The sequence below is a fragment of the Dreissena polymorpha genome, chromosome 1 (genome assembly GCF_020536995.1).
Source record: "Dreissena polymorpha isolate Duluth1 chromosome 1, UMN_Dpol_1.0, whole genome shotgun sequence".
In the NCBI taxonomy this organism is placed as follows: domain Eukaryota; kingdom Metazoa; phylum Mollusca; class Bivalvia; order Myida; family Dreissenidae; genus Dreissena; species Dreissena polymorpha.
Window position 1 is genome coordinate 5,259,341 of NC_068355.1, and position 72,089 is coordinate 5,331,429.

Genomic DNA, 72,089 nt, shown 5'->3' on the forward strand with positions numbered 1-72,089 from the left:
TACACAACCATTTTATATACTAAAATGTAAAATCATGCGACAAAAACAATTATAGAGGTGCTCATTTAAAAAGAGTTAGATAAAAGTTTCACAACCACGTGCAAAAATTTAATAATTCATAAATTATATTTATTTTAACAGTAATCAAAGCAATGCGACTTACACCTCGTCGTGTTCCAAAGCTAAAGAATGATTTTCAGCAAACATTCAGTATCTATAGTACCCGGAGCGTAGTGTAACTCATAGACGAAAGTAAAGGCAAGAAAAAGGTTATATCTGACTATTTAAATCCGCTTGCGTTGAACAAGGTAGTTTGTTCTCGAACGACTGAACATCATTAGGAGTAGTTTTAAATAAAATCAAATTAACCCTATTTAGATTAAGTTTTCCGTGAAAATGTTTTTTGTGTGAACAGTTGAACAATCAGTGTGTACCGGTTATTTTAGTCCAAACATTAAATCATTTCGCGCTGTACAATTCATGAATAAAACCGCAAGTTTTAATCGTTTTATTAAATAATATCATTTCCGATATTTTAATTTGATACATCTTCAGTGATATCGATGATTATGCGTCATTTCCATTCTTAGCATGTTCACTTAATGCAAAGACGAAATAAAGTAACGAAATGCGAAAATATTGTTACTATAATTGCAAATATTTTCAATCAGTTATTCACAATATAACCGTGCATTTTGTTAGTTGTAAATACCATAATGAAAGTTGAAATAATGGACACATATGCTGACATTGTAACCAAAATATCGAACTCTTATCAGAACATGGCGACAATTATTTTTTTTCTTGCGCGTTACCAAACACATTTTAACATACCGTTTATAGCCTTTGCTACTGACTTTATGCGCACACACAATGCAAAAAGTAACTGTTTAGAAGAAGATCCATCTACTGGGATTTTGATTATTTAAAATTAAGAATTCAAACGTAAGTAAAGAACAAGGCAAAAATATTATCAATATTGTTCAACCAAACCTGAATATGTTGATTCGCTTACGATATATAAGTTTTCATTCATTGTTAAATAGATTCTATTCATGACCCATGGAATCCTTACAGTAATAAATCGACCGAAGCCTCGGTCTCGGATGCCAACATTAAATTTTGAATACAAATCGATGTCGATAAATTTTCTTTCATAGACATGATATGTAATGACCATATTTGCTGTTCAAATATTATAGATGATGCAACAATAATACAATTCAACAGTAAAGGCGAACAAAACTATCATGCTTAAATCGAAATTGTTATTTATAGTAATACATTTCAATTCCAATATTAAAGAAATAATTCCCCGTCGAACTACGTCGCAGAAATAATCAATTAAAATATTGTATCATATAAATGAAACGAGCACACAGAAAATAGAATGTACATTAAACATTGCAATTGCATGGATCTTCTTGAGTAAAAGTATAAACATATACCGCAAATTATATTGAATACATATATAGTATTGCCTTAACAGGAAGACTTATGTATATATAACGGAATATTGGTATTAAATAAGTATACGTTGAAATAACACAGCAATACAATCAGAGTATAAGATAATACATTTGCTTTCTAGCTCAAATACAAAGTCACGTTCATATGCAGGCCATGTATAGATAACTGATACAAAGCATAATTGAAATATAGTTTCTGGTCTTTAAACACATGGTGTATGATAAGTACAATCAAATTCTAAGCAGTGGTATCGATATTTGTTTCTCATCGCCCGTTTCAGATCATCGAAGGATAAATACAATGTCGCCAGACACATGTCATTTGGTCTTGTCTGAGAACGTTTCACAACATATCTTAGCTCTGTTTCAGCCTATTTGTAGAAAAAGGATGAAGCACGCCAACAATGTTACAAATTTTGATATAGTATATTGTACAAGGAATTTTTTGTATTGCATAATAGCGCTTAGTGCTTTTCATTATTCATTCAAAATCACATATGTCTTCTTTCAATACATGTTGGAATATCAAACATGTAAAAGTTCGCTGATACATTTTGCTGTAAAAAATGGTCATTACCTGCCTATGAGCTTGGTGTTTTTTATTAATCTATAAATCATAATAATATGGTTAACATTGATGTTGCGTGAAGTCATAGTTTTAGGTTAACACCGACTTTAATATAAGCGCAGTAAGAATGTACAATAAGACGGTGATGCCGCTGAAATTTAATATCAATAATGTACAATAAGTTGCAATGCAAGTGAATATATATTGCCTTTCAATAATTCTTCTTCGGACATTGATTCGGCAACAATTGACCCAGCAAACCATTCACAATTCAGTAAGCTTTTATCATTAACTCCTATTTGAGTTCTTAAAATAAAATAACATAACAACTTCACAATAACTTTTCTAATGAAACGTTTCTGTAAATTTGTATTAAATACATTTTAATATAACGTGAAACAAAATCCACTAAATCCAAGTGGGCGTAAGCCTGTATTTAAACAGACACTTTTCAGAATTCCAAAACACTTTTTATGATGCAAAAGCTAAAAATGAAGCGAAAATTAATTCATATTGAACATGCTCTGTCAATATTAGCATTGTGTATGCACTTTATTAATTTTGTGTCGGGAATATTTTCCCGTTTTTTTGTCTAAGTACAAAAAATAGTGAGTTTTTATTTTAGTATATATTGAAATAACACAATAATACGCTCGGTCCGCTATGGTATTATTTGAAAATTTTCGAATCAATGCCATCGGAAAGTTTGTCGGTCAGTAATTTAACTTGTGTTTATCATTTGAATATTCTTTCAAAACAGAAAACACTCTTTTTCTACCACTACTTTTGAAGTGATGATCCAGTATGAATAGCGATGCATATCTCACGTAATGCAAACAAGGGGGTGCTCTTGGAAATAACAATCGAATGTTAAGAACATACGTAGCACATGCCAAGGCAGTTGTCATTGTTTGATACTAACGTATACCTTACATACGTGATGTTTACTTAATATTTTATGTAATTCAAGCATGGTATAATTAAAAGTTGTTTTCGACAATCATATGTGAACTCAACACATAAAGAATGTACAGATACAAGTTGAAGACAGTTAGTTATAAATATATTTTATTTGTATAAATGTCATTTGTTTATATGTATAAAGGTTGGGTTTTACATTCATCAATTAAGTTAAAAGATGACAGTTTTTTCAACAATATGATTTAATTATACATACTATAAGCGGAATTTAATTTGTCACTAACACATAATCATACAAGTTCTGTACACGTTGCTAGGTAAAGAACACAACCACTTAAGCATGTTTTCAACGAGTGACATCGAATGCAATAAATCAGGCACGTACACAATTTTCTGACAACGGCCCCCTCAAGTTATTGCCCGTTATGTAGTAAAATTGGTAGTGCTTGTGTTGTAATTATGACTGTTTGAAATGATAAAAGGCAGAGAGATGTCTTAGGTATAGAAAAAAAAGAAATACGTAACATTAATCGAGCGAAATGATAAGTTATAAAAACTAAGCATGTTTACGCTAACAGCTAAAATTAGTTAAAACTGTAGTTTAATTTGCCGTTGCAATAAAGGCTAATTGAATAACATTTGTTATATATTGTTATACTCAGAGTTCTGCTATTTAATGTTGTGATACATTTCGTTATCGTTTTTCACAGACAATTGTGTATAAATGATAACGGACGCAAGGCTAGTATGTGAATTGTGTAGATGTGTTTACATTGGGACACTCCTCATTTTAAGGTTTTTGAGCATTTGAAACAATCACATACCGAAACCATTATTAAAACTCTTTAAAATCATCTTCGGCGAGAAATACTGCCATTGTTTTACTAGTTACAAAGATGTGTCCTGGTAGAGACAATACAACAACAACAACTCAATGTTAAAATAATTCTGCTTTTATATTTGGTTGTGTGAACATTACTTTTTGACATCATTGTTCATTGAAACACGAATTATTATTTAACAAAACTAATTTATTACCGCGATTTTTACGCGTATATGTTTGTCAGGCTATTTGCTTTCCACACTGTTTACATAACTTTATATCGCCCAATGCATGCAATTTATTGTCCTCACATATTTCAAACACTTGTTATGCACGTTCACTGATGTCGAATTTTAAAAGAAATTGTCTGGTTTTATAAACTTTTAATAATTTGAATTATAGTGAAAATATATCTTCAGTCAGGTTATATATAGATAAATTCCTTCCTTTGTGTTAAAGGGAAGTTATTTGCCGCCAATACAGCACGTCGTAATACATATTACACACCGCTGAAAATACAACTGATTTAAAATTTGGTTTCCTCTTTGGAAAGGTCATTGCAAAAATTTGAGGCTTTAAAATACGCATAAGTGCATCTGACATTGGATTAACATGCCAATTCAATATACATACGAATAATAAAATTCATAGAAATCTTAATTCGTGTTTTTCAAGTGAGTCTGCAGAATATAAATTCGTTTAATGTATCTAATATTTTGAGAGAGTATAAAAACATTCTACGTGTTCGTTTTGTATTAATACATGTATATGATTTAGTATATTTTAACAAACAGCCTGTCAGTTAATAACGTTTAATTTACAAAAATAGTCTACGTTATCCTCTTAATTGTTGGAGCAGCACCAAGTTAATTATACTCCAGCTCTCTGTACTTAAAATTATAGCTTTATCGTACGGTTTCCGTATAAAAAGGTTACCGAAATTTAACCATCAAAAACTATTATTTTCATTGTATTAATAACCTATTCCTATGACAAACGCATATTCGACTGACATTTTGCGAAACAATAACGTCGAGTTATTTCCTAAGTAGCGCGCCTGAATGTGTGGTGGTATCCTTTTGAAAATCGATTTTACAATATAAAACATTTGGTCTGTGTCAAATGTCAAGGGTTTAGATACAGATGAATATGTAGTTGAATCTCTTTTATACCGGTGCGTAAAAACCTGTCCATACACACCAAATCTAAATATTTCTATCAAATTAATATTATGTAGTGATACCGTGCAAGCCCTTTAAAATAATGTCAGTATCCTCTGGTTCAGATCGGCAAAACAAAAGCGTTGAACTAGCATACAACATGGGCAAACTAACGAGTAACATACCACTCACACACACACGATAGACACAGCAAACACTAGGCTTATCAAAAATCATAATGTACAGAACAATTTTACAAGGAAAACACTAACTCACTAAGCACAGCATTAACTGATTAAGCCCAACATAAACTTATTAGAAACATCCAATCATACATAAGACAGCAGGAACATACACACAGAGACATAGGATATTAGTAGTAGACAAAGCACAAACAAACCAGACACAAAATCAACACCCTACGACTTAACGTGTTGCCTACTGAAATTCATGTGCATTCTGAAGACCTTCACGGGCACTCTAAAGAACGTCACGTGAACTATTAAGGCATTAACTTGCGTCATAAAGACCTTCACGTGCATTTTAAAGATATTCACGTGCACTCTAAAAAACGTCACGTGCACTCTGAATACATTCACTTAGATCATAAAGACCTTTACGTGCATTCTAAAGATATTCACGTGCACTCTAAAGAACGTCACGCGCACTCTGAATACATTCACTTAGATCATAAAGACCTTTACGTGCACCAAAAGAAGTTCACGTTTATCCAACCTTGCGTACCTTGACATTTCCACATGCGCTCTATAGTCCTTGAATTAACTCTAAAAACTTTCACGAGCACCATAAAGACTTTCACGTACACAATTAAGATCTTCGCCTTTCACTTAAGATTTATATCTGAAGCTTAAGATCATCATGTGCACTCTTAAAACTTTCACGTGCACCTTTTCGATCTTTACATGCCCCATGCAATATAACGTTTTTGATCTTCTTGAAACATGAACTTTATTTGTTCAATTATTTCATATGCACGGACGTTGCAATTGCATTACAAAACTACGAACTTATCCCTCATTACTAACTAATAAAATATGTTCTGTTTGGTTGAGATCAACTGTGCTGTTTTGTACTGTTTGGGCAATCGGTCACTTGCCTTAAATAAAGGACCAACTAATTGTTTTTAATGAGAATTCAATAATGCTCCAGCAGCTGGAGTTTCACTTCTTAATATTGTATACAAAATTTTGGCTTCTCTACACTGTGAATGTTTTTGTTTAAGTCCAAATATGTCATTTTATTTCTGCTGTATGCAACTGTCAACAATATCTTCGAATAACGCATTATCAGGATTTGTTCACAGTTAGTATAAACTTGGGTGGTATAGGGCAATGGTAGTATAATACTTATAGTCGTGCTTATATGTCACGAATCGTGAGAAATAATGAATTGTCGTTTTCGGAAAAGGTACTTCATTACTTAGTGCTTGTCTTACTCACCGTATTTGAATTCGGGGCGAAATGTGCAATTTGTCGATTCCAAATCCTATCCCAAGATTTTGCAAGGTGTCTAACGTGTCCTGTTGTATTAATTTACAAAGGTATTCAAACATTCATATACTTTATTTTAAAAACTGATCCAGTTTGCTGCATGTTAAAGCTGATATGAGTTTAATATCAGTTGATTTCTTATATTGTCGCACATATTGTATGTGTATAGCATATGTAGCAAATAAAATTGCAAGGAAAAGGCTAAATAAATTAGACGACATATGGCATTTTATAGTAACATTCCTTAGCAAACATAACCCTACCATAAACTCAATGAGCTAAGTGTCAAATATACACAAGCGATCAATACGATTTTGTTACTGAATGGTTTAAGTTGAACGACTTTAACATATGAAATATGTAGATATACAAAGGCACTTATACTTTGATTGTACGACCGCATATGTTACCTTATATGGAGCCCGTAAAACAAAAAGAATTAAACACCTTCTGTTAACAAAAGCAATTTGTATAGCATATGTAGAAATAACATTGCAAGGAAAATACTTAATGCATATTAGAAGACATATGGTATTTTATAGTAGTATTCCTTGGAGAACATAACCCTACAATACAGTTAATGAGTCAATAGAGTCAAAAACCTTCTGTAGACAAAAACAAATAAATTGATGGCTAATGCATTACATATTTGATGTCAATAGCAATCCTTAGCAATTATTTATTTTCTCCGTATTTTCATTTCTGAACTTGCTAACGACTCCGAATTGCCATGCCAATGATACCAAATAAGTCCTCTTATATATCTGTCTCCACCATAAGGCCCATTTAAATCTGCATGGCGGCATGCGTTGTACCACCAGGCGCTTTGCAAATATAAAGCACAGCTCCCAACATCCAAATCATTATCACGATCTTTAGCGCTAAACGCCATATTGTTCGAATACGACAGACTATCGCCCGCAGTTCCAATATAATTTGAGACCGACAATCTGTACACATCTTTCTCCCCTGCGACTGCAAACTGTTGATATGACGCGTATGCGGTTGCACCTCCGATTGCTGTCAAATCAACTCGTAGTTTGTAGCCCCCTGAGCCTGTCAGTGCAAAGACTTTCTCATTGCCGAGCCAGAAGTTATGTTCATCACCAAACCCGGCCGTGTATTCGGCCCAAGATTTGTAGAAGTCGCTGGCGGAGGCCCGTCTTTGTATTACCGTCCATCCTCCTCCATCCGTCGTCATGTCACAACGGACCTGTACAAGACATACATAAATACGTTAATTTGATTCAACACTCTGCATTTATCAAAGTTTATTTAATCTGCTAAACTAACAATTGAGATCGAGACATGTTTGCTCCACGTCTGATCCGTTGATGTAAAGATAACAGGAATTATCTCTGTTCGTGTGTAAGAACATTTCTTTGCTTTGAGCATAGTTAACCTGTTTGCAGATTCTGGAGTCTAGTCTAGCTTTATACGACATTTCGTGTTTGTATTGCCTCCTAAGTAAGCAAAACTTAGATTTTACCATGCGCGAAACCTAAATGTACTCGTTACTTGAAAAGTTCCTACCTGAAAAGTAATTCCCGGGGTCGGATAGATGGTGTAATCACCGCTATCATGAAATCCCGAAGCATACCAGTCCTGGCAGTCACGGGGTGTAGCAGAAAGGTTCTGGTGATTTGCGCATGCCCAACAGCGGCGTTGATACTCCGAGTTTAAGGATGACGTCACTTCCTTCATTGCTGCCGCCACATCTTCAGACCGAACAAGAAATTTGTACCCAGAGTCGCAGTAGTTTTTTTCTGTACAACCTTTTGTTACTGTGAAGGGTTGTTCGCAGAACGCGCACTCAACCGTATGGTAAACGAAACAACTTAACATCGAAAGAAATCTGATAAAATGCATGTCTACACCATTTGCCGTCTGGAATGAAAATGTCGGCCAGCTTGCAAAGTTTGTACATGAGAATCGAATCTCGACGTAGCAAATTTATGACTTTTATACAGATGTATCGTATATATTTGTCTTCAATCGACTGACAGAATTGTAAATATTCAGGAGTGGTTGTTTGAAACTATTGCATTTGCAATACCTGATTCGTTTGTTTATAGATAGGGCCCGTCAATAAATTCTGTTGAGTGGACAGTAAAGTGTTATATAATTTCCGGTTACAAATTCAGCGTGTTCTATCATGTTGAACAGAGTATTTACCGTCAACAACTCGTCGTTTAAACGGAATATCATAAATTGTATTTTACCAGTGTGTTAGAAATGCTATATATTTCTTAACGTTATATATAACACTTCACTTACAAATTATATCAAATTATCTCTGGTGTACGCATACCTGGTACCTATGAGTATAAATAATGAGCTATCATTACAAGTATAAAATTGAAAATAGAAATAACTGATTGCATACTTCTGTTGATTTGAGATTGGTTTGATCACACGGCTATTTAAATATTTATTTATATAGGAACGATTTATTAACCACTGGTAACGACGTAAATTTTAATATACGGGTGTCACATATCTGCCCAATAAAATATACATTGATCATAAAAATTGAGTTTGTGGAAAAAAGGTTTTTGCATTGTCAGTTACTTTTTAACTAAAAACGGTTGCATCGTTGTTTGGTGGTAATTAATGAGAACAACGTGATATTTGTATCATAATAACGCGTGTCTGGGAACTTTTATAACGCTAAATATCAGGTTGGTTTTGTCTCCGTATCGTCCGCAGAGTGTGGGTTGTCCTCGGAGACTGCACTGGCGCCTCAGACTTAAAGTACATCATTAGGATTCAATATTTGTGGGACTCAAACGTGCCTAATACCTCACATTAATGACTCAACCGAGTTTTGTATTTAATTATATAGGTTCTTTTCATTTTGGTCTTTACGATTTGATTATAATATATCATTATAACTTGAATTATACATGTGTTTGAAGATAAATATGCTTGGTTGTAATATAGTATGTCTATGTTAAAAAGAGAAATAAAACACGTCGATATCCTTTCAACAATGTTCGTGTTTGTTAATTTGTTACATTTTGAACGCATAACTCAATTTTGACAATATGATTTATGAAATAAATAATGTCCCAACGGAGATTAATTTGCATTATACATTTGTCGTGGTTTAACATTCTCTCAGAGTTAAAACCCATTTTACGAGCGTTTTGTTCTGTATAAGCCGCTTTAATTTTTGTGATTGCTTTCTGTGGTCCTTATTATTTAGCCCAAACTCGTACTTCATTTCGCAGTAGTTATTACTATGAGACTCAAATTTTGTTCAGTAGAAATATTCATATAGTCCTTTACTCGTATAGTCATATTTCTCTGATCTCCTTAAACGTAATAGTAGCTAAAGAAACACATACGAAAGACGTCGGACCTCGGAATTTTCGATAAAATTTGCTGAGGTCCGATATAATTTCCAAAACTGGCGGTACCTTTGTCCTGCAATAAAAGATAATGATAATTTTGAATTGGTTGGAAATGAAAACGAAACTTCGAAACTGTTAAAAATAATGACTGGTGTAGGTTTATTGTACTTCAATATATGGTTTTACGATAATAAAAAAACGATTCATTTCCAACCAGTCGAGTCGAATTGCTATCTGTGCTGGTAATATAACAAACCTTAGGTGATATTCTCAGAACCAGTCTAATGCTACGCTGAATTTCGTGACGTAAGCGAAACACACCAGTTGTTAATTGATTGCAATGAAGTTTACTGATTTCAATCCTTATTTGATTGTTTAGCGAAAGTTGGGAACGATACGTACATCTCATTTGCCTTCACATTGTCAACATATGATGCGAAAAACCGGCTGCAAAGTGTCACCGATTACTGAACGGTTTTAATTGTCTGTTCAGAAATACCTGTGATTTATAAAGGAAAAGAAAAAGCTGTATTCAGTTTTAATTGGGAGATTTACCATATCTGATTACAAAACACGTCTAAATATTGATAGCATTTTTCTGTATTTATGTTGTTGAAACATTGTAAACATAAATAAAACATAAATAAAATAAATTGAAAAAAAAGTATTTTCTTTGGTTTGTTAAAAAAATAACGAGGTCCGATAAAATCTGGCAAAGTTCTGTTAATTTCAAAAGTTACTTGACCTCATGTCTGTTGATTATTTGTCTTTCGCATGGTTTGCTAGTATAACATTGATTGTCATATCGATAGACTATATTGAGATCTGTTTTTCACAACTTTGAAGGTCAAACGTTTTGGTGAAATCGACACTGTTGGGGCATTTGGTACTTGCAATGACAGCACTTGTTTTTTGTTTACAAGCTGCGGAATTACACGATTATGTTGAATTATATATACCAATATTGTGCATGTCAACAATAGTAATATCTTGAAGAAGAAAATCGTTTGCTTAATCATAGCAGATAAAGACACGTGAAGCAGTGGCGCGAAGATTAACAACACATACTAGTATTGCATCGGCAAATATTGCCGTATTAGATTCATTTTATATACGGGTCAACAAAATGCAGTGTAGTTTGTATTATTTTCATTTCATATCATTATGTCTACGGTAATATTTATATTTAGAAAACTGGACCTAAACTCAGACTATGATTATATAAGATTCTCGTTATCATGATAATTGTAGAAGCGTCGCTTTGATGATGTATCTATAGAGGTTCATGAAAAATGGACAGAAAAGCGATGATGTACGGGATTTTCTTTTAACAATTCATTTGACTCTTTCTGTCTAAGAAAAGTAGATTTATGAGCCACTTCTGGTTCCTATAAAGCTTTTGACACTCGTGGGCTTCACTTCATACACTTTCACGTTCGTAGTCTTTTGCCTAATTTGGACGAAATACGTTTATTAGCCAGTAACACCCGGGCTTCAGTCATTTGTATTACTGAATCCTGGCTTGATGAATCTATTCCTGACTCGGAAATTTCAATTGATAACTATACTGTTTAGCGTAATGATATAAATCGATAGGGAGGAGGCGTTTGCATTAATGTATGATGCGACATCTCGTTTAATCCACGTGATAATCTGATCCATGAAGAACTGGAAGCTACCTGGCTGGAAATACTTCTGCCGAAATCCAAACCAATTTTATATGTGAGTTATACCGACCGCCGAAGCAATTAAACTCTTATACAATATTAGAAACTGTTTGTTTATCAAGTGTACATTTTTTAGAATATGAAACTATTTTACTCGGTGATTAAAACACAGACGTTTCTTCATTAAGTAATGTTATTGATATGTTTCATTTTAAACAACTAGTTACTAAATTTATTAGGATTTGTAGATCAACCAGTACAATTATTTATCTCATTTAAGTAACGGACTGTGATAAAATTTCTCAGTGCGGTGTGCTTGACATTACCATAAGTGATCATTTGCCAGTTTATTGTACTAGGAAAATTTCAAGAACTTTTGTTGATAAACATAGCACTGTGAAAACAAGAACTTTGAAATATTACAATAAAGACAATTTTCAGCAAAGTTTATTATCTACAGACTGGAGTAGTGTTATGAACTGTGATATTGCCTCTGTAACGTAGGATAATTTTAAATGTTTATTTGTGTCAGTATAAGACAATTTTGCACCTGTAAAGGAGATTAGAATTAAACAGCGGACAGGGCCGTGCATTGCATCTGACATTCTTAACTCTATCAACGAAAGAGATAAAGCTTTTCGTTTATTTAAACATTCCAATTCTGATGTGAATTATGATAATTTCAAAAACATGAAATATAGTACCGCAAATATGATTCATGCTGCTAATAAAATTATTTTACTGATGAACTTGAAGAAAAACAAATGTGATTCTGAATCTTTATGGCAATCACTTAAAAATTTAGGAATGCCTTCTAAAAAAGCTAGCAGTTCTTTTAGTCAAGACAAGACAATTTATTTCGTAATTAAAGGCCACCGGCCCAAAATACAATATACAGACATGTCACATTTTTCATACATGAGTTGGGAATAGTTTTATGTTTGTGCTTTGCGCATTAATAAATATATATAAATTGCTGTTTTCTTCAATTTTAGATCATTTTTCGTTTTCATCAGATTAATAAAATCGATTTCTTCTCTGTTTCCACTATACCAAGAAAAAAAGGTACATGTTACGTTCTTCGTGAAATTTAAAACAATGAAGAAATACATGAAATTCGTTTTCAATAACAAAAGTGTTTTCTACATTTAGACAATGTGTACAATATCTAAGATCATGTGCTATACCAACATGTCGTCCAGCTTCAATAAGAAACTTAGGGTTGGAAAATCTAAACTTTGCAAGTGCTTTTCTAAAGTAGAATGGTATTTTAAGCGAAATATATTTTTCTGGTTTAAGTAATGATTTATACATTCTATATGTTTCGCGTCTTGACGAGTCGAATAAACTTCCTGACCATTTTTGTCTGTTACAACAAATAAGGCGATCTTTAAAAAGTTGTAAAAATACATCAACATTACCAACATCCTGATAAACGCAGATATAACCAAAACCATAGTTAAGGGGTGTTGCTGCAGTTTTGCTGATTTTTTTCCACCAAATAGATTTTGTTCAAAATTTATATTCAAGTACTTTATACAAATACTATATGCAAAATGAAATAAAAAAAATAGGGTCACCGGCCTTGTTTTGATTTTATTTACCATTTATAACATGTACTTTTTCATTTAAACTGGAACATCTCTAATTGCCTGAAACGAAATTAATAACGTATGAAATAGACAACATATAGATATTATATAAGCTGAGATACATAAAACACCATTTAATTAAACAACACAACGCCAAAAAAATGGAGAACACAAGTTAAATTAAAATATATTTTTTTAAATGTTTATGCCACTACAAAAAACATCAATTTTTTACTATTTTTGACACCAAAATGTAATTAAAAAAATTATGTCTAATATAATTCTGAAAAACAGCTCAAATATGTTCATTTACGTGTTGTCATCATAAAACACAAATAAAAAAAGGGGGTCACCGCACTTTTAACCGAGATTTTTTGATTTAACTATCCCTACCGTCTACGTCAAATTTTATAAAAATACATCAATTAGGCAAAACCCAAGTACCGGTACATAGATTGTAAGAAATATGCATAAACATTAGACATTGTTTACAATCTTAACTGGGATCACAACAGCTTACCAAAAGACATAAATAAAAAACAATATTTAATCACAAACATAATACCATACAGTATCAAACTCGACCTTAATCATTAATAACTTACATGTACTTGTTCACATATTTCGGCTTGTTTTGGAGTTTGTGATTAAATGCTTTAAATTGATAAATTTAAACGACATGACTAAAAAGCTCCAGTATAAAACGAGAATGAAATTAAAGAAAAAAAAAGAAATTAAAAAAAAAGTTTTAAAAAAATAACCCCACCTGGGATCGAACCACTGACAATTGAACCATGAACCAACTCGGTCATTTCTGATGATATTGATCACAAAATTATTGAGTTGTGATAATAGCATCATCGGTGTTGCTATAAATATATTCTCGATTAAATAAACTGCCGCAACACCCCTTCAAAAACAGAGTTTTAACAGAAGTAGCCCAATTGGTCCTTCTGATTTAATCCTGGCGTTTCAACATATTATTACAGTTTTTGGGGTATCTTTGTAATGGCATGTGAATTAGTTTGCACCAGTATTTAATACACTTAAAATGATAGTCTAAACATAATTCTAATCTACCAACCTCCCCTAGAGCCATACTATTGTCAGTTGACCTATTTAGGTTACAGTATACTAAATAATCGTTTCATGTAGGGCTGTACTCTCTAAAAAGTATCATAGTTGACAGGAAGCAATGTTTTACACTTTTTTACTATTATTCGGGTGTTACCTTTCGGAGATTATGGTAGGGCATGAATAGGTGTTCACTACTGAATCCCTTAAATATGATAAACTTGAAGACTATAGAAACCATTGCACTGAAAAAGGTTATATTCCACTAAGAAACGGCCGAAAAAAAGTTGCAAAAAAAAACGATGTTGATTTGTGTCAAGTTCTTTCTTGCATTGTACATGACATATCTTTTTTATTGCATATATCGATTCCGCTTAGAATGGCCTTTAAGAAAAGGTATGGTTATGGGGCTATCTATGTGTAAAATGTTGCATTTATTTTGTCTTAAAGTTGTCGCTTTTACATTGAATTATATAGGGAAACTATTTAGTATATTCTGACCTAAACGCAAACCAGGCCCAGTCACAAAGGAGCTGTATTTGCAGAAAATCACCATTTTTAGGGCGTTGTTCTACGCGTTTGGGCAAGTTTCACGGCATAACTGCGTTTCTTTCATGAATTTAAGGAGAATTGCGAGTTTTTAAGAAACAAATGCGTTTTCAGAGTAAAATAAGAAAAAAATCGTACAAAAACTCGTCTTGAGCATTTCAAATCGCACCAATTTGTGCTGCAATAACTCATAAACACATTTTGATAGTTGTCCACTTCTTTTTCTACATAGCTTGTTACAATATTCCAGTATTTTGACCGATTTTTATTGTAAGGGGTTATCTGTTTTACTCCTGAATGCCCTTAATTAATCAAGGCTCCGACCGCGAAAGCCAGATGGCTTACCAGGCGTTATAATAAAATGCATGTTCAAGCATATCTACGTGAAAGATCGATCTGAAATTTGGCATGGACATAGGAAATAGGTTCATAAGTATCAAGAAATACTTATTTTTCGCGATGTTAACAGTAAACGTTGTCTTATACGCAAAACAGGCCCAGTCACAAAGGAGCTGTATTTACAGAAAATCACCATTTTTAGGGCGGGGTTTTACGCGTTTGGGCAAGTTTCACGGAATAACTGCGTTTGTTTCATGAATTTAAGGAGAATTGCGAGTTCTTAAGAAAAAAAATGCGTTTTCAGAGGAAAATAAGAAACAAATCTTACAAAAACTCGTGTTGAGCATCTCAAATCGCATCATTTTGTGTTAAAATAACTCATAAACACGTTTTGATAGTTGTCCACTTCTTTTTCTACATAGCTTGTAACACTATTCCAGTATGTTGACCGATTTTTATTGTTAAGGGTTATCTGTTTTACTCCTGAATGCCCTTAATTAATCAAGGCTCCGACCGCGAAAGCCAGATGGCTTACCAGGCGTTATAATAAAATGCATTTTCAAGCATTTCTACGTGAAAGATCGATCTGAAATTTGGCATGCACATAGGAAATAGGTTCATTAGTATCTAGAAATACTTATTTTTCGCGATGTTAACAATAAACGTTGTCTTATAGGTTACAGTATACTAAATAACCGTTTCATGTAGGGCTGTACTCTCTAAAACAGTATCATAGTTGACAGAAAGGCATGTTTTACACTTTTAACTATTATTCGGGTGTCATCTTTCGGAGATAATTGTAGGGCATGAATAGGTGTTCACTACTGAATCCCTGAAATATGATAAACTTGAAGACTGTAGTAAACCATTTTACTGAAAAAGGTTACATCTATTAAGAAACGGCCGAAAAAAAAGTTGCAAAAACAGTCGATTTTGATTTGTGTCAAGTTCTTTCTTGCATTGTACATGACATATTTTTTATTGCATAAATAGATTCCGCTTAGAATGGTCTTTAAGAAAAGGTATGGTTATGGGGCTATCTATGTGCAAAATGTTGCATTTATTTTGTCTTAAAGTTGTCGCTTTTACATTGAATTATATAGGGAAACTATTAAGTATATTCTGACCATTTAGACCAAGAAAATCTTTTCAAAACTGAGTCTGGATTTGTTCTATGTTTTCAGAAAAGGTATGGCGCCAAATTTCCGCCCCGTATGGTAGAATTGGTTTTACCATTGAGTCAAAAAATTTGAAATATTCTTGAAGGTAAAGTTTCCAAAATATCCTTGGTAGCTTTTTTTCGCATTCATGGATTTTTTTGCTTGCATTGCCAACTTAGCTTTAGCCTTGGACCAACTTAATTAAGGAGTAAACAATAATCCCATGTATTTGTACACTGATGTAACATTTACACGATTTCCATTATAGAACCAATTTTCATATGACCGAAATGGGCCACCATTTCTAAATACAATTATTTCGGTTTTCTTTTCATTTACAGTCATGCCACTTATTTGGCAAAAATCAAAAATACTATTCAATTGACGCTGTAGTTCTATTGCGGTTTCAGAGCAACTCGCTACATCATCCGCAAATAATATACAATGTATTTTTGGAATATCTTCAGTAATGAAAATTCATTAATGGCCTCGGTCTCGTAGGTAAAGCGATAACTCGTTTATGAATAAATTAAAAATTATCGTGCTAGTTACGTCCCCTTGCCTTGTACCAATGTTACGCTTAAAATCAGTAGTGACATTGTTATTTATGGCACGCACGCGATTTTGAGTACATAAGGACAATGACCTTATATAGTTTTCCTTTTAAACCTATTTTCTGCATTATATCAAATAGTTTATAGTGCAATATCCCATCGTAGGCTTTTTGAAAATCAACGTATAAGACATAATATCTTCCTCCTGGCTTAGTTATATATTTTTGAACCATGCTTTGTAAGACGAATATGTTATCCATTGTAGAATAACCTTTACGAAAACCTGATTGCGACTCGTCTACTTTACCAAATTCTTCAGACCATGTACACAGTCGTGCATTAACAATATTTCCAAATATTTTATACATTACATTTATCAATGAAAAACCTCTATAATTTGTCGGTTTCATTTTAGAACCGTTTTTGTGTAATGGAACAATAGTGGTTTTGCCCCACGTGTCAGAAAATACTCCTATATTTAGGATGTGATTAAAAAGCGAGCAAAATACTGGACATATAACAGCGGTGTTTTTTAAAATTCAGCACCTATACCATCAAACCCCTGCGCTCTTCCCAGTTTTATTTTCTTAATACTTATCATTATTTTTTCGTGTGTTATAGGGCTATTTAGAACTAAATCATATTCAGGTAAAGCAGCTTCTTCAGACGTTCTAATTAAAAGCATGTTTTCTCGATATAACAATTGATTAAAATAATTTAGCCAATCAATTTGTTTGATTTGTTGCTGATAACTAGAATGTGAAGATATTGCACTTTTAATTGTTTGCCAAAAAAAAAATTGGATTACTACTTGCCTGGCATAGCCTATTTCTTATATACAGTCGAAAATTTTCCTTCTAGGGTTTTCACGTTACTTTTAATTATCTTTTTTCGTTTACATAGATATGTAAATCTTCCCTTGAGTTCGTGAAAAGAAATTTTCTCAAAGCGTTATACTCGCGATATTTCAAAATATTACATTCATTATCCCACCATGGTTTATCTTGCCGTTCATAAACGTTACGTCGCTTGGTTCTATTGTGGACTTTCATGTTTCCTGCAGCAGTTTTATAAAGTAATACTATTGTTTGAAGAGCCTGGTTTATATCTACACTTATTTGATGTAAAATGTCATCCTTATACATGTGATACATATAAACAAAAGTCTCAACAAATGTATCCCTAAGCGCATCATTCCATTTTAATTTATCAAGTGTAATATTACATTCAGTGATGTTGTTATCGATGCAATGAGAAGTAAATGGATAGACACTCGGGTAACTATTTTTTCTATGAAAAATCATAGTAGCGCAAATAGGGAAATGGTCAGATTCGTTGATGGATAGAATATTAAACTTCGTTACACATTGGAATAAATCAGTTGAAATGATGTGAAATCAATTAAACTATCTCCATTTTGTGTAATGCATGTAAACTCACCATCTGGGTCACCCGTTACACGCCCATTAAGTATATGAATTCCATATGCAGCGCTTAGTTCTAGTAAAGTATTCCCGAACGAATTATAAATTGTATCCTTATTATTTCTAGGCAGCTCAAAACAATCCATATCGTCATGAACCTCTGAATTAAAAATAAAGTCAACGTTATCTGCAGAAATGTAATCAAGCATAGTTTTAGTTCTAGCATTTAAATCACCTGCCAGATATAAGAGACAATCGGGATACATATTTTTTAACAATAAGAGCTTTCGTCTATATAGGTTATTCCGTTTATATCATCTCTGTGTTCATATATCGGTGACCCTTCTGGTGATACATACGTAATATACAAAATAATGTCAGATGAACAATTGAAACAGCTAACTTTTTCATGAAGTACAACACAATCAACAAAATCTGAACAAATTCGTGTAACCAAGCCATCTATTGTGTAGTGACTTTTTACAAAAACTGAAATGCCTCCACTGTTTCGTAAAGCTCTACTTTGCCTAACTCATTATCAAAGCAACAATATTTCTCTAATAAATCATTATACTTCCCGTTGCTATCTCCCCACGTCTCTAGTAAACCTATAATTTCGAAATTGGATAAGACATTTAAAACGGAACAATTAATTACAAACTTCTTCAACCCGCACACATTCCACGTGCAAATATTTATGTTTGGGCCTTGACCCACTTCCTAGTCAATACCATTGTCCGCCTCGCCCTGCGAATGAAAGTCCGTCTCCGATTGGCTATCCTCCTCTGCTCCATGGTCACGTGATATATTGTTTGCGACACGCCGCATTCCATACTGACCACTGTGCTGACGATCAGCGTTGCGTGAAGTCTCCGAATGCCCATCTTGTCTCGCTCCATGATATCGGCGATAACTCCCTGTGCGCAGGCCTTGTTGTTGACTATCCGCGCTATGTGTCCGTGACTTGCCTTTGCGCTCGACCGATTGTGTAACTTCGTTAAACCTGTACACATCACTGTCAATCACAAGCTTATCGAAGCGTAGCGATGCGAATTTACCCTTGTTACTGGCTTTGACTAGTGCACGGGACAATTGTCGTCTGTGTAACTGGACTCTTTCCCTAAAATCCTCCCGTACCGAGAATTGAGATTGTGCATTAAGAGTTCGACGCGCCCTCTTAATGATAGTCTCTCGGTCCTTATATTTGGAGAATTTTGCAATTATTGGGCAGCTCTTCGATCGCTGACTTCCAACCCTATGAGCCCTCTCGATCTCAACCGCATGCATATCATTCAGTTCTAGAGTGCTTGAAATAAAATGTCGCACCTTCTGTTCAGTTTCTTCCCAGTTCTCACTGACACGTCCCTCAATACAAAAAAAAACGTAAATTGTTCCTGCGTGAATGACCTTCGAGACGATCTAATTTGGATTACAAATTTGACAGCTCTTGTTTCATACTTGTATTCTCTTGCCGTAAGTGCTCATTTTTGTTTTTCAATGTGTTCAGCGTGCCCCAAATATCATCTATTTTACTGTTTATTGAGGAGAGATCATTTTTTATTTCCACTTTCATTTCGCGTAAAAATGTCATTACCTCTGAATCAGTATCTGCTTTGCTGGCTGCGGTGTCGTTTCCGACGCTGGCACATCAGCGAAGGGTAGTGTTAGCTTTTTGGTGTTCTTCGTGGTCGGTCCGGGATTTGTTTCCACATCCCCACCCAGTAGTGTTAATAACGAGAGAGCAATTGCAAGCCTAGTGTTAACATTGGTCTAAAAATTGATAGTCAAATATGTTTTGTTAATTTAAATGTTGCTGAAAAATTTAATGTTTTTTATGTAAATGTTGCTTCCAAACTTGTAGAGAAACTACCTACACCTGTTTTTAAATTTGGTAAAATGTTTGTCCATGGTTTTTATTCATCTAAAGGTGTTCTACTAGATAGTTTTTCTATTAGTATTTTTTCTGAGCAAAATGTTTTTAAATATCTGAATAACCTTAGTGCAAAAAAGCAACTGGTTAAGACGTAATACCCTCTCGTTTTGTCAGGGATGGCGCTCCAATCATTGCTGGTCCCCTTTCTCATGTTATAAATCTGTCTTTAATTCAAGGTGTTGTCCCTTATTACTTGAAGTCAGCCCGGGTTATTCCCCTTTACAAAAAGAATGATAAGACAGAAGTGGGTAATTATCGCCAAGTGTCTATTCTTAGTAAAATCTCTAACATCTATGAAAAGGTTGTGTATGACCAGGTGGAAGAATACCTTTGTAAAAATAATTTGTTGTATAAGTTCCAGTCTGGCGTTAGGCGAGGATACTCAACTGATACATGTCTAATTCATCTTTCTGATTTTATTATATTCCAAATTGATCAAGGCAACCTTGTTTGTATGATGCTTTTTGGATCTTCAAAAGGGCTTTGATACTGTAGACCACGGTGTACTTTTAATGAAGATGGAAGCTTTAGGTCTCAGTAAAGATGTTTTAAGGTGGTTCAAATCGTACCTTTCTGATCGACAACAACTGGTTGTTGTTTCAGGAACGTTTTCCCCTTTTTCGAATATTTCGTTACTCAGGGCTCAATCCTAGGACCCCTCCTTTTTTAATCTATGTAAATGACATGTAGGCAGTTGTCAAAACAAAGCTTTTATTGTATGCTGATGATTCTGGCATTATGGTTACCGGTAAAAATAAATCTGATGTTGAAAATGCCCTGAACGAGGAAATTGATGATGTTTGTAAATGGCTCATTGACAATAAATTGTCATTACACTTAGGTAAAACTGAGTCTTTTATTTTAGGCACAAAGCCCAAACTGCGGTTAAATCCTTATCTAAATGTATCATGTAATGGCCAGGTTATCGAGCCAACCTCTTCTGTTAATTATTTTGGTGCAACATATGATAAAAAATTATCTTGTAATTCAATGGCTTCTTCAGTCATTAAAAAGGCAAACTCTAGGTTAAATGTTTTATATAGGAAACCTGAATATCTCACTCAACATACTAAGAAACGTTTGGTTATATCACTTATTCAATGTCATTTTGACTGTGCCTGCTCCTTTTTGTACTATGGTTTGAATAAATCATGGACGAACAAGTTACAGTTAACTTAAAATAAGTTGGTAAGGTTTGTCTTTAATCTAGATCCACGGTCACACATTGGTCGTGAGAAATTTAAACTCTTAAATTGGCTCCCAGTATCCAAACGAGTCGATCAAAATACTCTGACTCAAGTATTTAAAATTGTTGCTATTTCTATTTTAATTACTTAAGTCGTGTATTAACTTCATGTTGTATGTGCTCATTTTCATTTGTGATATTCCTACAATAATGTCCACAAATTCAAGAATTATTAATGCCCAGTTTAAATCTGTGATATATTATTAAGCAACAATTCATGTCTTTCTATGTCATGCCACCATCAACAAGGACCACAATGGAAATAAGAGATCACTCTCTTTTTTTTTTTTTTTTTTTTTATTCAATATCATACATATAATGTAAACATGTATATGATCATACAACACAGTGATTGTATAAAGCAATAAAGTTCAGACATGTTATACAAGATATGCTATTATATATATATATATTTATTTTATTTTTATTTTTTTTTTAGATAGAAAAGAAAAGAACAACAGAAGAATAGTTTTGAAAAATGATGAGTTGTATTAAGTCGGAAGAAAGCATACTGGATTTGTGTGTTTTGTTGTAAATTCACAATGATCTTGTCTGATTGAAAAAAATATAAACAAAACTTTTTTAGAAAGATAAAAAAAAAACTATTTTAGAAAGATAAACTAGCATTAGAGTGAAATGTATATAAGTGGACAAAACATTATGAGAATTTAATCCGATTCCATTTTTGTTCAAAGATTTGTAATGTGTCATTACTGAGGGCTATTTCTTTCTCAATCTGGATTTTTAGTTTAAGACTATGGACAAAACAATTAAAATTTGGTACTTGTTTTTTGTACTTCATGTTTAAGATGAAATATTTCATCAATATAACCATAAAAATCACAATAGTATTACCGTCTATTGATTTCAATGAGTTAATTCCGAAACTTACATTTAAGAAAGATAGTTTAACGTTTAGTTGCTGTTGTTCAAGAAAAGATGTTAATTGATTCCAGATAGGCTGGATGTGTTTGCACTCCCAAAAAAGATGTTCTATAGTTTCAATGTTTTCACTGCAGAAGTCACACAGATTTGAGTTAGATAATTTGCATTGAAAGAGATATTTATTTGTAGCTATAATTCTATGGATGTATTTATATTGAAAATTTCTCAGTGTGCATTCAATAGTTGCTTTATATGGCATGGTAAATATGTGTTTCCAATTAAGTTCATTTTCTCCAAAAAGGACTTGCCATTTATTTTGGATTTTGCAATTATGCATTTTTTCAATTATGTTATTTAAAATGTTTCTATTTTTAGGATGAGAATAAAGGTTTCCATTCTTTTTGTCTAATAATGGGTTAAGAACAGTATTAAAATCACCACCGATTATAATGTTTTTATCTTGGTTATGAATTATAAAGGTTTGTAATGTTTCGTAGAATGTGGAATCATCTATGTTAGGGCCGTAGACATTGATTAATGTTAATTCTGTTTCGTGTATTTTGATATCTATACTTGCTTGTCTGCCAATTATTATTTCGTTAAAGTTATTGACTGTGATCCCTATATTATTTTTTATCAGAAAGGCAATGCCTTGTTTATTAGTATGTTGTCCGCTAAGATAGATGTCTCCGTCCCATTCATCTTTTAAGGTTTGTGCTAAAGTATGTGTCAAGTGGCTTTCTTGTAGTAGGCATATACTATATTTTTTTTCGTCTAACCATTTGCAGATTTTAATGCGTTTTTCTTTATTGTTAAGCCCTTTTACGTTCAGAGTGCATAATTTAATCATTTAAAGAGAGGGAGGGTGTGTAAATATTATTATGTGGGTTTGTCCAGTAAGTTTCTATTTTAAAGATGTCCATACATACATACAAAAATAGAAAACTAAAATTAGAGATACAAAAATTTGAAGATTCTATAGGCATGAAGAAGTGAAAAGAAATAATCACAGAAGGATGAAAAATGAGCTGTAAGATATGAATCCCAAAACAGGTATCTTGGGACAATATATATAATACAATATTCATAACTTTCAGCTTCTGCATGTTTAGACACAAACAATTCAGAAACTTAAACACGAACATACAATATAAGAACAAAATAATAAAAAGTACAAAAGGAGGCTTAAAGTATAATGAATGATTGTGGTTACAATCAAACATATGGACTTATTTACATCAAAATACATAATTTTACAACATACGTAGAATTCTTTACGTGTTATTGTTTTGGTGGTGTATTCCTTATGGTGAACGTAAGAAAAAGGAAAAAGCGACATAGAAACCCAAAGTCTTCATGATTCTGACAAAAGCAACAACAAAAACAACTGAATGCAACAGTTTTTGAAGATCAGTTAATTCTGCATGTTTTTTAGAAGTTTATTATTTTAATATTTAATACATTATGCACTATTTTTGTTAATGAATGCTTAATTTATCTATACTTATTTTTTAAAATAAAATCTACATCTATACGTGTTTATTATACCGCAAACATATGTGTTTATAAACGTATAATTATAACAAAGTACAAAAACATCCCTGATAGAAGAGTATATTTATATTAACGTTCTAAACAATATTTCAAAGTATTACTAAATAATTTTTCAGAAGGAATTCTTAATTTATCTAGACATGGTTTTTTTAACAAAATCTACACATATACATGCTTATTACCGACAAAAAACAAAGACATATGAGTTAATCATGTAATTAAAATCAAGTTACATAATATCCCTGATAAATAAAAGATTGTCTTTAATTTCTATAATGAAGACTTATTTTATCTAAACATATGTTTTATAACATCTACATCTACACATGCGTTTTACCCCAACATATATGCGTTAATCATATAATTAAAGCAAGGTTCAGAAAATCCCTGATTAATGAAGGATTGTCATCAACGTTCATGTGTTGCAGATATCAATTGTATTCATTTATATATAGACGTAACTAAAAGCGTATTTAAGCAGGTTAGTGTTCGCTCATATTAAGAAGACATAATTATACAAGAACAATATGCAATTTTTCTTTTTACAATAAAAATTGTACACAGCTTAAAAACTTGTCAAGCATATAAAGAGGACAGAAGAACTTTTATTTCGACAAATACATATACATATTTACACAGTTGAAATAGGCCGTTATGGTCCTTGATCAACATATATTATATCATTCATATATTCATAATACATGGTGTTGCATAAAAAAACGTTATGGTTGAATAAACGATAATGTTCTGATACAGATACTAAATATCGCATCCACTCGAGATTCAAAATCAATTTTCTTAAGAGACATACAGTATTTACACAGCATATATTGATTTGATATTTCAATATTTCTATTTGAAAAACATGGTCTATAAAAGTGTTAATAAAAATAACAGTTTCAAAATCAATAATTTTTTTTATTTTTTTTAACAAACTGTATGTTCTTCACAAATAATAATGTAATATTCACACAACATGATGTAATATTCATATCATATTACGAAAACATAAGTACAATAATTCTAATGTGACGAGACTTGAATATTCTTATCATATTACGAAAACATAAGTACAATAATTCTAATGTGACGAGGCTTGAATAGACATATATTAATGTAATATTCACATACCATGATGTAATATTCATATTATATTACGAGAACATAAGTACAGTAATTCTAAGGTGATGAGACTTGAATAAACTATTTCATCAATGACCTCGTTATCATCTAAATTAGAAAAAACGAGTGCAGAAAGGAAAGCTAACTCTTCCAATCATTCTCAAAAGGAACAGAAGAGTTTTCTCCCCTTACCAAATGATTTATTCAGTATACCTAAAACTGCTAGTCTTAGTTGATATGGTTTAAGATTCAAGATTCAAAATAAAATATTGAAAATCTTAATCACCGATTGTATCTTTTTGTTGCAATATACAATATACTTTACTGAAATAATTGATCTTGTTTTATCACTACCTCCAATAATGGATCTGTCTTTTACATGCATATGATCCTACCCCACTAATATTAAACAACATGTATACATCACCATGGGTAAAAAACGATTCTTATTTTATAAGTCCCTGTGTGCATAGTTTAAAATTTATATGTAGTCATGTAATACACGTATGACGCTTAATACTTTGGCTTTATGATGTCTGATAAGTATTTCTGCATATATTTGCAATGCAGAGACCCCAGTTACACCCACAACGATTGCAATTTTGATATACGGAACATATACACAAGTTTTGAGTTTATAAATTGTTAGAATAACAGTATTGTCAATGCTTAGTTTTGCCAAAAACTGCAAAGACAGCTGGAAGATAATGTACTTTAATGTACCACAAGTTATGCAAACAACAGCTCATTTTTAATAAATGACCTATTATGTACATATAGGAGAAAATCAAATATTCGTCCTAAATATACTATAGTATAGCATAGAACTACACAGATGATTTAGCACGAAATTATGTATCACAAATAATGTATCAACAGTTCATTTTGAATAATTGACCTATTATGTACATATAGGAAAATAAAACTATAACAAATATTCATCCTGAATAAACTATAGTATAGGATAGAACTACACAGATGATTTAACACAATCCCTTCATATATAATGGGTCTAGTTATATTGAACACAATAATATCATAGTATCATTAATTAATGGTTTTTTTAAGTAGATTAACAGACAAATAAGTATTTCTACTACACAAATTTGATAAATACTATTGCATCACCTGTGTATAAATTTATGATTTGTTGTGCTACTCAGGAGATACAACTACCATACACTTAAGAAATTTGATAAGGACTATGATCTTTTTAAGGTATTAGATAGATGTAGACTATATGGATATGCTTTAAAATAGAAGGCAAAAATCTATAGTCAGTTGTAAGAGTTTAACCGATTATAATATAGTTTGTATCTTTGTTTACGTTTGTAAGTTTTCACTTTATTAAAATCATTTTTTATGGATTGTAGTTTTCCAATTTATTTTTTACAATAAGTTTTATGTTTATTACAAGGAAGGTGTTTAAGTGTTATCTACAATTTGCGAGGAAAAAGTAACAACACACACACATACAAGCCGGTTCAACATATAATAAGGGTATTAATTTGTAATTTAAAAATGCAATCGTAAAACATGTAAGATGTGGAAGTTTTATGTTTATTACAAGGAAGGTGTTTAAGTGTTATCTACAATTTGCGAGGAAAAAGTAACAACACACACACATACAAGCCGGTTCAACATATAATAAGAGTATTAATTTGTAATTTTAAAAATGCAATAGTAAAACATGTAAGATGTGGAACATACCACTTAAGCTTGTAGATGTCATCACTCTTACTGGCCGCTTCCGCCGTTTCTTCTATACTGCCTGAAGTTTTCTATGACATCATTAACATTGTCATATATATCAAACTTGATACGTTCTTCTGCAACAGTTTTCCCATAGACCGCCCCATTAAAGTACCACGCACTGTCGATATTCGGATGCAATAAAAGCCTGTTGATGAGTCCCTGGTTGGGTTTTGTGACGTCATCCACCAGCCTGTACCCTTTGCTTTTCATTGGTGCCCTTTTACGCATTATGGCAGATTTCACAGAGTTATTGCGTAGTTTGATTATCACTGGACGGATCTGTCCCTTCTTGGTTGGAATCCGGTGCATGGCCACTACATCTACAGGCTGTAGGTCGACCTCTGTGTTGATCTTTAGGATCTCACTGACAGATTTTGCTAGTGAAGTTTCGTTTTCCTCTTTATTTTCTGGGATATTTAGGATTTTTTATGTTGGTTTTTCGTGAGTACTGCTCGTTGTAATTAGCTTTTTTATATGCGGTTTTGCTTATTTCATTGGTTTTATCAATGTGTTCTTGTAGTGTTGATTTGTTGCTTTCATTGATGTTTTCAAGTTGTTTTATTTTTTCTATGAGGTTTTTGTTATCAAAGTCAATGCTGTCGATTTTGGCCTGCATTTCGTTTACTTTTTCATTGATTAATTTTTCTATTTTTTTGTTTGTGTTTTCTTCAAGTTTTTTAACGAGATTTGTCACAGTGTTTGTTATTAGCATTTCAACTTCATCTTTTTTTATCATGCCTTTGAGATCCTCCCTTAAGTTGGAGATGCCTTCAGTCATGGCTTGAAGTTGTATATTTATTGAGTTAAGTTCTTCCATGCTTGAGTTACTATTGTCACTCGTATCTGGCCTATATTTCTTGACTGCAGGCTTTGTCGGTGGTTTTGTTCCAATGAAGTTTAGTTTTTGCTGGTTTTTTGTTTCGTTGCTCATTGTTAAAGTTGTGACAGTACAGTTATCTTCTTGCCTGGGGTGTCAAAGTAAATAATTGGCAACCACTTATCAATAACTATAGTCTGTTTTTAATCCTTTCTACACCTAGATGTTCAGGGATTATTCCAAGGTGATGTTTTATTGTATCGTACAGGTAATCTCTCAGGTATTACACAAATATTATTGTATTCATCTGTAGAAACTTCTTCAAACTACTAATTTATCCCATAAGTTTTCCAAATTTTCACTTTCTAATAATGTTCACTAAATATTCATACACATGTTGCACTATAAATTACTATTTTTGTTTCACTATAAACATGTATTTTAATGCATTTTGTGGAGAGCAAAATTATCCACCCATTCCCTCCAACCTATAGACTTTAACCTCTCTTCTCTTTTTTGTGCTATCCTTGGTACTGTGTTGCATGACATGGTTAATTCTGATGTTTGTATTTTATGTATTATTTAATGAATGCAACATGTTTGTTAATTGTGTTTGCACCATGATACCGAAATAAATCTATCTAAATCTATCTTAATCTATATTTTTACTAGCTTAACAGAAAAGCAGCCCACATATCCGTGAAAGTGCTTAGATAACATTATGCCCAGATAGTTAATGCTACATTAGCTATACCTAGTTAATGACTTTAACTACATATTATAACAAATATTTTGTATTTTTTTTTGTGTTTTTTTGTGCTTTCCAGATAATGTGTCTGTGTCAATATGTATTCATAAGAAAGTGTGTGATTAATTTAAATATGTTTAATTTATACTCGGTATTTTCTGCAGAAGTTGTCACATGTTGTCGCAGTTACTGACATGAATGTAAATCGTGCCAGATATTCATCAACATCGATAAAGCAATTATGTCAGCGCTGTTAAGCATTTCGGAAATATTCACAGAGAACTACAGAACTAAGTAATTGTCCACGAACGTTTATATCGTAATACAAGTCTCCCGTCGAAAGGAAAATATGTCTGCTGCTTGAGGACTTGTCGAATTATTTAAAGATTATACAGTCAATTTTAAGCTCGGCTGTTTTCGGAGAAAACCAAAGGTATTGTCATAGCCAGCTCATCGTGTCGTGTCCAAAACCTTTACATTTTGTTAACCTTTTGAACATTGACTCTCAAATCAAAGTGCTTCTACCTACAACTTTGAAACTTTATATGTAGATGCACCTTGAGGAGCTCTACACGTCACGCCCATTTATGGGTAACTAAATCAAAGGTCAAGGTAACTGTTACCTCTAATATAAAATCTTAACATAAACCTTAACATTGGCTCTGAAATTAAAGTGCTTCCAACTACAACTTTGAAACTTCATATGTAGATGCACCTTGATGAGTTCTACACGCCACACCCATTTTTGGATCACTAGGTCAAAGGTCATGGTCACTGTTACCTCTAATATAAAACTTTAACATAAACCTTAACATTGGCTCTGAAATAAAAGTGCTTCCACCTACAACTTTGAAACTTCATATGTAGATGCATCTTGATGAGTTCTACACGCCACACCCATTTTTGGGTCACTAGGTTAAAGGTCAATGTCTTATATAAAACTTTAACATGGGCTCTTAAATCAACGTTCTTCCACCTAAAACTTTGAAACTTCATATGTAGATGCACCTTGTTGAGTTCTATACGCCACACCCATCTTTGGGTTACTAGGTCAAAGGTGAAGGTCACTGTGACCAACAAAAAATCTGACAAACTTTTATTAATTCAAAACTGCACCCGCAGCCCAGCGTTGGCATCGGTTATTGCGGTGCTCTTGTCTATTGTTTCAATCGTTTGAAACATGCACTCACAAACATTTGTTTTAGATTCGATCATTCGATTAGTGTTTTAAGTAGTTTATATAATATATACAGCTAAAAGGATTCAGAACAGACGTGTATTTATAACGAAACCACATCACTAAACAATTAAAACGAATAGCGTCAAACTAGGCTTTTGATATGACCAATATGAACAATGAATGTTTTGTCTCAACCTGAAGCTGAAGAAAAAGTATACTTTGGAATGTCTTCTTTAAGGAAGAGAAGTTCAAGAACAAGAATGTAACATTTATGTATCCCAAAGCAAGATATGTTATTCCTTAAATTGTGAAATTAAAAAAAATCTGCACCGATTATCGACATCATACATTATAAGCATATCGGACAAACACGTATGAACACAATTACCGAATTTAAAGTGGAACTCCTGAGCACATGCGTTGTTGTAAAAAAAGAAACGTATTAATCGAATATTTGTATTTATATTTCCTATATAACAATTCTGGCCAACAAAAGCTATAACACCGACCATATAAGCAATCAATGTTTATGCTTAGTACATTGCAAAAAAAGACAACATTATCTACTTTTGTAGACTTTTGTAAGCAGTTGAAACGCATTCAGAAAAATCATCAGCATCAAAGAATATGCTTGCAAAATACTTGATAGCCACCAGATAAAGGTTCCCTTCGTAGAAATCAATTTAGCTTGTGTTAAATCGATGCTTTCGCCGATGCACGTTTCTCCACAGCTAAACAATACATGTATTACCAGTTATTGTTTTCCATAAATGTAATCGTTGCAAGTTTAACAACAAAGGGAGCAACGAATACAGTATATATTCGTTTACATGAGTAGAACTCCGTGTAGCTCAGGCTTCTAAACAGGGATCAGAATCGTTTACATTAATGATAAAAATCCACGATTGATTCATTACGCGATGTCGTTAAAGTCAAATGGAATCATAAGAACAAAACTTCTTGTTTGAATACTGCAAAAAGAGAACTCTCAATTAACTAGTTATTGCGAAATTTCAGAATTTTTATTGTATTTTCTTTTTCAATAATCTACAACAATAGTTTGAGGAAGTTGAAAATGAATTTCGAATTTGTTTAAGTAAATTAAAACGTGTATAAGAATAAATCATCTATTCGTATATTTCATACTGCGGTGACTATTTGCTCGTTACCATTAGCATTCATATTTGTAAAAGGTCACACATCTATCAGTAAAAAATATTACTTGCAATGTCGTATTATAATCTATGTATACATTGAAAAGTATAAACTAACTAGAAAAATGGCGCGGCAGCGGCCGACGCGTATCCCCAAGCCGCATAGATGTTATATTAAAAGGCAATTTTGGGTGGGCAAGGCCCATGTTGGTGGGGCCCCGGGGTGGGTAATGTGGACATGGAAGGTCAAGATAGACCGTGTTGTTATAAGAGATGTTCAGTATTAATTTGAAGTCAATTGGTGAATAAATGAAGAAGTTATGTTAGAACAAAAAACACAAAATTATGTACGAATAAAATAAGGTACGAAAAAAATTGGGTACGAAAAAATTATGCCCTCAAATATTTGGGTACGAAAAAAAAAAATTGGTACGAAAAACAATTTGGGTACGAAAACAAATTGAATATGCTCAGCACTTAGTTGGTGTGTCAACCCCCTGCAGTCAGCTCCACGGATAGGATATCGACTTGAGCTTTATCCACAGGCATCTGGGTCTCATCTTTTAGCAACTGGAAAAGCTCCTTGCTTTTCTCCATTATTATGTCCAGTGCATTGAAATCCACTTTGTTGATCAGCTTTTGTATGACAGGATCCATACGAGTCACCTTCTCAGTCAAGGCTGCTACGACGTTGAACAGTCGAAAGTTGGTCTTATTTCGCTTTGGAAGGTCCAGCACAGGACCTCCAGGATGCAGTTTCTGGTAGAGACGACTCTGCTCTCTACGGAACTCATACGGGTCGGCTGAGCAGTTCTGTTCATTGAAGTAGTGGTCCATACAGTACAGCCCAACCAGGTCCTTCTTATCTTTAATTTATGTGACTCGCTTATCAAAGTTCTTCATTTTCTCAATGTCTTTGTTGATTTCCATGGTAAGTTTTTTCACAGCTGGCTCTTTCTTTGCCTTCTTCATAATCTTGTCGTCCATTGTGCTCAGTATGACCTCATCTGTGATATCAGAGGCCTTCTGTAGCCGGATGTTCTTTGGAGATGAGATTGGGCTCATCATGTCATATTCATCATCCTCACTCTTCTTTTTCTTCTTCTATTTCCTTTTCTTCTTGCCCTTGGTTTTGTAATCAAGTCTGACAATATCTCAGTCCATAGACTTTCCCACATCTGCCATCAGCCTCAGCTTCTCAGCGTGCTGCTGGTGCATGTGATCCTGTAGGGCATACTGCTTAGTCCTGATGAACTCTATCGAGTAGTTCAACTTCTCCATGTACTGCTCTGGTACACTCAGGCCATCACGTATAGGTGTCTGTGCATGACTGATCACAGCCATGCCTGTCAGCATGGCCAACTCGTGGTAACAAAGCTGGGCGGGAGGCAGTTTCACCATATCCCAACTGGCCCGGGGCTTTGTGAGCTCAGGATATCGCGGAGACTGGATTATGCGTGCGGTCTATAAAGTAGAGCGCAATAGTAAGTGTTCGATATTTTATTATACAGACGCAAACAATTACATAAGCATGTTGCTGACATCGTATTACACCGTATCACAATAATGTATCCAAGTGAATTACTTATATGCAAGCCTAGACGGGGCAATTATTCACGGGTGTTTTTTTAGAATGATTAGGTTTTTCTCGAAGTTTACGATTGTCTTGAAATTATCACGCATAAAATGTGAGGAGTGTAGATGGTCTTTATAAACTGCAGCTTTGCATCAAGATTCTTTCCAGAGAGTTATTTTACTATGTTTTATGCGAAGCTACTAACTTAAATTGTGTTTTCACTCGTGTGTAAGTTTCGAAGTTAATGAGGTCCTTCTGAGTTCATGTTGCATTATACACCTAGAGTTTCTACTAGAACTCCTGCCTACTCACCTTGTTCAAAACTCTCGAAGATTTGGACGAAGTTTAATTATAGCAGCAATCAAAGTGGGTTGGTTATCAAAGTCTACATATACCATCAAATAATTGCAATGGACTCATTCAAAGTTCCTCCTAAAATCAGCAAATATATAAATTAATGTTGTTTCTCAAACAAGTTCTCACACATGAGATTAATATCTAGTGGGTTTTTTCCATTCTAAAAATTTTAGCATACAGACGGTGAGCGAAACGTCTCACGAGAATTAATTTTGTAATCATATGTATCACGTAGTTATTATTACGACACTGTTGAGAGGGGTATTTAATTATGTTACCTCAGGTTTGTATTGCAGTTTCTCGAATTCGGTAAATGGAATTTGTGTTTTTGTTATTTATGGCGAAAGCAAACCTTGCATACGATATGCAAAGCCATTGACAGAAAAAAAACAGAACATACCAGCTGTGCGATGTTTCTTTCTGCAAATATTTGCGATGGCAACAATTTATTTAACTGTCTTAAAATATACCAAAACCTTAACGTGACATTAAAGATACAGGTTTGTTAAGTAGAAATATATACATTTGTTTCAGTTCGATAACTAGTATTTTATCAGAGATATCTTTTATTCTCCACGTAATGGATTGGTATTGGGATATAGATATTATTAACACCTTGCTACACGACATATATGGCAGTACAGTTTGCTGTTCTTAATCATAACTATGACAATTACAACTCAGAACATGCAAATCATTTTATAAATTGGAATGCTAATAACAAGGTTAAGGTAATGATGGTAAACACTTGAAACATACTTAAAACCTCATGCTATTTACTAACCTCGATATTATGGAAGTCCATAATGCCTAATGTTCTACTCCGTAGCTTCTATTGCTATACTTCGAGTATCGTGCACATATATAGGCCTCACAACAAATACGAAGTGCATACAGCACTGATTGTGTCTTTACATACATCCTCAACATTACACAATTACTTGAATTACTATTAATTTGTTATAGCTTAATTGATTCTTTTAGTTTCGTGCAAGTGTCGTTGCTGTTGTTGAAAAACGGATTTATTCTGTAGAAGTTGTTGTTCGCTATTATTCATGCATGACAATTCCATGTTTCACATTTATCTATATCAATAAAACAATGATGTCATTGTTAACAACCATTTTGGGGAAATGTATAACGAAATGCAGATGCGGGTTATTTATGATAAACGGACAAAGATCGCAATATGATTCTGCTCCCAAGTAATTAAAGCGTCAAATGATTGATATAATATATTCATATTTTTTATATCCACATCCAACAAAGAACAAATGTCACGGTTTGTATTTAACATATGTTTAGCGAATTGGTTGACTAAACGGCTTAAACATTTAGCGAAACCACATCACTATACAATACAAATGAATGGCACAGTTTATGATATCGGTTGACAAAAAAATGCGTGCGCTTGTTATATATTAACATATTTTTTAATCAACGATTTATATAACGAAAAAGTGTAACAGTTGACAATAAGCAAACTTATTCGTCGAATCAAGATTGTTATCTACTATTCAGTTAAACACCTTTCAAAATATATTTATCACAAGAGCGATTTGTACAAACGAAACACGGCATCGATCTTCATACCACTCAATGGTATCTACATTAAAATTGAAATGCAATTCCAATTATTCAAACGCCCTTGAAATATTCATCAATGTTCATCAGTTTAATGTCTGGTCATGATTCATTCAATATACATGCATGTCATAACATTGTTTGCATATGCTACACAGTCCTCCGATTTTATTTTTTTTCACAAACGGAAACATTTTTTGCTAAAGAACATAACAAATTAACACAGTCTGAAGGCGGATATCCTTGTGTTTTTTTTTAAACGTCTTTTTAAAGAGTTGAACAAGCTTTGTAATTACAGTTTTTCATAGTCCAGAAATTGAATCATGTCAAGCTATACAACAAAGGAACAAAACCGTGCTATTAAGCAGTTTTATTGATTAGGTCTCTGCGTTTCTCGTTATCAGGCCTCATAATTAAATATATTTCGGGAATACAATCCGCGACCGAAATATTATGAGACGTGGTTATAGTCAAGAAAAGAAGTAAAATAAATAAACCATACATTAATTCGCGATAAGCACCGCCATTGCTTAAATATAAAGTCTATACTGTGGTTGCTTGTTTATAACATTTGCGATATTAAAGGTTAATACATTGTCAGTACCCTCGATGATAATGCGTTATACAAATTATCTGCATTTGTAATTACTAGTAATACAAAGCCGAAATCATGTTATCAATTGGAAAGTATCGGTACTGGTATTGTAAGCGTTTTCAACCCGTAATCCTAAACATTACAGTATTTTTTTGTGATTGCCTTTAAACAGTGCAAGTTTAAAAAACGTAAAGATTTGTTATGTCGCACTCATAAACAGGCGTCAATTTTGGCTTTGTTTGCGTATTACACGTACGTTCTTATCAATATCGTTCACACAAAACTTATGTTGTCGATTCGCTATAACAATGTTAATTTTAAACCACCGTTACAATGAGTCCTCTGAAGCAAATGGTATCATGCCAGTCCTTACGAGACCGAGGCTTTCTTCTCAGATGTCAGCATCTTTCTACAAATAGATTGTTTCTCCGACGTAGTTGTGCGGGGACTTATTTCTTCAATTTTGAGAGATATATCAAAATTTCGATTTAAATTTCACAGCTTTCGTTCTGTTGTCTTTTACTGTTGCTTTTTTACATCATTTATAACGTTTGATGAGTCAAAATAGTTATTTAATATAATGTATATGAAACAACATTATTTGTGTTTATATTTTATTTAACAATTTTATATTTGTATTTTTTAAATATATAAATGAAACGCGCAAACAGACAACGGAATGAAAGTTGTGCAATTCAACAAAGTATTATATTCAAGATATATATGTTTATATTATGACTTAAAATAAAACGTGTAAATATATAACAGGCTATTTGTAATAATCAAGTGTTCATGAAACTCAAACAGCAATATAATCGATTAAGCAGTTAATGTAGTTAGTTTCTAGCTCACTAACAAGTCTATATTCATAAAAAGCCAATGTTAAGACGAATCACTTTACGTATTGTAATGGAAATACGGTCTACAAACCAGTAACTATTCGATACGTACAATATATAATCGATCTTTCATTGTCCTCGTCTTATGCAGATCCTTGAAGGATAAGTACAAGTGGCTCAGACAAATGTCGTCTGTTTTGCTTGAGAACGTATCACAAAATATTTTAGAGTTGTTTCAGCCAGAAAACGTGATGGAAAATTAACAAAAATGTAATGAACGTAACACAATTTAACTAGGCATTTGTACAAAGAATTAAAAAAAGAATGTGTTTGCACAAGCAGAATAACATAGAACATAGTGCATGTTTGCAATTAAAATACCGCATTGCATAACAAAGCGTTATGCCGTCATTATGCAATGAAGAGAAATTCAGTATTCCTTCAATGCTCGTTGGAATACTGAACATAAAAAAGCGGACTTAAAAAGTGTGCCTGGATCATTTTGGCTATAAGATTGCTATACATTGGATGCATTTAGTAATTCATTAAACATAATCATAAAGCTCACAAGAATTGTGCGTGCAGTTATGTACTGAGGTCAGTACATAGCCTTTTACGATTGCAGCTAGAATGCTTTTCACGATAAGATATAGAGGACGATACCACTGAAAAGAGAGATCAATACTGTTTACAAAACATTAATTGGCATATAATTTAGTCAACAAACCCCTAACAATTCATTTAATAACTATATCATTAGCCTCTTTTTATTCAACATAACATATGAACTACAGAGCGGCATTGAGTTTTCTAAACAAAGAAACAGTGTCAATACCTTTCAATCAGTCGAGAAACAAAATCGATTATATTCAAGTACGTGATAGCTCTTGTTTAAGAGCTTCGCTTTAGACAACAACAAAACGATTCGATTAAAATCAACCGTTAAGCAAAACAAAAGTTTCACATTTACAATACTCTGTCGATATTATAAGCACTGTGTATGCACTGTATGCGTTTTGATGCGGAAATATTTCTCGTTTTAGGGGTACTAAACGCGTATCAGTATATTTAACTAACAAGTTATTTTGTCAAAATCATCAAATAATGTGCAACATGAACTTTATAATATTAAAAAAGGAAGCAACTTATGTAAAGCTGCCCAATGTATAGGTTCAATGACTATTGTTATTGCAGGAAGCCAGTGAGTGATTGCCTGATCACCCCCGTAAACCCGATATGCTGTGAGAAGTTGGATGTGCTAGGAGAAGTTGCCGATAGATTTCGATGAATTTCGGTAGGGTAAGTAAATCCAGTTCTATAATTTGTTTAAAGGCATTTTTGAATACAAATATATTTTGGTGTATGCAAACGAGGTATTACCATGTATGTTAGAAAAAATCCTGGTTATTATTATTCAGGATTTATTGAAATATGTCTCTTTAAAGTCGACGATGCAGGTATTTGTCCCATATTTAGCACTTTATTTACAAATTTCTTTAAAGGTATGCCAGTAAAAAAGTTTTTGCCCCGAAAATTATATTTAACAATGTCCACGAGTAACATATCCGCCAGTGTTTTCTTAAAAAAATTCGCATCGGTGGAAAAATTCGACTTTACATTCAACATGTTGATGAAAAAATGATATGACCTGGTGCAGTGCATAAGATGTCAAGATATGACATGAGCGTGGTTCATTTATAAACTTAAAAGCTCACTATTACAGCTGATTTATGCCCACTCTGATGCATTGTAGATCATTTTCCTTGAACTTTGAGGTTTTATAATTATATCCGTTCTGAAGCTTAGTTAATTTCCAGCTTATTTGTATTTTTTTTATTGTTTGAAAATCATTGTAAATGTAAAGCAATTGATGCATACAGGTAAAATATACGTCAGGTAGGCAATCTAAACATTTATAATAATATTTTCTGCCTTTAGTTCCAATTATGGGTTGACTTTCATAAATCTGACCTAAATTTGGATCTATTATACAGGACTTCAAGTTGACAGCTTTGCAAACATCTCCGACAATGCACGCGTGTAAATGTTTGTTTCTTTTCGTTTTTTTTGGTAATGATATATGCACAATGTTAACATTTATTTTCAAAACCCAATCCACGCCTCCTTCTTATGTGTATTTGCAAAGATAACGCGCATTTTTCATCTGATGAAGCCCCATGCCTTGAAGGAATATATTTAGCCAGATGTCAGCAAATTATAACATTTAAAACTAGGGCGTACTTTCCATTTGAGAGTGAAACGTATATTGAGAGAAATCGTCAAGATTGCATTTAAAATATAGCTCTGGTCTTTTATCGCTATACTCATTAAATGACGTCATAGTATGTGTTTTACTTGACAAGTCATTCAAAGTTTCACGTCATGGATAAAATGTATTTATCGTATTGAATTTTAAGAACGACGTACAGTTTGTTTGCAACTCGCGTAACCCACTAAAGGTAGATTATTAATTAACGATTCGCGCATACATGTCGTGAATCTTTCTCACTCTGCTTCTCTCCTCTGTGACCTGCAAGAAAAATAATGAGATATAGGTTATGATTTAACACTGTATAGTGGGCAAAAATGAGAGAACGGAATACCGTTAAGGCCATCGTGAATACACATTAAATTCCAGAGGGCGACACTGCGATATTACAATGGCGACTGTGCGACAATACGATGACGACAATGCGATAGTACGATGACGACAGTGCGACAATACGATGGCGATAATGCGACAACGCGATGGTACGATGGCGACAATGCGGTGGTACGATGTTATAATTTGCTTAATATTTGGCTAAATATATTCCTTCAAGGCTTGGGGCTTCATCAGATGAAAAATGCGCGTTAACTATGCAACTACATATAAGAAGGAGGCGTGGATTGGGTTTTGAAAATAAATGTTCACATTGTGCATATATCATTACCAAAAAGAACGAAAAGAAACAAACATTTACACGCGTGCATTGTCGGAGATGTTTGCAAAGCTGTCAACTTGAAGTCATGTATAATAGATCCAAATTTAGTTCAGATTTATGAAAGTCAACCCATAATTGGAACTAAAGGCAGAAAATATTATTATAAATGTTTAGATTGCCTACCTGACGTATATTTTACCTGTATGCATCAATTGCTTTACATTTACAATGATTTTCAAACAATAAAAAAAATACAAATAAGCTGGAAATTAACTAAGCTTCAGAACGGATATAATTATAAAACCTCAAAGTTCAAGGAAAATGATCTACAATGCATCATAGTGGGCATAAATCAGCTGTAATAGTGAGCTTTTAAGTTTATAAATGAACTGCGCTCATGTCATATCTTGACATCTTATGCACTGCACCAGGTCATATCATTTTTTCATCAACATGTTGAATGTAAAGTCGAATTTTTCCACGAATACGATTTTTTTAAGAAACCCTGGCGGATATGTTACTCGGGGACATTGTTTAATATAATTTTCGGGGCAAAAACTTTTTCACTGGCATACCTTTAAAGAAATTTGTAAATAAAGTGCTAAATATGGGACAAATCCCTGCATCTTCGACTTTTAATAGCCATATTTCAATAAATTCTGAATTATAATAACCAGGATTTTTGAAACATACATGGTAATACCTCCTTTGCACACACCAAAATATATTTTGTATTCAAAAATGCCTTTAAACAATTATAAAACTGGATTTACTTACCCTACCGAAATTCATCGAAATCTATCGGCAACTTCTCCTAGCACATCCAACTTCTCACAGCATATCGGGTTTCCGGGGGTGCTGATTATTGGCGTCCTTTCATACATTGAAATTAGATTTGTATATGTACTTATTGGGCTTTACCTGCAGTGATAATTAGTGATATGGTGAATGTTTATTTTTAAAATTGTGGACGGCGTAGTAATAACTCGATTGCGACTTGAAACTCATTTCAACTTGAATGTAATCACAACCACCCCAAACACTCGAACCTCTATATTACATCGCGTGAAATAAATAACACCAGTATCACATTATCTGACAACGGTCTTCTCACGTTATGTGCTGAATACATCTCTTTTGGTATTACTTCTGTTATTGGTATGATTGTTGACAATGATAAAATAAAAAGATGGTGTATATACATAAAATAAGAAAAACATTAATGTAATTGATCATAATAAAAAGTAATGAAACGTACACATGTTTACGCTTACTAGCAGCGGCCTTGCTTAGATGATATAAAACTGTAAATAAAACCATGCTGCTTAAATAAAAGCTATTGGAAAAACATTAAGTATATATTGTAACACTACAGCTACTGCTATTCGGTATTCGATATACTTGTGCAATCGTTTTTCACAGACAATTGTGAAAAGATATTAGCAGATGCCATTATAGGCGTGTATGTACATTTTGTCTGTGTATTTACATATGGGCATTGTCTGTGTATTTACATATGGGCATTGTCTGTGTATTTGCATATGGGCAACGTGTCGCGATAAGCGTTTTAAGCAATTGAATCAATTAAATAACTGAAACTATCAACACTTACGAAAACATGCATCTCTTTAGAGAAAGTCTTTACATTATTGTTTCTTGGTTGAACATAGATATTATGTTAATTGCTTTAATTTAAGCATACGAATACTGATACAAAAATATATCAATGCTTTTGTTTTCATAGTTGGTTTTGTACACATGACATTTTGGCATTATTAATTGATGAAACACATGAACAACATAATATTTTAACAAATTAAATTTAAGTATATTTTTAGTATAATATTGTTAAAAAAACACACAAAGCGGTTAGCTTTCTTGGTTTCAAGACGACATGCTTCTGTATGATATCGGCCATTTGAAGAAATAAATAAAAACCGTTGACATTTTCCTAAGGTTGTGTGAACGTTATTATGATTTATAATTATTACCAACTATTACAGGAAGATACATATAGTGTGTTTAGAAAAGACGTTAAAAGTAATTGTATTTTTTGTGTGATAAGCAAAGCAATTATTGCAGCCTAGCGTGCATAAATTAAAAAAAAAAATTCCTGAAGGAATAATAAAACTACAAAAGCGTTACGTTCTGAAATATAACTTCAAGATATGTGCTTAAGGCAAGTGACGAGCCGCCTGTATAACAAAAAGTAATACATATACAAATTGGAACGGTCAATGCTTAACAATACGCATAAGTGTAACTGACATTCGTTTCATATTACATTTTAATGAATTAAACATAATTAATAATAGAACAGATGAAATCTTATTTTATGTGATTTAAGCTTATATGTATATAGAGATACCGAAATGCATCGTTTTAATGTATCTAAGTAAATGAGATACTGATTAGAGACAATCTGCGCTTTGATTGGTATTTAATACATGTAGTCCATACCATACTCTTTCACAGGTCGGGCTACCGTAACCTCGTGAAGAGGCCAGTAGGACCTGTAAATAAACTCTGAAACACACACCATACTCTTTCCGTATTGTTTAATTTTGCGCCTCTATAATCATTATTTAAATATCAGTAATTTATATACATTTAAATCAAAACGAAATACGATTGTTGACGACATGTTTAATGCAAACGCAAATACATTTGATCAGATTCATTACATTAATGCGTGAAACTACATAATAATAATTGTATTTACCTTCTGCATTGATTATTCAAATGATACAGTTTGCATCCATCGTGGAGTCACCACAAGCATTATTTTTTTAAGTTAAATCAGACATATATACAACCGTTTTCTTATATTTGTCCGTATAGATATGTTACTGAGTACTTTATGTCTTAATGTTCAGATAATTATGTGTATCAGACCAAGGAACAATATCTCATTGTTTGTATATAAGTAACAATTTAAGCACACATGTAATCAATAATCTGAGCATACATATTTGTTTCGAGCTTCCGGGTCACAAGTAATTGGTTAGTTATAAACAAATGGGTAACACAAGTCTAGATCTCTTAAATGGCACAAGCCGGGTCCACATATATACTGATGGTGCCTTAGGTGCATTAGGACCTCATCAACTTCGAACCACACAAACATGCACACAAATTGCGTACTTACAATTAAACTAAATTTTGATAGCGTGGAAAAGGACGTGGGTCTGTGTCTGTGAACATACACTTGTTACGATTATTGAGATACTATTTTGAGCGAAAGAGATTTTTTTCTAAAAAAACTCCGATGCATCTATATTGACTTTACCTCATCAAACGATTACAAGAAAAAGCCCAGTCCTCGGCGTATTGATGTTTCGGCTTCATGCTACCAATACATTCAGTTCCCGATGAATTTAGACAGGACATTCTGTAAACAGCTTTGGAAATTTAATCTGCGATAATATATTGTAATTTTGATTTAAGCAAAACAGTCGAGTCAATATTGCTGTGTGTGAAAATTAGATATACACTAATTTGGTCATCGTTGAATGGTAATTATTGTTTTGCGATCACTATCTGGCAACTATTAGTTCTGTAATTTCACATACAATTATTTTGACGGTTTGAATGTATAGTTGAGCTATTATGAATATAGAGTAGAGGCCTATGCTTATGTTAATTAAAGAATACTATTGGAAGGCAAAATGACGCGTATAAATCCGATCTGCTATACGGTAACATAATAGTATAACATAATAGTCAAAGCCTAAATTAGATAGCCACATTTACCATATGGCGATACAAACATACCCATTAAATGCTTAGTCAGAATATTGATAAAAAAACAAAAACAGTGACACTATAGATGTCATTAAAATGAAAAAAGCATTTTCAGATTGTGTACTTTTGTATTTTACTTTTGGTAGTCTAATTGATATTCTAGATTCATGCATATAATATCGATGTTTAGGCAATATACAAATAATCATATCGCTTTCGAAAAAGACATTGGTATAATTAATTAATCCATTAAGCTTTTCGTTTGACTTACTGTTTCGATGAATCTTCCAAACATGCTATATAGGCAGGAAAAGAACATACATTTTGATTAATATTAACAAAGAAACAAAACAAACAATATTCTATGTTCCAATTCCAGTCAAAAAGTACCCTCGAATTGGTATACATTCACGTTGGAACATTAATGTTATTCAAGAATGGATTAAAGCTGTATATGACAACATTCACGCTGCGTATATTTTAAAAAAAAATTAATAAAAAATATTCTGTAAATTCCAATCGGATACCTTACCTTTATCTATTTGCTTTTCTCATCCTTTACGTTATGAAACTACGTCGGTAATCATATAAAATCATATAATGCAAGTTAGGAGTATGCTTTAAACTCGCATTGTTATTTGACGTTGTTATTTTTTCTGAATGCAACTTCTGTAGTTGGCTATGTGCCTGCGCAATATAAGTGATATGGAAACATGATTATCATAATAAATTAACGTCATTTTAGTTTTGAACCGCAAAACCGCATACGAAATTGCAAATTGTTAAAAAATAATGATTGTTCTGCATAATAATTTCACTAGACTGATGAAACGTGTTATTTAACGTATCAGTTCCTTGAACAACACAAAGCACTTAGAAGAAGCAATGTGTATACATGACTGAGCACATAAAAATTTTGAAAATTCAAGAAAAGCTAAACAGCGTTGCTTAAATTTTGGTATTTTACATTTTCGGTCAAAAATATATATGTATTTTGATAAATGTATTAAATTTACGTTTTGCTTATGCTAATGGATGTTCAATATATGCTTTTTTATACTTAAGTGTAAGGCATTCTATCTTATTCAAGATGTAATGTTAGACTAAATGTTTTGACATCATACGTTTTGTACAGTTCGTTATATCCAAAAGTAATACAAAAGGATATCTAAATATAAACATAATACTTTTAACTTTAAATGTATTTTCTTATTATAATAAATGTTTGTCATCATAATACTTCTAGCGCGCGGAAGTCACGCTATCACGTTTACGATTGGAAATACCATAATAAAGCATACTTCGTCTTGTGATTTGTCATCACCAAATCTTGATATGAGCATAGTGAGTATGCGTTATATAGATTATGTGCGCGTTCTATTGAAACGATGCCGAAATGCCGTTTTAATGCGAACATATCAGTACTATAATGCAAACGTTTTCAATACATAATCCTCAGCAGTGTATTGTTCGTGCTTGCAAGAACAAAAGTGCACGTTGAAAAGAAAGGGCTCATTTGCGCTTATCGTAACCAAAATGTCAAACTCGTATCACAACCACGCGTCAATTTACTGTATATTGGCGCGTTATGAAACACATTTTAACATTCCATACTATTGATATTGAAGCATATTTAAATAACTGTATGCATGCACACAAAGAAGTTGCTATCTGGGACCTAGACGGTTCATCATTTTGTTATTACTGAAACTTGAGATGTTAAAACGTTTGTAAATAGCAGGACTGAATGCTTACCAATATGGTGCAATCAACCCTCATAATGTCGATTCGCTATTACGATGTCAATTTGAATTGATTACATTACCATCATTTGTGAGCCTCGCAGTCTTTACTACACCGATAATTCGTTTTCTGATGCCAACATGTTCAAAAATGTTAAAGCGAATATATGTTTTCTCCTACGTTCTTCGACAGATATTTATTTTTACAGTTTTAAAATTCAAATCCACTGTCATACATCACAATTTTGATTTACGCTTCATCGCATTTCGTTAAATATAATTTACACATGACGATTTGAATATCAAATTTGCGTTACCGTTGGTATATGATTTAACTCCAATATTGCTGATATTCAAAATTGAGATCCATTTTTTTAAATTGATTTCCACAGACAATGTTAAATACATATTAAAATAACAGACGCCTTTTAATGCATGTATGTAAATGTTGTTTGTGTATTTACATAATAATGGGAGATGTGTCGTTTTGAGGCATTGAACAATTGAAACAATAAAATAAACGAATCAAGGGACCACTATCAATATTTTCAAAATGACACATCTCTTAAGAGGAAAACTTTACATTTGTTTACCAGGTAATGTATTGGCGGTAAAGAAACATTATGTGTATAACTACAATTAATGCATGCAAATTATGATAAATAGAACATGAAGCAGTTTGCAATATAACACAGTTAAGCACAATAACTGTTGGATATTATTATTATTCAATAGAAAGAAAATCAATCTTCTTGTAATGCTCGTTGAAAATTAAACATGAAATAGTTGACTGATCAATTGTGCCTGCATTACATTGGCTATTAGCATTTTCTGAGTAGAATGAATGAGAATGCGTATTTTGAAGTTTTAAAATAAGAGTTGCATTTGTTTTGAAATTAGAATTGCATTTGTAGATACTTGACTTATTTCCCAGCGTTAATCAGTTAGTGGTTTGCGTCACATTTTGTAGAGAGCGTTTTCATGCCTCTGTTGGAACTTGAAACTCATTTAAACTAAATAACATCATATTTACTTCAAAAACTCGACATTCCACGTCTCCCTGTAACATAGTGTTCCACTATTTCTGGCAAATATACTATAAACAAGTATGCAGTAAAGGTTAAATGTATAGCATTCAAACTTTGATGAAAGAATTGTGATGCTCGGCTCTTTCTGTTTTGTATTTTGTGTTTTATTTTATGTTTGTTTAACGTTTATTATAATGTATGCGATGTAACGTTTAAAGTACTTAAATCGTTCATGGACTGGTACATTCCACTTTTCTTGAAGTTCGACGGAGTCTTGTTTTCGTCATTTGAATATTCTTTTATAAACATTTAACACTGATCGTCTTCCAGAATGCGACCGGTTACTTTTAAAGTGATGACCCAGTCTAAATTGCGAGGCATATCTGTCGCATTCCAAATGAGGAGATTCTCAGAAAAACATGTATCAAGAGTGAGGGACATACGTAGACAATTGATAATTGATTAATGCTATCGTAGAAATTTAAAACGTGAATTTTACTTGATATTTTATTTTATTCAATACCGGTATAATTTAAACTTGCTTGCGTCTTTCATATGTTTAATTAACGCAGAAAGTTTTCCAGACAAATGTTGAAGACTATCAGTTTTAAACATATGTATAAATGTTTGAGCTTTCACATTCATGGTTTATGTCGTAACATAACCGTATTTCAACAATTTAATTTACAAACTACTGGATTATTAGTGCAGTGCTTATGTTATTATTATGTTTGTTGATAAAACACATTAGAAATGTCCACCGTACCTTAGATGTGTTAATAATTTCTTTTAATTTTCCATTTTAACTGTCGTAGTACTGTTTTCGATCGACGTTTTAATGTTATTGTCGGGCTTCTAATTTTATGAAACTTGGACCGATTATTAATAATAATTTTGGATTTTGCACGTCGGTAAGCCCGTTTGCGTTGTCTTATAATTCGATGTATATGTGAACTTGTGAATTTGTTTATTTATTTATATATGCAGCTAAACAAAACAACATTCTTAAAGACATATACGTTAAACTTATTTTCGGCAAGTGACCCTCCATAAGGCAGACGTGGGTTTTTACTAAAAAGGCAAAGCCCGTATGCGTTTAGTATGTATGTTTTTGAACACGATTGTTTCGATGAATTGTCAAATAAGAAACTGAATTTTATCTTGACAATTAAAGGACACATTTTGAGAATGTTTTCTAAGTTTAAAATGTAGGCATGTATTTCATAAATCTAAAATATGCATTTCTAGTTATGGCTATCTTGTTGTGAATTTATTTAATATTGGACTTAATCATGTTTAATCATTTATTTATGATTTCAAAAATGTAACTCAACTTTCTCAAAGTGCACAACTAAATTAACCAATTCAGCATAAACAGAGTATATATTGTTATTTGGTCAAAATGTTCAATTTCAAATTATTTATCCGATTTATAACATGCAATTGCAAGCTCATAAGTTTATTATAATTTGTCATGCAGTCGATATGCATACAAACACGTTAAATTGATATTGACTAGCTCATAACTTATGATTGCAACTCTGTATATTCATATGAATACAATCATTTAAATGATCAAAAATGTAAACACTATTGTTATATACTCAAAATGCAAACACTGCTGCATTATGGTTGTAAGCATTATCTTTCGCAGATTAAAAGTAAAAATCTCAAACTCATGCTCTTACCTAATCAAGATAAAATGGAAGTGCATCATCTAAATTTTGAACACATGTTGCGAACTTACAGCAGTATTATATCTAGTTATATTTCTTTAAATGAAGTGCGTCTTTAGATGTGTAAATTTTTTATTATAATGGCGATAATATTTTGAGCGAAACAGAAACACTGTTATACAAACAATTTATTAGTATTGACTTAACCTCATCCATACATAACGCAAAAGCCTAATCATTCGCATATCGATGTTTTGGTTTCATGCTGCCAATGCATTCATTTCCCTATGAATGTCGGCAGGGAATTATGTACACAGATTAGGAAATTAAATCTGTTATCGTAAACTATATTGACGATTTAAAACCGACAGTCGATTTAATGTTGCTGGGTTTTCTCTTTAGAAAAAAAATTCTTTGATTATCGTTTTATAGTAATTTGTGTTAAGTATGATGTATATTGCAACAATAAGTTCTGAAATTTCCTATGAAATCATTTTATCTGTATTGATTAACAGTCGAACAATGAAGTATATAGAGCTTAAAAGATACCTTCACTTTTAATACCATTGATAGGCATTTGAATATAATAAGTATACATCTGTGCTGCTAAATGATTATATAATGGTAAACAACTACTTATATAAGATACATAATAAACTATGGGACGATATAAAATACAAATTACATGCGAATTAAGACAATATACATATATAACTGAATAGTTCAAACACCAAATTATGGATGATATTTGGATGGCAAAAAATTATATTGTACATATTTTGTATCTATATTTTTAGCAGTTTAACTGCTATACTTGATTCATGCATATCATGTCGCTATTGCGACAATATACGCACATGTTTAGCAGAGAAACATATTGCCGTAGTGATTAGCACTTGACCTGTAAGTACCAAGCTAAACGAGACTCTAATTAGCGATGTCAATAGCGTAAACATTTTACGTTGGCGCTCGTTCTAGGGTCTTGACATTTCCAAGAATTCGAAAGTGCTCAATAAACATTTATGACATCTCCTCATTACACTATGCTGACGAAATTTAAGTACCCTTTACGAGACAACTGAAGGTCAGTATATTCATGGTATTGGTATGGTCGTTGTTGACATAACCATCGACACAATATTTAATTTGTGGAAGGAGTATTTACATATGCTTTATTATCAGTTGGCGTGCTACTGATTAACATATAAACATATAAACAACATTTTTCATACATTTTATGTAAACTATTGTTTTGATTGGTCATATTATTCACGCAAACAAAGTTATTTAATTTTGATTCAACAAGACATATACCATAACTAAAAAAAATATTATCAACTAATTCATAAAAACTCTGAACATTATGCCAATAACCAGCATTTAAATGATACGAATATTTTACACTATCATAATATTCTCAAAAAAACAACATTTTATATAATCTTAAGGAAACGTATATTAAGTATTTAAACACATATACTTATTAAATAAAAAACAGGTATTATTATTTTGTACTATGTATCATTTTAAGATATTTCTACGTAACTAGTTTAAGCTTAAAACATTTCGATGACATGCTTTTCATGGGCAAAATGCATTCTCTGTATCATTTCAATATGCATGTGAAAATTAAAATGTATATCCTCGATGTATCTAAAATCGCGATGTATGTTGATTCGCGACCATTTTTGTTTTGATTCGAAATCTCGCGAGAGGTCACGGGTCGGTGATTTTAGTGACGTCACATTTACTACAAAGTGTACTCGATCGTATCTGCTGTCAAAAATGAAAACATGAGATTTAAACAGGTATGTATCACTAGGTCTTCGTAGATGTACCAAAATTTAACATTTTTTGTTATACCCATTTATATTACCATGGATATACAATATTTTCTTTGTTTATCAATAACTTTTTTTTACTTTTTACATGTCGGCTGCAAGTGTTTACGTCCATGAATGAAAGTCACGTGACTGAAATTTTATTTTAGGCCAAGCATCTCAAAATATATGGTTTTTGAAACTCACACCTGTTACACCATTTTTTGTTTATTTTAGAAACACCCACAGCCTATAAGGAAAAAATATCGACTTTATTCACCATCTTCTTTGATAAATGCTTTCAAAGCAGTGAAAGATGATGGAATGTCCGTTCTCAGAGCATCCAGGACTTATATGGTGCCAGAAAACACACTCAGGGACAGGGTTTTGGGGAAAGTTGACCCAGAAACAGTTGTAATGGGGAAGGTCCCATTGTTTGATGAGTTTGAAGAGGCCCAAATTGTAAACCATTTCAAAGCCATGGCTGATTTAAGTTATGGTTATACACAGCAGGAGTGTATTGATGTTGCTTCACAGTTTGCTGTGCAGTTGGGTAAGAGGACAGTTGACACACCCCTCTCCATGATGTGGATGAAAGGGTTTCTAAAGAGATGGCCAGAAATGAGGGTTGTTAAACCAAGAGCACTTGATCATGTGAGGGCCAAAATGGCGAGTGAAAAGATGGTGTCTAACTTCTTTGAAAATTACCAGAAATGTTTACAGAAGCATGATCTCCAAGATAAGCCCCATTTGCTTTACAATATTGATGAGAAGGGTGTATCAATTGATCACAAGCCTGCATACATAGTAGCTAGTTCTAACTATCCTGCGCAAGCTGTGACCTCTGGCAAAGGTAAAACAGTTACAATCATTGGCGCTGGCAGTGCAAGTGGTACAGCAGTTCCACCATTCTTTGTTTTCCCGGGCAAGCGGATGAACAGTGACTTGTGGAAAGGGGCATCACCAGGAGCCAGTGGAACAATGTCAGAAAGTGGTTGGTCTAACACCCAGGTTTTCATTAAGTATCTGACCAAACACTTCATACAATTTATGCCTGGCAGGTGTGAATCCAAAATTCTGTTGCTTTTAGATGGACATAGGTCCCATGTATCATTAATTCTGGCAGAGTGGGCAAAGGAGAATGGTTTAATTTTGTATGTTTTACCAGCCCACACAAGCCACCTGCTCCAACCTCTAGATGTAGCCTGTTATGGTCCGTTCCAACGGATGTACCATACGCGATGCCACAAAATTATCCGTGAGACATCAGCTGCCATCACTCAGTATAATGTTTGTGATATCGTCTGCCACGTTTATCACAAAGCATTGTCAGCAGAAAACCTTCAAGTTGGCTTTCGCAAAACAGGACTGTTCCCCCTAAATAAGGATGCAATTCCCAGGGAAAGTATGTTTCCAGCCCAAGTGTATCATTCAGATGACACTGATGATTCTGATTTAACTGTAGAGGGAGGGCTACAAATTGGACCGGAAAATGAACACACCAGCACTTTTTTTGAAACTGTTGAACACAAAATAAGATCAGTAAAAAATCAAAAAGCTAAGAAACCAAGGAAAACGGTTAGTAGACTGGTGTCTGGAAAAGAACTTACCAGTAATGAGGTAATGGAGGCCATAAAAAATCATGAACAAAATCAAAAACCTACCTTGAAAAAATCTCAGGAAACACAAAAAGGTAAGCTCGCAGTAAAAAAGGTAAGCAAATTGTTGCAACAACAGCACCTAGTCCAGTAGCAGGCCCATCTTGTGTTGACAGAGCAGTGGACTGTTCCAGTAACAGCAGTGACAGTGATGAGGCCTCTGATGAAAAATGTTGTGTTTGTCACAGATTCCAACCAAAGGAACTGTCCGGCTGTATTTCTCTGGCATTTGTTAAGTGGGTGCAGTGTGATGGTTTAAAAAATGGCATCCCATGCAAGCACTGGACACACCTAACATTCTGCACACCTGTAAGGTGTGTCAGAAGGGGTGACAAATTCCTGTGCTGCCATTGCAATAGCAATGAAGAATAGTTGAAGTCCAACAAACGCTTGTAAATATGTTAAATTGTGTTGAATTGTGTTGAAACATTTTAATTATTGTACAGTTGACACTCTTTATATGACTAATTAACATTACAACCCAATTACTCAATTGTATCGGCCTAAATAATAAACTGTGTGAATGACGTCAGAGGTCGCGACCTTACATTCATCTGTCAAAATGGCGGACACTGTAAACATGTTGCCAAAAATACTGTTGTTATGGATTAGATAGCGCGAGTTTCAGGAAATAAATATGCTCCATTTACTAATGAAATATTGGTTTTCTTCAACAAGGTATGTTATACAATGCTTTATTGTTTGTTTGTTGCTAATTTTAATACAAAACATTAACACCGCGAATCAACATACATCGAGGATATGATATTTATTTTCTAATATCATTTGATGTTATTTAAAAGTATGGATCATCACCTTCCAACACCATATACATGTAAACATACACTTAGTTACACACTATCAAAATATAACAGACTAATGCAATTAACCCTGACGTTATTGAATAATTGGTGATTCGCTATTAGTCCCAATCGTTACTTCATCGTTTTCAGTATATTAACCTAATACACACAAAATACACAAAACATAAAATAACACAATGAAATATCTTTACGCATATATTCTCAAATTATTTCTGGTATATTAACGAACGTCGGTTTTATTATATTTTATATTATATTACGTTTAATTATGCACATGTTCATTTGCATGATCTTACATCTTCCATCAAGGAGTATTTTTTGTTCAGCGAATTGTTTCGTTGCATGGCACATTCACGTTGTTGTGGGCTTAGCATATTCATGACTATAGAAATGTGTAATCGATTTGGTTAACGCTATAATATGGGCCATCAAAAGTATATTGTTGCCAATATATGTTTTTTCTCAGTTAATTTTAAGATATAACCATACACATTGATCTTTTTATGAATATAAATAAACACAACTGAAACCAACTTAATTTTCATCGGCATTAAGCGCTTCCACAGCAAACAAAAAGGCTCTGGTATCCTTTTACATGTTTATTATTTATTTTTTATTGAAAATCTTAAATCGCATTTGCAAAACAAGGTAAACCAAGTTAAAATAGCGATTAACAGACGTTATCGCGTTCGTTCATGTAAATTTTCAATTAGTTTATAAATCAGGTATTCAGAACACCTTTCAATGTATCAGTATAATATATTTTCGGAGGAGGGTTATGCTTATATTTTGTGATAGAGCATTACACTCACACTTCAGCACTCGCATGCAAAAAAAAGTGTGCTACTGATAATTGCCTATTAGAATTAGCTCATAATTCGTTTCTTAGCACGCCTGTGTTTGTTTACTGTTTAGAACCATCAATATGATGGTGATCGTCAAACTGGATGAAAATTTACAGCATTATATTGTTCTATATAAATTGCACAAAGAGGTTTGCCTGAACTTTTTATGAGTTTCTTCTTATTATAGAGCAGGTGATGGCAATGTATTTATTTATTAGAGAAACATCGCGCAGGCTTTTGTTGACTTTTATCTCCATGAAATGTTATGAGGAAGTTAATGAGGTCACATTAGTTATAAATCACAACCTCATACGAATAAACTAGTATACCGTGTGTGTGAATGTAGAATGTAATATTTCACAAACGTTCGCACCCTTTTTGAGGCTTATAAGCTAATTATTAACATGCATATTTTATTACGATGCATTCAGTTTTTCCAACTTGCATATCCGGGATTGGTTTTAAGGCATTTAAATCGTGAATTATCGTGTTTAGAGACTTTGAGTTGTTTGTTTATGGCTTCATCGTTCTTTCGCGGACACAAACAGACCATTAAAACTGAGAAGCTTTCGGACACTAACATAATAACACTTTGTAGGCGAAAACAGAATCATTAATCTGAAAGGCGCAAGTGGGTGATGAACAATGCAAGGAAAACATCGAAGAACTGGATAATTGAAGTAACGTATAATGTGTGGGCTGAAACAATATAGAGACAAGAGCTTATTTGCTATCAAACGCATACTGATGCTGTGGAAACAATTTAAAAAAACGTTTTAAAACTTGTCAGAAATCTGAACAGCAATTATTTGAATTTAAACGTTTGACAAGAATAATCCTTGTCAAACGTTTAAATTCGAATAAGTGCTGTTCAGATTATTATTATACAAACACAATTCTAAAAGAACAGATTAAATTGATACAATACTTCGTTGAAATTCACTGATGTGTCCGTTAGATAGTATAAAATAGCGGCATAACTAAACATAAGCTCTACGAAGGTGATATTAAAATTTTCTTCACAAGTGTTGACATGAAAATGCATGTTTTCTTCTGAATACGTTGGATATTAAATGTATGAAATAAATTAAAGATGACGTAAAATACAATTTATATGCAATGTTGACAATCTTACTTAAATAAATATTAAAGAATAATGTAAACTTTTTTTATCAATTTATTACATTATTTGCTGCATTTCACGCACGTATGAGTTAATAATTATAATATAGCGGTATAGGAAAACATACGCTTTACCAAGGCAATGTAAATATTTTCTTTACATGTGTGGAAATCAAACTGTGTGTTTTCTTCTGAATACGTTGTCTATTCAACGTATGAAATTCATAACAAATTATGATAAATACAATTTAAATACAATGTTGACACTCTAACCTTAATGTTTACTTAAAAACTAATTTTGAGTAAAATTTTAATACAAATAACATGCAAGATAATTTCGGTTATAGTGTCGGTATTAACAAACGGAGTTTCGAGGAGTTAGAATAAAACCACGAGGTTACTGGAATTTCTAAATGAGCAACTAAACGACATACGCTGGTTATTATCGCAAAAAAAAATAACCGGAAATTATTTGGATTCTATCCCGAGTTTATATTTTAATCGTCTGTCCAATTAATAATTATCCGTCCTATTTACCATAAAAAACGTACACGTATGAAATGCAATGACGTCAATGAACTAAACAATTAAATATTTGAACGAAACATCGCATTTCCAGAACTATTTGTTTGTGTATTAAACTGGATAATATCATTTTTCGTACAATCATAACATTGATCAAGCGTCTGGAAGTCTCCCTAAGAAAATTATAGGATTACAACATATGATTTTATTATGCCACTAGTGCAAATTTACATTGGAGACGCTGTCATGATATTTTTTAAAGATTTATTGGATACCCCATCCGATAACGTTTTTAGGCTACGCCAATCAATAACATTGTTTATCTCCGCCCACATTTTAGTTTATCATGCTAATTTGTAGCGTTCCATGTTTACTTAGTCCCGCCCACTCGGAGAACTATTTTTTGTAGGCGTCGAATGTCGCTTATTTTAATAACTAAAATTGAAATGAAATAATGTATGCATGTTCATTTTGTCCATAAGGAACGGAAATGGTACGAAACAACCTCACTCAGATCCTTTGTATCTAGTATTGACAAGGAACTTGAAATTAATAACTTTCAATTCACCAACGCTAATGGTGATCGCCCAGGATCCCAAAGGTTCAGGGAAACACTTGCTGTAAAAATGATAAACACAAATGATAAACTTCTTAAAATTGTGTGTTTTAAAAAAAAAACAACAACAGAATGTTTGTTAAACTGAAAATGTATCAACGTAGTTAATAGCACAAAAAGTATAATTTTGACATTCAGAATGATTGAAGGTTACTTAATTTTCAAAACATCTTCAAGTCTAAAATAAAAAAAAGTTAAAAACGAATGTAAAGTAAACAAGGCGAATGCGGCCAAACCAATAGAGCAGCATGAAATCGAAAAGCTCTATTATGAAAAAATGAATAGCAACTAGAGAATCGAAGTCCGCAGGCCATGATCAATACACTAAGGTTCCGATTCACCACACATTTCGACATGAGATAACATCAAAATTAATAACTGTAATTTGAAAAATGAAAATATTTCTGTCATTTTGTCTGTCTTATAAATATAAAGGCGAAGTATGCCTGATAACACATGAACATTTCAACTTTTCAGACTTTGCTGTGAATTTGCGCATAAGCAAAGGTGTTCCAACATTTTATAATATTAATACTGACGAAAATGTCATTAAATGTACCCACACACACACAACGTTGCTATCTAGAAACTAAAAGATCTATCTTCTGCTGTTTTAATTATTGACAATTAGGAAGTCCAACTTTTGAAATTAACAAGATTAAATGCTTACCAATATTATTCAAACACACCTGACTGTGTCGATTCCGTAATACGATGTCAATTTTTAAGCAGTGTTACATCGATTTCTTTCCTAGCAAATTGAAGCCACACAATCTTTACTAGACCGAGGCTGTTTATGTACTGTGAGCATTTAAGACGTTTGAAGAGCGAATATTGTTTAAAATATCATTAATATGAAACACTAGTGAACTATATTATATCTGTATTTTATTGTTTCTAGCTATGCAATATATATGACAAGGACAGGCAGACAAGCGAATGCAAATTAAAAAGTGCATTTGCATCATTGTTTCATGTTGAATTATAAACCGCATATTATATAAAAGATTGATATTTTATTAACATAATTGTGGTTAGTTTCTGGCTCAATAACAACTCCGTGTTAAGCAAGGAAAATATTAAAACGACTTGTATTACGCATTATGGAAATGCGGTCCACAAAAGAGTAATCATAAAACAAGTGCAATGTTTCAAGCAGTAGCATCGATCTTTCCTAGTCATCGACTGATTGACATCCTCGAAGGATTACTACAACTAGCTCAGAAAAATTCCCTTTTCCTTGCTGAGACAGTTTCACAAAATGTTTTAACATTGTTTCAAAAATTAAGTTTGACAAATGGAGATCAATAAAACGTTACTAAATTGAAAGTTGAATTGTGTACAATTAAGTTTTTTGGAGATGTTAACGCTCTTAAAGAATTTAAGCAAACACAGAACGTGGTGCATGTTTACAATAAAAACACATGGTAACATTACAACGCTAATTCGTTTGATTGGTCGGTAGAGCTAAATTCAGTCTTCTTTGCATGCTAATAGGAACATTATACATGCAATATTTGACCGATTAAGTGTGTCTGGAGAAAATTTCCTAATATATTTCTCTAAGTGGGATGAATGGATGAATGTCATTTATTAACGAAGCGTTATTATATGGTATATGTTGATGTTGCATGCATACCATTGACATGGAATATTAATATTTTGCAAGAAGTTGAAATCATTCTCAATAAAATACAAGTCAATACGACTTTAACGGACAATGGTTTGCATACAATTGACCCAACGCAGTATGCTACTATATATTAAGCATATTTTTGAGTCCACCATAATGTACAACAGAAACTGCACAAATGGCCGATTGTCTGCCTCAGTAATGGTAGGCGTCTTTTGATATATTCATTTCAGCTTGAATGTAATCACAATCACTCGAAAGTCTCAAATTTCAACCGGTAGTAAGACGATATCGTTCCCAATATCTGCCTATTTGAATACATACAGGTTTACAGTAAAGCTTAAGTTTATAAGTATGAAACTGAGACCATTTTTTTAATGTTTGGCTGTTTCTGTTTTTGATCGCTAAAGTTTGTTTACTTTATACATGTATGCATTGTAATGTAACACGCACGTAAATCGTCAATGGACCGGTGCATTCCAGTTTGCTTTAGGTTCATCGGTAAACTATTTGACATGTGTTCATCATTGGAGTATTATTTCAAAACATAAAACACTCGTCTTATTCTAAAATGAGACTGTTATAACGTGTGAAGTGATGATCCAGTCTGTATCGCGAGTTATATAATTAGTATAATATAAACTAATAGTAATATAAGAAATATAAACTCTTAAGTTTTCGTCCATAATTAGCGAGTCTTCATTTTGAAGAGTTTATTTTATATTGCTACTTTACCAGAATTCCGCAATGTTTCTCTTATCTGATGACACTTCGATCATGCGTTAAATGAGTATGTGTGGAAACGAGTTTGTCCCAGTACCACTACCTATTTTACGCAGTAGAAACACGAACGTGGGCGAATTTGATGTATATCTGCAATTTCCAGCTATGTGGTTGTAACATTTAGAGTTTTTAAATTTTAGTGTAGGGGGAAAGCCGAAGTAACCGGTATGGTGACCACCAACCAAACTCACAAGCTTCCGGGAACTGGGATATAACTCGGGACGCCTAGTTGAGACGAGCTTGTACCAAACAATGCGCTTACTGGACAGCCATTCGTTTTTACAAGCGGGTTAAGTTCTTAAAACGTTTTATTTTCGTTATTGGGTTAATAACTATGTATACCGGTAAAAGACAATGGTTTTACTCGAGAGTCAAAAGTGAAACATATATAAAAGTAATGTATACTTTAGTGTGTGGTATTATACAAGTTGAAACAATAACATATTGCACACCCGTATCCGATCGTCAATATTTTAGTGTTTCTAAATTTACCAACACCTGAATTTCCTTTTGAAAAAATGTTTGAATATTAATTTTTGGAAAAAAAATATCCGAAAACTTAGAATAAATACGGTTTTGGTGTTTTATAATACGGATAAGTGTTAATGTCTCACATTGAAATCATATGCCTTACAATTTTCATCGCACATTCTTCTTAAGTTTCTTTTATTTCTATTGGTATGTATATTAATTGTTTTTATTACAATATATTATACCAACGCCCAGCCATATAATTCTGAATGTTTATGGCCGTTGATAATATACATAAAAATATATAATATACTCAATATACATGTAATAAATACAAAGCAAACACAAAGATTCCATATGCGCTTTGAATATTTTTAAAATCGTAGGTTGATTGAAATGACATAATTGCCAGACCTTTTATGAGAAAAATATGACTATCCATTTTTCAGATTTGTTTCATATACGGTTTGGCACTTCATTAAAAAAGTGCATGCACCTTTTGCATTCATTTTTAAACTAATGACGTTTACAAGGATAGTGCTATTTGAACCATTTAATCCAAAATGTTCTTCTTATCGGACGTCAATAAAACCTTTTGTCTTACATAAGGCTATATATATATATATATATATATATATATATATATATATATATATATATATATATATATATATATATATTTATTTATTTATATATATATATATATATATATATATATTTATTTATTTATATATATATATATTTATATATATATATTGTTATATAGTTATATATATATATATAGTTATATATATATATATACATGTAATCATCCAGATTGTGAATATTATATAAAAAAAGTAAAAACACGTGTCTGGGATTTTAAATATATATTGATATAGCCAACGCGTTTCGAACAGCTCATCAGAGCATAATACAATATATTGCAACGTCGAAGAACAACATTTTATACATGTATTTAAACCCCAATTAAATTTCATTTGAATATTTATTGACGTTATGACGTCATAATTGATATGACGTTATCTCCATGACATTTTGACGTTGTAGTATATTGTATTATGCCCTGATGAGCTGTGCGAAACGCGTTGGGTATATCAATATATATTTAAAATCCCAGACACGTGTTTTTAATTTTATTATATATATATATATCCACATTTCCTTACAATCACTGTAACATTTGCCTTTCTTTTCCAATAAATCGTCCATACACGCACTAGAAGCGAGTAGTTAACACACAAAGTCTCACATATTAATTATTAAAAAAAAATGTCCTGTGCTCTTTGACGATTCCAATTAACGACCTTCCTCAAATTGCGATAAATGTACATGAGCAACATACATGTTTCTTAAGTAGAATTAAAGCATAGTGTGAAAATTGCATGCAATTTATATAAAAAAATACGATTTTGTAAACTTCAGTAAATTTGATTTTTAAGCGTCATTTTTCATCACGTTCGTTTTGCAACATCGTCGGTAGCCATGAAATCAAATAACACATCGATTTATCTGTGGCACGTTAACATTATTTTTTTTGTCTAAACTTGTTAAATAATTATTTTTATTTTGCTTTTTTCCTGCGCAATAAAAATGATATGAAAACATTGTTGTCAAGATTCATTTACGTCTTGTTAGTATATTGAATCTTAGTTTCTAATGCAGATGTGATTTGTGCAAAATTTGCCTAAGCGTTCAAATCTGGCCGTTAAGGATTTCCAATGAGATCTCAACAACGTTGCTGAAATTATGGTTTTGGCATTTCCGGTAATTATCTTTTTGTGAGTAGATAATATTATGGATTTTCAATAAATCCGTACAACAACATACTCTTGTATTTCGTATACATCATTGTTCATGCGATGTATGCATGCATGTTTTCTCAACGTATTTTTGTAGACTCGGTTATATCCAACTTTAACACAAATATATATTAAGTTATAAACATACTTAAGCCTTTATGTATTTTCCAATTACAATCGCATTAATATATGACAAATTACGTATAGTGCGTGGGAGTCAGACGATTGCTAAGACGATTATAAATTCTAATTCGCTTTCTGATATGTCAGCCCCAGACCTTGACTTTTACATCATTAAATAATGAACTCAACGAAAGGCAATTTCATTCTGCGTAATTAGTCTTTGAATGCATATCGATATACGAGTGCAATATGACGTTATACTTGGTTATATCAGAAAGTGCGTTGATACAGATAACATTCGTTTATATTAACCTGCGTTACTTTCAATATATCCTATACAGTATGACATATAAAGGCTTGTGATAAGAAACGTTACTGCACGTGAACCGAGTGAGCTGATCATAGTAAAATATATCATATAAATCTATATATGTACATAAATATTTGTACTGTTTAGTGAAGAGTGCAATAAAAGTTCAACTTACGTGTTGCAAAAATATTGACACCCGATTAAACAATAGCACAAAGTCATTCTCCAAATAATGCAGTTTATAAATCATCTATTTTTCGTCTTGTCTGATTATAAGTTCTTATTAAATCAAATGAATTTCAAATATTTACAGACAATGCAATTGATACTCTGAAAAATAAAATAATATGATAATCTTGTTCAGAATTTTATCGAGTTTTATCTGCAAGTGGCGTCATTGTCCCCAGCATTCATTGTCAGCGTAACGCTATTTACGTCCTTTATTAGAAGGATATACACTTATTAAAAAGGGGTTGTATCACATTAACAATTTTTTCATGGGTCATCGAAGTTCCAAACTTACATGAGGTTTGGTAAACCGTAAAATGAACTGAATGCCCGTTGCCTTGAGTCCCAACCCGGGTTGAGGTGAAACCTGAGGAAAGTATTGACGTAGTGAAGTGCACTTCACCTGTCAATACGAAGCTTTACGATGGTCTAATTAGGAATGTCAATAGCGTAAAAACCTTACGTTAGAGATCAGTCGATGAACTTGAAGTGCTAAACAAATATCAATGACATTTCCCAATTATAATATGCAGAAACAATTGAATTACCCTTACAAAGACAAAGTTAATATAATAATACTATTAATACGTCTACTACTTTCGTAATCATTATAAAAACAACAACAACAACTAATACTTCTGATAATAATAAAACAACAACAACAAAAACAATAATTACTTCTTATTTTACAATTTCACCTACTTCTACTACTACTACTACTTCTACTACTACTACTACTACTACTACTACTTCTTCTACTACTATTACTACTACTACTACTACTACTACTACTACTACTACTACTACTACTACTACTACTACTACTACTACTACTACTACTACTACTACTACTACTACTACTACTACTACTAATTCTACTACTACTACTACTGCTACTACTTCTACTAGGTTAACGTCGATTTTCTCAAATTACCTCTGGTATAAACGACTGATTTATTAGCTTATTAAAGTTTATTTATGCACTTATTTATTAACATGGGTTTCATCATCCATCACATGTTGTTGTTTGTTAACCCAATTTCTTCTTTGCCTGATCCACGTTGCTCCGGGAGAAACGTATCTATAACATTATAAATGAGTAATAGATATGATTTACGCTATCCGATACACCGCACACAGTATTATTTTGTCATTTAAGGGTCTTATAAGTTTATTTCAAGATAGAACAATAGACATGTTTTCGTATGAATATGGATAAACCTAACTTAAACAAACATAATACTCGGCATAATACTCTTCATTTTGAATGTCCATAGAATTGGCATTTGCAAGGAAAATCTTGGTGGTCCTTTTGATAAACCTTGTTTCTATTTAAAACAGCATTTTTCGTTATAAAAACGGCATTTCTTCTTTAATATTGGCGATCGGCATAATATGTCAACTTATTTGCGGCCGTGACTCAGTGGCGAGTTTAAATGAAATTATGACTCTTTAAATTCACCGCGATTTCTTATCAACAATTCTTTTCGATACTGTATCAATTTTATATACATTTACATTGTATTGCACAGTGATTTACATGTACATCAATCGAAACGCATCATTTAAATGTTTCACTCAATGTAATGAACAACATTATTGAAATGCAATATGCACAACTACATGTATATAACGATTTTTTCTTAAACGCTTTTTTCAAACAGTGTATGTTTCAAAATGAACGTGTTATTGAACAAAGAACAGGTATACAAATAGTAACTCGCCAACATGGCAACTGATCTTTTCGGATGAATATGATATTAAAATATCGCGGAATTTAATACATAATGCGGATGTCTCGAATTTGTACATGTACATTTGTTCGATCCAATACATGTAACAGAAGAAACAGGAAATCGCTTGAATAGTCTGATATCAAATTACATGTAACATGTTTTTATGTAATTGTTGGCGAGTTATATATTTACACAAACGGACAAGGGTTTTCGAAAGGTTAACAAAAACAAATTTAATTAAAAACAACAAGTGAAATTTCATGCAGAAACAATTGAAACAAAAAATGAAGCATGAAACGCAATCTATACTCACGCTCAATGTAAGACATGTCAAATGATTCTGTAAAGAGGGTAAACACAAGAAAAAAAGGTTGAATATTCGGCGATTTAAATATCAAGTACATGTAATACATGTACATACAAAGTTTAAAAAAACAAAAAAAACATTATACGGTCTGCAATTTTTGAATGTACATTTACATGTGAATGAACATGTACATTTCGATATTTGCAGACCGTATATTTGTATAATGTCGTTGTTGTTCTTGTACCTGTATTTCACCGCAAACCACCGAAACCGCGGTGGTCCACCGCGATCGCGGTGATCCACCGTCAGATCGATTTCCCGATTACGCCCGCGCGCGAGTTCTTATCAACATTTTTATCGAGACTAGACACCGCAATTCGCCACGGCGACATCACCGTGTTCCACGGTGTATCGGGGTAAGATAGTAATCTTCCACGCTGGGCTGAATCACGATGATGCATGGAAGAAGGCAGAAATCGCGCTAGACGTACTGTATATATATTTATATATGTATATATAGTTATTTATTTATTTATATAAAATACAGATATGCGTTACCAATGAAGCATAAATGGCATCATTAACATTTGCATTTATATTTGATAAGAACGTCAGAGGCACAGTGTATTGGTGGATAATGGACAAATTGGTAGCAATAGTCTAGACCTATAGACGTTTGGTGAGTCTACTTGTGAATAAGGTAGAATAGCTGGAACACACTCCGAGTCCTCACATATTTCAGTCTTCTGCGCTGAAGAACCTCATAAACTTCAAAAGACACATACACACATATGTTCCATTTTCACAACGGTCTGCTGACTTATTAAATATTGTTAAAACAAAGTGTGCCTATGGTTGTGTACATAGAATTGTTATAATACATATAATTGTGATAATATTTTGAGCGAAACAGAAGTATTGTTTTATAAACAATGCATCAACATTGACTATACCTCATAAAAGATTACGAGAAAAAGCGAAGTCATCGGCATATCGTTGCTGTCATTGCATGATGCCAATATATTAATTTCCCGATGACTGTCGATACGGAATTGTGTAAACAGCTTTGGAAATAAAATATGTTATCGTTAGTTATAGTGTCGTTGTTACAATAACGGTCGAGTTTATGTTGTTGTGTGTTAATTTAGTAAGACAATAATTCGATCATCGTATATCGGTCATAATGTTAAGCGCGCCGTATACAGCAACGACTAGTTTTGTTGGCCTTTATGAACGTCTTATATCTTTAATACTTTTTATATATTTGAGAAATAAATGAACGTCATGAAGCTCTTTTAGAAAAAAGAGAGGGAGTAAGCCATGGTGGAATGGTAAACTGTCTGAAATGTGGAATAAGTTATGTTTTGCAGAACCTTAATGGCTGAAATTTAATAATAGACATGATATAGTTGCTTACAAATCTACATTTGTTCATATACGTAAAATGTTTGATAGAGAAGTTTCAACGCTGTGATTGGAGTTGCTCATACAAAGTGTAACACGATATCCGAGGAGATATTGATTCCAAATAGCGATGTTTCTACGTCATTGTCTGGCGTATTGCAAACGTGGAAATATGATTTTAGTTTCTTGTTTCGCAATGAAGTACTGGAGGATGCTCAGGCACTGGACCGCGATCCTTTTCGGTTGTGCACCGATGAGTCTAGGTTTAACAGTAACATTTCTATCCTAGAGGTGAGGAATGCTATCCTCAAAGCCAAAAATTGGAAGGCGGTTGGAGTGGATACAGAGGTTTTGAAAATATTCTTCCTTCATGTCTTATATAATTTATGTTTTGACAGTGGTATAGTACCAACTATTTGGGTTACATGTGTCATAAACCCTTTCCCCTATACGTCTGATGCACGAGATCCGTTAGCTTATAGGGGTATAGATTTGGCTTCCGCTGTATATAAAATTTACTGTCGCATTTTGAACAATAGACTATCAAGCTGGGCAGAGCGTGAACATGTGTTCGTTGATGAACAGAATGGGTTCAGGAGAAAACGTAGCACCATTGAACACATTTCATCTTTAGTTAACATTGTTGATACACGAAAGAAGCAAAAACTATCTACTTTCATATCTTTTATTGATTTCAGTAAAGCGTACGATTATATTAACCGTTCCAAACTCTGGGAACGCTTGCAATCCAATGGTACCTCAGGAAAAATGTTGGTGGCGCTACGGTCCCTGTTCCACTCAGTTTCATCCTGTGTGAGAATAAATAAGCACAAAACAGATTGGTTCTCTGTACATGCAGGTCTAAGACAGGGCTGTATTTTATTACCTCTCCTGCTCAATATGTATATTAATGATTTAGCAATATATTTAAAGTCATTGGATATAGGTATTGAAATAGGCAATTATAAGATCTGTATTCTTTTATATGCGGACGATATAATTTTAGTAGCAGAGAATGAACAGAATCTACAAACTCTATTGAGTGCTCTCAATGATTGGTGTTCACAAAATGATATGTCTGTTAATATTGACAAGAGCAATATTGTTCACTTTCGTCCACAATCTTTTGCTGTATCTGATTTTGTTTTTACTTGTGGTGATCACATCTTAAATTATACCGACCGATACAAGTACCTAGGTTTAGTTTTACATGAACACTTGCATTTTTCTGTAACTGCAAATATTTTTGCTCAGAGTGCTAGCCGTGCGTTGGGTTAAGTAATTGCCAAATGCGAGCAAATTGGGGGTGTTCTCTAAATGTTCATACAAAGTTGTATGATTCAGTACTTTGGCCTGTTAAAGCATACGGCGCGGCTATTTGGGGAAATAAAAGTTTTGCTTGCATTGAGGCTGTTCAAAACAGAGCCATGAGATTTTTCCTGGGTGTCGGAAGGTATACGCCTGTTGCAGCTTTGTATGGTGAGATGACATGGATTCCCCCATGTGTCCGGCAATGGAAAATAATTGCAAATTCTTTGGCGAGAATATCATGTACCAACACATCTAGTCTTAACAAACGAATATTCGTATACAGCTGAAAGATAACAATTTAGATTGCTATTGTAATGTAGATGTACATATTTCAAAGTTGTTACTTGTTAAATATTTAGAGCAAAGTATGTTTAATAAGTATAAGAATGATTGGTTTTAAAATATTAATTCTGTAACTGGGCTCTCACAAAGAGGAGGTAACAAACTCCGAACTTATTGTATATTTAAAAGAGATTTTAATGTTGAACACTATTGTACCATGATAATGCCCTTAAAACATCGTTCAGCATTTTGTAAATTTAGATGTGGAGTTGCTCCTATAAAAATTGAGACTGGTAGATATAAAGGGCTACCAACAGATCAACGTTAATGCCCTTTTTGTAATGTTTTAGAAAATGAAAAGCATGTCATATTAGAGTGTTCATTATATGATGATATAAGATCTGCTTTGATTGATAAGGCAATTTCTATGGTGCCTGAGTTTCAGGGTTTGCATTCTGTTGATAAAATTTCAATTTTATTCACTAATCTGTCACTCATAAGAAGTTGTGCCAAAACCTGCTATTTGATTTTACAAAAGAGAAACTTGTACATATGAAAAATAAGATCTTAATTGGTTTTATTTTATTGCGAGTTATGGCATGGTAAAGTGCCATTACTTAACATTTGATTTCACTATTATTCAATAGACACATGTAAATAAGACCTAAAGTTTTAATTTAGTTGAGAACGATGACATGACATAGTCCACATCTATATAAACATACATATATACATATGTTTCATACTTATATTATTATGTATTTTGTGCAAGTTGTCAAGCAGTAAACAGCTCTCTGTGTTGGTGGGTCTGGCTTTTTAAGCGCTTGTGTTGGGGCTGTGTAATTGATGACATAATTTTTAGAATACTATCATCTCTTTAAGCTCAGAATGCTGAGCAGCAATGTATGTGTTTTGTGATACTATTGTAAATAAGACCCACAGTAGCAATATAGTGGAGAACAATCACAAGGCATAGTCCACACCTATATTTGGTTTGCTGTAACTTCACTCAGATTTCAAATCACAATGATGAGAGTTCCGTTTTACATTGTCTGTTCTTGGTTAATGGTGTTTTGGATCCTATGTAGATCTGAGTGCCATATCTGGTATACGATTTGCTCGATTTAACCTGCCGGATCTTTCGGCAATGCTGTTTGATCAAACTCACTATCTATGTCAGGATTGTTAAATTGTCTCAACTCAATCGTTCTTCATGCAAAGAAATTGAAGTAATACTCTTAGCTATATGTGAAAATATTTCATGGCTGTGTTGTATACATATATTCTGATATATTTTGTGCACGTTGTATCAAACAGTAAACAGCTCTCTGTGTTTGTGTGTCTGGCTCTTTTAGCGCTTGTGTCGGGTCTGCTTAGTGGATGACATAATTTGTCAACACTACCATCTCTTATAGCTCAGAATGATTAGCGGCAATACATGTGTTTTACGATACTATTGTAAAGCTCTGTAATGTGTATTATTGTGTTTATGAAATGTAAATAAACTATTAAATCTAAATCACAAAAACACCTTCGTTTAAATAATGCTCAGCGACGAACATTTTTACATAAGTAACATATATTCATAGTTTCCCTTTTTAAATTCATACACTGAATGGATAAAATGTGTGGAGGCCAGAAGCATTTTTTCATAGTAAAATAATTCTTCGTTTATGCATTTTCATGCTCCACATTTCCATACAATCACTTTAACATTTGCCTTTCTTTTCCTATTAATCTTCCATACACGCACTAAACGGGAGTAATAAACGCACAAAGTCAAACATATTAATTATTTAAAAATACCATGTCATGTGCTCTTTGACGGTTCCAATCAAAGACCTTCCTCAAATTGCGATAAATGTGCATGAGCAACATAAATGTTTCTTACGTAGAATTAAAGCACAGTGTGAAAATTGCATGCAATTGGTAACAAAAAGGACGATTTTTTAAAACTTTAGTAAATTTGATTTTTTAAGCGTCATTTTTCATCACGTACGTTTTTGCAACATCGTCGTTAGCCATGACATCAAATAACACATCGATTTATCTGTCGCACATTAACATTATTTCTTTAACTCAAATGGATTAATATTTATTTTCATTTTGCTATTTGCCTGCGCAATATAAATGACATGGAAACATTAATGTCACGATACATTTAGGTATTGTTAGTATACTGCATCTTAATATTTTAAGTAGATATGATTTATGCAAAATTTGCCTAAGCGTTCAAACATGGATTTTGCCATTAGAGATATTTTCAATGAGAGCTTAACAACGTTGCTGTAATTGTGGTTTTTGGCATGTTCGGTAATTATCTTTTTGTGTGTAGATAATTTTATGGATTTCAATAAATTCTTACAACAACGTACTCTTGTATTTGGTAATAATTTCACGCATTACTTTTGATGCGATGTATGCATACATGTTTTCTCAACGTATTTTTGTAGAATCGGTTATATCCAACTTCAACACAAATTAATATTCTGATATAAACAAATTTAAGCCTTTATGTATTTTCTAATTACAATATCATTAATGTATGGCATACTACGTTTAGTGCGCGGGAGTCAGACGATTGCTAAGACGATTATAAATTCTAATTCGCTTTCTGATATGTCAGCCCCAGACTTTGAACTTTACAGCATTAAATAATGAACTATACGAAAGGAAATTTCATACTGCGAAATGAGTCTACACATGCAAATCGATATACGAGTGCTATATGACGTCATTCTTGGTAATATCAGGAAGTGCGTTGATACAGATAACATTCGTCTATATTAACCTGCGTTACTTTCAATATATTCTTTACAGTATGACATATAAAGGCTATTAAAAAGAAACGTTACTACACGTGAACCGGTTGAAATGATCATAGTAAAATATCTCATTCAAATCTATATATGTACATAAATATCTGCATTGTTTAGTGCAGAGTGCAATAAAAGTTCAACTTACGTGTTGCAAAAATATTGACACCCGATTGAACAATAGCATGCAGTCATTCTCCAAATATTGCAGTTTATAAATCATCTATTTTTCGTCTAATCTGATTATTAGTTCTAATTTAATCAAATGGATTTCAAATATTTACAGACATTGCAATTGATACTCTGAAAAATAAAACAACTTCTTGTATAATAATATTGTTAAGAATTTAAACGAGGTTTATCAGCAAGTGGCTTCATTCATTCATTGTCAGCGTGACTCTATTTACGTCCTTTATTAGAAGGATATACATTCATTTAATAGGGGTTATATCACATATAAAAATTATTTCATGGGTAATCGAAGTGCCAAACTTACATGAGGTTTGGTACACCGTAAATTCAACTGAAAGCCCGTTGCCTTGAGTCCCCCCCCCCCAGGCTGAGGTGAAACCGGAGGAAAGTAATGACGTAGTGAAGTGCACTCCACCTGTCTATACAAAGCTTTGCGATGGTCTAATTAGGAACGTCAATAGCGTAAAACCCTTACGCGGGAGATCAGTCGATGAACTTTAAGTGCTCAACAAATATTTATGACTTTTCCCAAGTACACTATACTGAAACAATTGAATTACCCTTACAAAGACAAAAAAAAGTTTGATAATACAATTAATACGTCTACTACTTTCGTAATTATTATTAGAACAACAACGACTACTAATACATCTACTACTAACAAAGCAACAACAACACCAACAACAAGTATTACTATTTCTACAATAACACCGACTACTACTACTACTACTACTACTACTACTACTACTACTACTACTACTACTACTACTACTACTGCTACTACTACTACTACAACTACTACTACTACTTCTACTACTACTACTACTACTACTACTACTACTACTACCACTACTACTACTACTACTACTACCACTGCTACTACTACTACTACTACTACTACTACTACTGCTACTACTGCTACTACTGCTGCTACTGCTGCTACTGCTGCTACTGCTGCTACTGCTGCTACTGCTGCTACTGCTGCTACTGCTTCTACTGCTGCTACTGCTGCTACTGCTGCTACTGCTGCTACTGCTACTGCTACTGCTACTACTACTACTGCTACTACTGCTACTACTGCTACTGCTGCTACTGCTGCTACTGCTGCTACTGCTGCTACTGCTACTGCTTCTGCTAGTGCTACTGCTACTGCTACTGCTACTGCTACTGCTACTGCTACTACTACTACTACTACTACTACTACTGCAACTGCTACTGCTACTGCTACTGCTACTACTACTGCTTCTTCTGCTGCTACTACTACTACTACTACTACTTCTACTACTGCTACTACTACTACTAGTACTACTACTACTACTACTACTACTACTACTACTACTACTACTACTACTACTACTACTACTACTACTACTGCTACTGCTGCTGCTACTACTACTACTACTACTACTACTACTACTACTACTACTACTACTACTACTACTACTACTACTACTACTACTTCTACTACTACTACTCCTACTACTACTTCTACTACAATTGATAGGATTTACGCTATCATATACACCGTACACATTATTATTTGGTCATGTTAGGGGTGTAATAAGTTAATTTGACTATAAAGCAATAGACATATTTTCGTATGAATATGAATAAACCGAACTGAAACAAACATAATACTCGGCATAATACTCTTCATTTTGAATTTCCATAGCATTAGCATCTGCAGGGAAAACACTTGGTGGTCCTTTTGTTTGCATTGACTTGTGTTTCTCGTATGTCAATTGTTTCCACATGAATCACTAACGCGTCAACAATCCTGCTTTTGCTTTTGTATGCCTCTATTTTCTCAATTGCACATCTCAGACAAACCCATATAAGTGTTCTTAACCAGTATCAGCCGCCTAAGAACTGCTAGATGTATTCAATTGAGAAATTCCCAATTTAACCGCAATACAGTTGAACTATTGTTTTCAACAATTCATGCAAGTAGTATTAAAGCTGGTATATACGATTTTGTCAAATATTTATGAATTTATATAAACTGTGTAAAAAACTTATTAAATATATATATATATATTTCAATATAAATTAAAATAAAAGTTAAGAAGAACATGTGTCAAAAAATGCGAATTAAGCCAGATATTTAATTCTGAAATTGAAAACGGCTGTACAGCAGAATTCGCCAGCATGTATACCATACATGTACGATGTGCATCTAAACTTAGTTTAACGGTTTATTTGAATTCCTGCAACGATATCTATTCATACGACACACGAACACTATCTCCGATCCTAATACAAAGACGAATGCTTCGGTTATTGTAGGAAAATATGTACGTCATTATCGGCTCGGGGCGCTAATTTGTCTTTGCTGCATTTAATGAAATTCGGCTTTAATGTATAATTGTTCTTGCCTATTTTGTGTTATTGTAACATATTTTATCAATATATTACAATTAAACACATATAAAAAATCGTATATACCCGCTTTAAGCAACGGAGGTCTTGATAAAACAACGCCAATAAACACACATTTTTATAACGAATATATCATAACATTTATAAAAAAGTATTTTGTGTTCTTGTTTTACAATTTCCATAATAATATTTACCGGTATCAATAACACTTGACTTACAAAATATTCATTAGTGCATTAGACACATACATAACATTTAAACATTCTAAATGTGGCATTTCTATATGATATGTTCTTATGATTCATTCATACATTCATAGTAAGTTCATAAATGTTTATACATATCTTAAAGCATGAGCTATTTTAATTGAAATGAAAATATCATATTTATTCTCTTGGCAGTTGTAGCGTTACCCGAGACACCGACACAATGGACACAATTCACACAAAACAATTTTGATAATGTTGTTTTACATTTAATTCAGACTAATTGACTATGACTATTTGATATAATTATAATAATAATTATTAATATTATTTGTTGTAATTCAATTTTACATAAAGTTTTTCAGTTTATTCATTTTCACAGTTTCTATAATATGAATTCGGCGAAAAGTATAAATCTATCGATAAAAGCTAGTCGAATCTGCCCAATACAGAATCTGACTCTCTTTTTACACTCAATGGTTGCCTAAGGATCTTTTAGCTACATGTACAACAAACATTTTGATCATGGCAATGGCCTGCAATATCGTTACATTTTGTAATGAATGGGTCTGTCGACTTTGTTTGATTTTTCGACTTTTTTAATGTTCTGTATTAGATCTAGAACTCTGACCGCTGTTATGTATGGTCTTTGAGATTCCGACAATTGGGATTTCGTAATGCAAAACTGGCTAACATTTGAAGTCTGTTTTACAGCAATGTTTTAGGTTCAATTTCGTTATGCAAAACTGTCTTGCGTTTGAAATATTCGTCGCAGATGTCGATCCATTTTAATCAACCATATTGTTTCTACTTTAGACGTTATATACATATTTCTTGTAACAATGTGCCCATATATTTTGTACTCTTAATAACAGTTGTTAACAGTTGTTGGTGGTAAGAAAACTGAAACAACGTTAACAAATGAAAGTTGCTGCTCCATTCTCGGGTTAAACACCAATTATTATAATATAGGAGTTACAATGTTGGGTTGTTCGATCATGTAACATTTGGATTAGCGTATGAAAGTGACCTATTCAAAGATTTTGGCATGTATTGAAGATTGCCATTAAATAATTTAAATTACCAAATGTAAACATATGAACTATGTAGGTCCAGTAAAATATAATATTACACGTAAAGAAAGAAAAAAATCCTCATCTTGACATGGACAACTCACCCTTGGATTAAAGTTAAGCAGCTAAACCATTCGTCTGTCTATGCTTTTACATTAACGTGTATTTTATATTATATATACCCAGTCATCGTTATGTCACAAAATATAACGATAAGAACAGATCTCTCCGAATTATTCAATCTTTTTTTTGTGTCCTCGCAAATATCATAACTACAACGAAAATGTGCAAACTGATATTTGTTTTTTAAATTGTGTCAACTTACAACAACTTGAAAAGGTGCATTAAATATTTTATACAGAACCCATTTCCATGCATCAGAAGCATGTTTTTAAGGAGGCGAATACAAAATTAATTTTTTGGTTACGACGATGCATTCAAATTTGAGGCAAATTAATGTCAGAAAAGTGTGAACCCTTAAATCCGTTAATTCACTATTAGAATGAGCTCACATTTCGTATCTTAGCTTGCGTGTTTAGTTTACTCTTCAGAACTGTCAATAATATGGTGCTCGCCAAACTGGTTGGTTCTATACAACATTATATTATTCTATATTTCACAGAGTCGTTTAGTCGCGTTACATGTTTTATGATAGTTCTGCCTATTATAAGAGCAATGTAATGCAGGCCTTTATTAGCTTTAAACTCATTGAAAGGCCATGTGGTAGTTATCAGGTAACACTAGTCATAAACTAAAACACCGAAGCGGTACTGCCATAAAAATGTGTTATTGTAATGCATTCTATTTGTCCAGCTTTCCCAACCGGTTTTTGTGTATTGCGTCTGCGCATTTAACTCGTAAATTCTCATGTTTTGAGACTTAGATATCTCATTGCTCGTGTTTGGTCACGGCTTCAACATTATGTAGTGAGCATAAGTAGACCATTATAACCGAGAAGCTTTCGGACGCCAAACACAATAACACTTTGTAGGCGACA

General features: G+C 32.8%; 2 protein-coding genes across 2 annotated transcripts; one reads left to right on the top strand and one right to left on the bottom strand.

Moving 5' to 3' along the window:
• Positions 1-6,505: 6,505 nt before the first annotated feature.
• Positions 6,506-8,384, bottom strand: LOC127865304 (ficolin-2-like). Its single transcript, XM_052405310.1, has 2 exons — positions 7,986-8,384; positions 6,506-7,665 (listed from the first exon to the last, which is right to left on the bottom strand). The coding sequence occupies exons 1-2, from the start codon at positions 8,319-8,321 to the stop codon at positions 7,132-7,134; spliced, it is 870 nt and encodes a 289-aa protein (XP_052261270.1). The 5' UTR covers positions 8,322-8,384; the 3' UTR covers positions 6,506-7,131.
• A 40,416-nt stretch (positions 8,385-48,800) lies between these two features.
• On the top strand, positions 48,801-50,476 carry LOC127864911 (uncharacterized). Its single transcript, XM_052404802.1, has 2 exons — positions 48,801-49,851; positions 50,184-50,476. The coding sequence occupies exons 1-2, from the start codon at positions 48,801-48,803 to the stop codon at positions 50,474-50,476; spliced, it is 1,344 nt and encodes a 447-aa protein (XP_052260762.1).
• The last annotated feature ends 21,613 nt before the right edge of the window (positions 50,477-72,089 follow it).

Bases quoted from the DNA above. Each gene is read 5' to 3' on its own strand.
- LOC127864911 (XM_052404802.1), top strand. From the start codon at position 48,801: ATGGTGCCAGAAAACACACTCAGGGACAGGGTTTTGGGGAAAGTTGAC. The intron at 49,852-50,183 runs GTATGTTTCCAG...TTGCAACAACAG, and splicing joins GGATGCAATTCCCAGGGAAA to CACCTAGTCCAGTAGCAGGC.
- LOC127865304 (XM_052405310.1), bottom strand. From the start codon at position 8,321: ATGCATTTTATCAGATTTCTTTCGATGTTAAGTTGTTTCGTTTACCAT. The intron at 7,666-7,985 runs GTAGGAACTTTT...TGTCTTGTACAG, and splicing joins CCCCGGGAATTACTTTTCAG to GTCCGTTGTGACATGACGAC.